The 72,089-nt window shown below is 34.4% G+C and overlaps 1 pseudogene; it reads right to left on the bottom strand.

Annotated features, from left to right (window-relative positions):
• Positions 1-24,406: 24,406 nt before the first annotated feature.
• On the bottom strand, positions 24,407-64,263 carry LOC103006404 (proteasome activator complex subunit 3-like; annotated as a pseudogene).
• Between the last annotated feature and the right edge of the window lie 7,826 nt (positions 64,264-72,089).

Genomic DNA, 72,089 nt, shown 5'->3' with positions numbered 1-72,089 from the left:
TTTTTGAAGTATAGTTGATTTACAATATTATATTAGTTTTAGGTGTACAACATAATGATTCAATATTTTTATAGATTATATTCCAGTTAAAGTTATTAATGGGCATATTTCCTTGTGCTCTGTAATTTATCCCTGTTGCTTGCTTATCTATTATATTTTATACATAGTAGTTTGTATCACTTAATCCCATATCCCTATTTTGTCCCTCCCGCTCCCCTCTCCTCACTGGTAACAACTAGTTTGTTCTCTTTATCTGTGTGTATTTTTGTCTTGTTACATACATTTGTTTTCTTATTTTTTAGATTCCACATATAAATGTTAACACAGAGTATTTGTCTTTTTCTGACTTATTTCACTAAGCATAATACTCTCTAGGTCCATCCCACATTATTGCAAATGGCAGAATTTCATTCTTTTTTATGGCTAATATGCCATTGCGTGTTATATATATATATAAAACACAGTGTATATATATATACACCACATCTTCTTTATCCATTCATCTGTTCATGGACACTTAGGTTGCCACCACATTTTGGCTATTGTAAGTAATGCTGCTATGAACATTGGTGTATATGTATCTCTTCAAATTAGTGTTTTCATTTTCTTTGTATATATACCCAGGAGTGGAATTGCTAGATCATATGATAGTTCTATTTTTAGTTTTTTTCCACACTTTTCCACAGTGGCTGCACCAATTTACATTCCTAGAATTCTTATTATTTTTGAAGAAAAAAATAAATATATTAATATGGAAGTTTATATGAAACCCAACTATACAAATAACTTTATATTTTCATAATTGAGATATGTAAGTTATTAAAATTAAAATTTTGAAACACAGCTCAGTAATGTCAGATCCCTGAAACATTTTAACCAATGTATAATATTTGGAAAAGCTGAATAAATTGCTTTACTATATCCACTGAAGAGAGAATTTTTTCTCTAAAATGCTTCTGTATGTCTTATCACATTAAAATCTTTTTATTAAAGGAGATTCCATAAATAAGAAATTATTATTTGTCTTTGGTGATTAAACAAACTGTCAATTTTAAAATGGTACGACTTAATGGCTATGATTATTGTCACTAGTAATTTATTATTTCTGTGCTTGCTTGAAATTAATCAAATATATAAAACACAACATATCAGGTAATTCTTACCTTTGTGAGGACCTGATCACATTTCTTAATCTCATCGTATTTCAGAATCCTTACTTGTAAAATGAGAATAGCAGCACTTTTATGTGTGGAATTTTTGAGGATGAATGGATCAATAAAACACACAAAAGGTTGAAATAGGTCCTGTCATATTGCATGAGCTGTAAAGATTTTAGTTCAGGTAGACATTTGGACATGGAATGTTATATTTTATATGTTTGAATTTATTTGCCTTCTTCTTTACTCCTCTTTCCTCCTTCTGTCTCTTTTGTAAGTGCAATGAGAAGCATTAACACACATAAACATCCTGGTCTGGTTTGGTTCTAACATAGGTGATTCATACAAACTAAGATAAGAGAACTATCTTCTGCCAAGACAATTCCTAAAAATAAGAATACAGAGATATATTTCTGATTATTTCAATTTTCTTAGAAATTATAATAATATTATTTTACTGCCCTATTACGACCTCCTATATTTAAAAGACAGAGATTAAAATCCAGTGTTTCTTCTCAAGGTTTTCCCATATGTTTCTTAATGTGAAGTCACATCACTAGAACTAGAAGTGAACTAAATCACTGAGTAAATACTGGATAAATATCCTGGTCCTGATAGGATATTTTAGGCACATATGAAGGGTTGATCTTGTTCCATAGTAGCATCTTGACATATCTAATAAAATGGAATTTATCTGTAACTGTGGAGTTCCTCCACAAACTTAAAAAAAAACAACTATAGGTATGACGGGAGATTCACTCTTATTGAAGCTATGAACACAACTATATTTCAATGAGGAATGAAATGAACCAGTAAAGAGATTTCAAATATTTGTTCTATTTATGTATGTAACAAAGCCATAGGTTTTACACAATAATTTTAGACCCTGACAGAGACACAACCTACAAATATGTTTAATTGTTTTCAAATGTGGAGTGGTTAAAAATAGTGAAATTTAACACAATGTCTTTTTTTCAAGGTGGCTGTGATTTTTCTAAGCTTGATCTGAGGAATAAAACACCCTTATGAATTCCAATTATTACCTGCATTGTGTTTCAGTTCTCCTGAGAGACATTTGCTTGTGTTAGCAATTTTTCACTTTAAAGCTTATTACATGATAATTTCCTTTTTAATGATCCCACCTAAGGAAACCTATGTATTTCTTTGATTCTGATGGGTTAAGACCCAGATATTTTTAAAGTGGATTCTGAGGTGCCTGCTACAACAATAAAACAATGAAAAAATAAATTATAAAAAGCCAACAACAGAGACTTCCCTGGCGGTCCAGTGGTTAAGACTCCATGCTTCCAATGCAGGGGGCATGGATTCTATCCCTGGTCTGGAAACTAAGATCCTGCCTGCCACATGACGCATGGTGTGGCCAAAAAAAAAGAAAAAAAAAAAAAAGCCCACAGCTGAAGTATTTAAGTTAATGACTCCTTAAAACATGTTTTTTAAGAAAGAGTGTTCATTCTAGGTTATTTAAGTATACCTCAAAAATGGAGGGTTAAAGATAGGTAAACAGGGAACAAAAGAGTATGAGTTTTATTAAGCATTAGAAAATAGAACACTGAAAATAGTAATAAGAATATTCTCAGATAAACAAATACAAATCAAATTTCCTTTAGGGTTTCACCCATTCCAATGTATTGGGTTGGCCAAAAAGTTCGTTTGGGTTGTTCCATAAGATGTGATGGAAAAATTGTAAGTTTTGCTCTACTGGCCTAGGGAAAGCAAAGCAATCTTTCTCAAGTCATAGGTTTCTAACTAAACTATCTCAAGACATCCTAGGTCTTTCAGTTGTCTGTTTCATTTTGCTGTCAGCTTACTCGGAAGCACTTGCCCCCAGCTTATCCTCTGCAATTTTAACAACTGAGTATTCCTCATACAGTTGTTTCAGGAGGCCAATCTTTGGCCTGGAGCTCATAGAAGGAGATTTCATGTAGATGAAGAGACTGAAGATCTCAGATTAATTTATGTCAGCATTTAAAAATCCAAACTGAGAACAGGGGAATCCCTTTGGAGTGTACTATGTAAATCCATATGCTTACGTGTAGGAAGTTTGTAAGAGTTAGATGATGATTATGGTGAGGAGTAGAATGAATTACAAATAATGACAGAGATTTTTCTGTAATTTTCAAGCTTCACCAACACCATACCTCAGATATTCTAGGAATGATCTGATATTTTGAGATGTAAAATCATTTTGACTTAAACCAAGGTTATTTATAAGACTGTTACACAGTTGTGTCCCATAAGCACAGGCAATTTGATAATTCTACTTTTGTATGATGCCCATCAAAAACATATATTACATACTACATGAGTGAGGGTATTTCAGTAGTAGCAAAGGTCTAAATCCTCAAATTTCACATGTATGATAATTAAAATAATTTTCTATATACTAAATACTGATTTTGTATGCAAATTGGGCTTTTTTTTTGTTTTTTTGTTATTTTTGTATTTTGTTTTTTGTTTTTTGCCAGGCACAATAAAACACACATCATGATACAATCACTGGACTTGTTATAATTTCATGAGCTGGGATCCATTCACCACACCTTATTCTACTCCCTAGAAATTAGCTATGGCTATTTGAATTTTTGAAGTAAATTAAAGAAAATAAAACTGTATCTTACATATAAGAACTCCAGCTGGATGTCATAGTAGCCAAGTCAATGGTTATCTCCCGCCAGACTCCAATAAGACCAAATCAGGATGAGAAAAACGAAAACATATTCCTCCATGAGAATACGCCAAGGCAATCTTGGACTTTCATTCTCCTCCAGCAATACACAACCAGCATCAATTTACACTGGTCACTCTGCCTTGGCAAAGGTATTTGTTTTGGAAGGACCCTTCTAGCTTCTTTCTGTGAGCTCTTCAATTCAGGTCACAGCACAAATTATTACTCAATGGTTCAGGCTTTACTGGTTATTTGGAGACTAAATGTAATAGTTGGGTCCCCAGCACATGTCCAGGAATATGTTTCAACTATGTATGCAAGAGGGAGGAGATATGGGGATATATGTATATGTATAGTTGATTCACTTTGTTATAAAGCAGAAACTAACACACCATTGTAAAGCAATTATACTCCAATAAAGATGTTAAAAAAGAAAAAACTATGTAAAAGTTGAAGCATTATATCCCAAGACTAAGAGTGGTTCTGTTCAATATATTTGGAAATGAAAACTCCAGAGAATTAAGTAGGATGACCTTGGCCCTTGACCAGTATAATATAAGCAGAGAGTTGAGACTATCATATCAATTTCAATCATAGCCCTTCTAAAAAATGCATACAATGCTCACCACCCCTATGCTTATTGCAAGGAATATTTAATAAATAATTGTTTAATAAATTGTTATTTTACAGTTAATGACTGCTAATATTAATAAATGCCATTTATTATTTACTATGTGCCAGACACTGTTCAAGGCCCTACAGCTACATTATTTCTTATTAACTCTACTGTGATGGTTAATTTTATGTGTCAACTTGACTGGGCCATGAGATGTCCAGATATTTGGTCAAACATTATTCCAGATGTTACTGTGAAATGTCTGGATGAAATTAACATTTAAAGTCTAAAGCTGATTAGGCTCCACAATGTGTGGGCCTCCTGCAATCAGCTGAATACCTGAATAGAGCAAATAAGCTGACCCTCCTATGAGTTAAGAAGGAATTCCTCCCGTCTGACTGCCTTCTGGCTGGGGCATCATTTTTTTTCTTTTTTTCTGCCTTCTGACTCACACTGAAAAATTGGCTTTTCCTGGGTCTCAGGCAGCCAGCCTTCAGACTGGACCTACACCACCACCTCTCTGGGGTCTCCAGTTTGCCAACTGCATATTTTGGTACCTGTCAGCCTCCATAATAACATAAGCCAATTTCTTATATTAATGTCTTTATATATGTGCGTGTATACACATCCACTTGGCTGTTTTTCTGGAAAACCCAGACTAATACACTTACAAATCTTTAAATACTTTTGTTATCGTTGTTGTGTTCTTTCTTTCTTTTAAATTTTTTTGTATTGTTTGTTTTCCACAAACAAAGGTACTGAGAATGAGAAGTTAAATTACTTGCCCAAGTCCACACAATTAGTAAGTGAAGAAGCACAGCTACACAGCCAACTTTGTCAAACTCCACAAACCTAGTCTATCCATTACACAATACATCTGTATTCTCAAGAAGATTTTCTGCAGGCATTCCATTTGCATTAAATCCCTTAGATATTCATAACTTGAAATAATAATCTGTAATAACTTTATAGATTTTTAAAATAATTTGTGGACTTTATCTAATTAAGTTTCAATTGTAGCTAATGTTTTCTCTGAAACTCATCATTAAAAAATAGGTTGAATTCTTACATTTCCTGGTGACTATAAAGTATTTAAGATTGCCTCTATGTCGTATAAATCATATTAATGAATAATATAAAACAAAATTAATCCTGGTCATATAAATGTGAGTCAAAGTTGTGAATTTATTCATCTCTTTTCACATGCAGTATGAAAAAATTTTCTGAAATATAAATGTCTTGTTTAAACACTTCCATGTTTTCATAGACATTGTCAAAGTGACACTGACAGATATTGAAAGTTATCATTTCATTTGTTCAGTAACCGTTGACAGAAAAATTGCATATTGGGTTAAGTTAAAAATAATAATACAACAGGGTTCATTTTCCAGACTGAAATATTCATCTTAAATTAAAATTACCAAAATCTCAACATATCTACTGAATATAATTGGTTATTTCATAAATATTTTTCTCAATTGTTACAAATGTATCTCTTAATATTTTTTGTTTTACTAACCCCTGTTAATAGTCTTAATTGTTAATGTGCATTTTTTTAAATATTAGAGCTAACATTTCCTCCCTTTATGAATCTAAAAATAATCTAAAATATGTTTTTTTGTTTACATTTGCTTTTATTATATAGTAGGCATCTGCCATTTTTTGGGAAGTTTTTATGAACATTACATCCTAATTTTAAAGACATATGTAATTCAATGAGCATTGAAGTGAATTTACTTTAATCTTATATAGTTAATTCTCCACCTAGCAGTCATAGACATCCTTTTAAAAACATAAGTCATCCTATCATTCACTTGTTAAATTCCTTTAGTGGCTTAAAAAAGTGTGAATAAAATCCAAATTCCTAGCATGGTTTTCAAAGATAAAGATTATGTGTCCTCACTCAATCTCGATGACCACTTCTCTTACCATTCTGACTTCCCTCCAGCCACGTCAACCCGTATGCTGTTCTTCAATCAAAGGAGCCTATGCCACCCAGGAGCCTTAACATGCTAGACTTTTCATTGTTTTCTATTGGCTATTTCTCCCATTTAGACATTAGTTCCATGAGGACATGAATCTTTGTGTCTAGAATCTAAATATTTGTTTAATACATGCATGAACAAATTTATTGAGTGTTTAACTCTGGGTCAGACACTCTATCAGAAGCTGAGGATACTGATATGAATAAAGCATATCCCTACTCTCAAGGCGTATGAGCAAATAATTTGCAGACAAAACAAGTGGTATAAAAATTCTTTAGGGCTGATACCATAGAATTGTGACATTGTGTTAAATTGAAGTGCTGCAACTCCATCATATGCTATCTGCATGCTTTGGGGCAAGTTATTTCCCTCTTAATACTTTAGTGACACCTCTACAAATTGGAATTAATAATATCACCTACCATATGTTTATTTTGAGGACTAAGTAAACCTAGAAAGCATTCAATAAATGTCTGTTATTTTATTATAATTATTACTTTTATATTTCTTTTCTACTTTTTCCAACTAAACCTCAATTTAAGCTCTTAGTCAAGGTGATTAAAAAAACTGTAATCTCCTCTGTCACACATGTAAGTCATCTGGTTCCTATCTCTAAAGATGATTTTCCCCAGTGACTCAAAAAATGCAGAAATAACATAGAAAAAAATAAAAGTTTGATAAAAGGAGAATAAGGACATAAAAGTAAATAGAAAAAGACCTTAACAGACACCTCACTAAAGAAGATATACAGATAAGAAATAAACATATGAAGATATGCTCCACATCACATGTCATCAGGGTAATGCAACTTAAAACAACCATAAGATAATACCAGACACCTATTAGAATGGACAAAATCTCAGACACTGACAACATCAAATGTCTGTAAAGATATGGAGCAACAGGAACTCTCATACATTCCTAGTGGTAATGTGAAATGGTACAACCACTTTGGAAGACAGTTTGGTGGTTTCTTACAAAACCAAATATGCTCTTAACATATGATCAGCAACTGCACACTCCATGGTATTAACCCAAAGGACTTGAAAACTTATGTATAAATAAAAACTTGCATATAGATTTTACAGCATTTTTATTCATAATTTCCAAAACTTGGAAGCAACCAAGATGTTTTTCAGAAGGTGAATAGATAAATAAACTGTGGTTCTATTTATTTTTGTGCATGAACAAACATCCAGACAATGTAATATTCAGAGCTAAAACATGAACTATCAAGACATGAAAAGACATGAGGAAACTTAAATGCATATTATTAAGTGAAAGAAACCAATCTGAAAAGGCAACATACTGTATGATTCCAGTTATATGATGTTCTGGAAAAGTCAAATCTATGGAGATAATAAAAAAAGATCAGTGGTTGTTGCTGCGGGAGGGATTAACAGGCAGAGCACAGAGGATTTTTAGGGCAGTGAAAATACTCTGTATGAAATTTTAATTATAGATATATGTCATTATACATTTGTCCAAACTCACAGAATGTGCAACACCAAGGTGAAATCTAGGTAAACTGTGAAATTTGGGTGATTACGGTGTGTCAGTATGGATTCCAACCTGGTTAAAAAAAAAAAAATGTACCATTCTGGTGAGGGATGTTGATAATGAAGGAGGCTTTTCATGTGTGGGGACAAGGGGTGTACGGGAAATCTCTGTACCTCCCTCTCAATTCTGTTGTAAACATAAAAACTCTCTAAAAAAATAATCTTCAAAAAGAAAAACAAGTGGATCCATATATCATCTCTATAGAACAGATTAATTAGTTACATAGACCTTCTGGTGCATTGGAATTACTACCTCCACCTTGCCCACCTATATTAAACACCATTGCATTGCATTGTGTTCTGTTACAGTAAAATGTTTGCACAACATGGGACCCTGCAGTATAAGCAAACTATTCTGATAACAGTATTGAAAATCTCCTGTGAACTTTATCTAATTGCATGAGTAGAGAATAAAGATATTCTGCCAAGAGTTTAAAAGGCCTAAATAAAAGAGTATTTTTTATTAGAGAGGACCACTGTGAAATTAGAAACATATTTAGCCAAAAGAAAAAGATAGGAAAATGTGAATAATGCAACAAAAAGAGGAACTCTGAACTGGACAAGGAAAACAACATTCTATTTATGTCTTTGCCCAAGAATTTTCATCAGATACATGATGAAGAGAGTAGAAATCTATATCAAACCTATATATTATTTCTTTATAATTTATTGCAAATATTTACACACAATTGGTAGCAAATCATACATTTACAAATGTATACATGGTTTGCTCATTATTATTTGTAAAAATCCAGACAGACATTATTACAGTTAGGTTATCTGTAATCACTATTGCCTGCCCCCACAAAACAGCTAAGTTTCTAGGGCCTACTTTGGCCACAACCACTAAAGAAGTACCCTTTAGAAACTATTGCTTAAACAAGATTTCTGCCTGGGTCTACCATATATTAAATACTAAATGTTATATGTATAAGAATTAGAGATAGTACCAAGGAGTTGATTACCATAATTGAATATTGGTCAGAAATGGATTCTAGGAGGAGGTGATATCTAACCTGGGTTTGGAAAAATAAAAAGAGGAAAAACATTAACAATTTTAAATCCAGTCTCTGTTATATCAGCTATGTGTTTTGGACTGGTTATTTAATCATTATGAGTTCTTAGATACAACATTCTCTAGATAAATGTAAATAATAAAGCATACTTCACAAAGCTATGGAAGGGCTAAATGAGGTACTTTGGAAATTATAACTGGGTTGAGCACATATCATAGATTTGCAAAAAAAAAAAAAAAAAGTTGAATTAAATTTATATTTTCTCATAATAGTATATCAATTAGGATATAGTTCATTATATCAAGGATTTAGCCTGCTTGAAATTAATTTTTTTTATAACTTGCAGAATGTTTTATAAGTAATGAGCAATTTAAATGGAGAAATATTTTATGTTGTTTATTTATTTAACAAATATTTACTGAATGCCCACTACATGCCAGGCAATACTCTAGGCACTTGGGATACATCAGTCAAGATCCTTTTTCCTCTGGGGGGATATAAAACTAAAGACAACAATGAAAACTTTAATGAGCCAAATTAAAGGAAGGACAGGGTAAGTGGGATCCTTGGAGTCATGATTTCCTGGGATTGTGTAGTTAAAATAGATGCGTTGCTTTTCCCATTTTTCTACCACTCTTCTAGGTCCAATCCCTGCTTTACTCTGCATCCTGGAAGGTTTACTTCTACAATGTGGCATTGCTCAGGCTTCCTTTCTAATTGTTTTATGAGTCAGTTAAGCCACTGGGAGTTAGTGACAAAAATCAGAAAAGAAAGAATGAGAATGATTCTTCACACACCAGCACTTTTGTTCTAGAAATCACTGCCTCCTTCCACTACTATGGGTATCAAGGAAAGGTTAACCACCACACTCTTGAGGCAGCTGCAACTTTAAGGAGCTCAAAAAACACTATTTCCTCACCATTTCCCTTTACCCTCTTGGGAGTCTTAGATCTTAGCCATCGCTCTGTCATGTGTGTCATGTTGAAAATCATGAACGTCACTGAGCCTGAAATTTTTGCTCTATAAAAACAAATACATCTATCATATTGTGGTTTTGATTTGCATTTCTCTGATTAGAGATGCTGAACACTTTTCATGTACCTGTTGGCTGTTTGTATATCTTCTTTAGCAAAATGTCTCATCAAGTCGTTTGCCCATTTTCTAATCAGGTTCTTTTTTTGCTACTGAGTTGCAGTTCCTACAGTTAACAATATGGTGTTGTGCCTTAAAAACTTAAGAGGATAGCTCTCATACTCAATGTTCTTACCTGCCCTTCATCTCCCCCCCGCCACCACACACACACACACACACACACACACACACACACACACACGCACACAGAAGAAAAGAAAAAAAAGAAAGAAAAGACAAAATAGCAAAGGGACTCTTTTGGAGGTGATGTATATGTTTATTATCTTTTTTGTTGTGATGGTATCACAGGTGTACACATATGTACAACCTCATAAAAATGTATATATTAAATATGTGTAACTTTTTGTATATTAAGTATACCTTAGTAAAGTTGGCTCATTCTTCCTTGACCCAAAGCTCTGTGTGAAATCCAGCAGATATCAAAACAAAGGTCCATATATATCTCAGCTCTACTTTTGTTTTTTTTTTTACATTTCAGTGGACTGAACCCCCACTAAAAGAAAAAATAGTATTACAACATCTTATTTACAATGTCTTTATAATAATGTTTCATAACGGGTAGGATAATTCCACCCTTCATATTCTTCTTTTTCTGAAAATAGTATGTGAACTGCTTTAGCCCTTTAATCTTCCATGTAAATTTGAAAATCAACCTAACAGTTTTCATGTAAAACTTTGTTGGAATTTTTATTGGAATTACATTGAATGTATAGGAGAGATAGTGGTGAATTCACATCTTAGAGAAATGATTGCATGACATGATTTTTCTGGTATTATGGTAATTATATTTACATATTTTCTAATATTCAGGCAGTCTTCAATAAAACCACTTTGTCATGGTGTAGTACATTGTTCAGTAAATGCTGCATTTGAATTGGCAATATTTGCTTTAAAATGGTCACATTTAGATCTATGAGAAAAATGCTCTTCTAGTTGCCTTCTCATCATGTATTTTGTCTTTTTTGATACCAATTCCTTTCTTTTTTTGGTAGCTGGAATCATAAACAAGCTGGAAATATTTGCTGTTTTTGTTCTCTAGAAGACTTTGAAAAATATTTCAAAGATGTATTATTTGAAAGCAATTTTTAATTTATGTCATAGAAAAAAAAAATAAAGCCTTAGACTTCTAATCCAGAATTTCCACTTTACTTTTCAAAAAACTCAATGCTGTATAAACCCTTTAAATTTTAATTCAAAGTATGTATTTGCATGTCAAATAATTTAGCCCTCTAGTGTAACAAGAGATTAAATCCTCTATTTGAGCTCTACCAAATCTATCAAAATAAATTAAGCATGAATATTTATTCATTATCACAAATTGCCTTTGAGATTAACTATTTTATTTAGAATGCTATTCTAAGAGAATAAGTGTGGTTTGAAACTACAAATACGTACAGAATAAATCACTGAGACTTGATACTCAGGACTTCCTTTGAGGAATAACTTGCAATTTCAATTCCACACAGTACATTTTTGATCATCCTCAAGTAGTGCTCTTTGATCTAATCTAACAAAATGCAAAATTGTTCTTCAATTTGCTCAGATTAACTCATATATAGGATATAGGCTAAAGAAGAAAGGAGGGGACTTTCAATTAAAATGTAACAAGAATATGTCTTCATTTCTTACCACAGTTAGATTAGACTGTGATCAGTGACCCATTATTTGTTACAGAATAATCACAGAGATTGTTGTTCTGTTAACTGACTTCTAGGTTTTAAGAATGAATTTTAAATGGAAATTTTATTTATAAAAAATGGAGACAGCACTGCAATAAAGTCATTGACAGATGCTGAGAAACTGTAATTAATATATTTTATTTTTATTTTGCTATATAAGAAAACTCATAGTTTAAGAGCTTTTCTATGGATACTCCTCCCAGATAGAGAATAAGGAGAGAAAATATATCTAAATTAATTTACATAAAATCTGGTGGTGCAGAACATTCATTTCTCTCAGCAGCTCCCTCAAACTAATGAGCTGTCATACTAAGGGACAGCCTTCTAAAGTTGTTTGACTCCCACAGAAAGAATTGAAGGGTGTTAGCAATATCTATCGGTAGATATTAGAAGACAAGTTTATATAAGTATTGATATTAGCTATCACTCTTTTAATATTTTATCAAACTGTTAGTAGAAAAACCAGTCTGTCTACTTTCCTCACCTTTTCTCAAAAGTATTATATCTGGCATTATTCTACTCCTAGCTTACCTTTTGTTTTTGTTGATTATATTGTTGGTTAATATACAATCATCTTAATGAGTTGATTAAATAGGGAGAACAATTAATCATTTCTAATATCTTCAGAAGACCAAAGCAAATATTACTTTAAAGCTGTTAATGACTCAACTAGGACAAGTGTTAAAAATAAATGAAAAAACAAATCTTCACCATATTGGATACATTGATATACAAAAATGAGACAAACTCCAACAGATATTCTGAGATTGAGCAAAAATATCTAAGTACATTTATTAATTCAATTATTTATTCATTAATATATTCACAATTTAAATAGATACATTTAACAACTGTTTGATATTTAGTCCATACCACAGTAATAGTGACTATAGTTCATGGACTCTGTCCTCAAACACTAATCATATCAACAGATAAGATATTTTTGTCCTCACATCAGTAAAAGATGCATAAGGTAAGTAAATTGCTAGGAACATAGGTTCTGCCTTCAGCTTTTCTGCATTCCAAATTGCTGCTTATTTTTATCTAACTAAAACACAAGTCGCATCAGTCTAAACCTCAGTATACTTGTTCGTAAGATCAGGCTAATAGTAACTGCCACCTAGAGACTTTTTAAGCAAATGAATGATTTTATATAAACTTCTGTTTTAATTATTATGACTGTTAATAGAATTCACAAATCTGTTGTCTTAGCACACATGCAGGTGTTTTAAGGGCTCCTATGCTCCATCAGTCTTATTTTGAAACATTTTGAAACATTTCAAAATATTAACTTGCCATACACAGTGAGAAGACTCCTTCAGTCCTTAAATAAGTCAGAAAAAAAGTCAACATAATTATGTAAATGTTTAGATCAGTTATGAATTATAAAATAAAGTCTAAGATCTGTAAAATCATAGGTTTCCATGTTGTCAGGAATACTGAAGTGACCTAGAAACTAATTAATTTTCACTCAATTCTCTTTCTCAGCCTTATTCTGAGTATATTTTCAGCCTTTGTTTTCTAGCCTTTGTTTTCCAATAGCTTTGAAAATAATCGCCAAGATTTTATGTGACATTTTCTCCTGCTCTCCTTTTAAAGACAAAACTAAGAGGTCACAGTGAAAATCTTACAAAACACAAACTAATTACGCTGTTATCTTATAGAGAGAGACTGATTATCATTAACCACAAAGATTCATCTGCCAGAGGAAAGAAAAAGGTAATGTATTTTTCCCAAAAGGGAGTAGAAAGCATGGTGTTAAGAATGCAAATTTTAGAGTCAGAAAGACCTGCCTTAGAATGCATCCACAATTGGTTAGCTGTATGAGCTTAGAGAAGTCAGTTAATTTCTCTGTGCCTCAGTTTCTTCTCCCATGAAACAAACAGGTATAACAATTTTACTTATTTCATAGTGCATTTTTAATGGTTAAATGAAGGAATGCTAGTAAAGTGTTTAAAACATGCACTGAACTTTGTTAACTTAAGCATTTGTAACATACTACTAGATTCAGTTAATCACTTGGCCTCTTCTCCAGCTGATAAGTAAGCATACAGATTCTGTTTAGGTTACTTAAACCCAGTTATAACTACCATGAAGTTGAATTCTGCAGACACTTGTAGGACATTTAGTTGGCTCAGACAGCAAGTAAAAAAAAAAAAAAAATCACTGTACTTTCCATAAGTCAAAACCTTTCTTTTTCAAAGTAAGCAATTTTCAGAGGTGTCACTCAGGAAGGTGACACCTGTATTGTGAACGTGCACAGGGAGGTGGTATCAGGGACATGCTGTCAATTCTTATGACATTGAAAGAAAAGGTGACAAGGACAAAGGGCCTTGATGACTTGCACCTGACACAACTCCACTCATAGAGCAAAGGAGACAAGATCAAGTTGAGACTGCCAGGGACAAGGGGATAAATACATTAAAGAAATCTGTAAATAGAAAAAGACATTAAACATGAAGGTAAGAAATAAAAATTTAGGGACTTCCCTGGAGGCGCAGTGGTTAAGAATCCACCTGCCAATGCAGGGGACACGGGTTCAATCCCTGATCCAGGAAGATCCCACATGCTGCGGAGCAACTAAGCCTATGCACCACAACTACTGAGCCTGTGTGCCACAGCTACTGAAGCTCACACACCTAGAGCCCGTGCTCTGCAACAAAAGAAGCCACCGCAACTAGAAGCCCGCACACCACATCGAAGAGTATCTACCGTTCGCTGCAACTAGAGAAAGCCTGCTCACAGCAACAAAGACCCAATGCAGCCAAAAATAAGAAATTAATTAATTTTAAAAAAAGAAATAAAAATTTAAGTATAGAACCTTTCCTTCACTAACAAGCATACGTTATCTAATAGTAGAAGTGAAACTAAAAGATTTTTCTTCTTTTTCATTAATCTCTTTATGTCTTTCCTCAAAAGAAGAAATATGAATGACAGACAAGGAAAAAGACACTAATGACCTCAATATAAAGTGATTGGAAAGGGAAAACATAGGAAGAGAATGTGTTTGAATGTAATAAGCAATGTATGTGATGTACCTTAAACACATCAGGCATTTGATAAAGGGTAATAGCTTTCACCAGCATCATAAAAACCTATACAGAATCCCCAAATCATCATATTTTCCACTTTTCTTTAATCCTAACTCATTTCATTTCACTTGGCTTTGAGGAGGAGAAATCAGTATCTTCTGAGACCTCTTTATAATAAGTACAGCATTACTGCATGCAAGAAATATACAGTGTAAGGGAATTAGCTATCACTTTTCAAAAATATAATATTTACTTCCCATCCTTTCTTTCCCCTTCCCCCCTCCCTCCCTCCTTCCTTTCTTCCTGAACAAGAATATGAATATTCTTAATATGTACTGTTTTGCATTCAAGTGAACCTGGAAAATCTATATAAGGGTAAATTCACAATTATATCATTATATTTTCTTGGCCATAAGTAGAAGATATAAGTCAATGGTGGTTGTTATTCAAAAAGAACCTCCACAATTTTATTTCAAAATGGCCACTGCCATCATAGTTGATTTACCATCACACTTCAGAGGAACAAGGTTCACACATCTGATGTTGGTGGAATCTTTTTATGAAAATGCAGTATGACTTTGTCAAATATCAGCTAATATTAATCATGTATACTTAAAACTTCATGAAAAGGAAATGATTCACATAACTAGAATCAAACAAAGAAATTCACGAAAGTAGAACTACCTAGATATAAAACATTGTTAATAGGCTTCCACATTTATTTTTTGAGAAACTGATAAATTATAAATGAAGTCAATGTTATTCCATTTGGATGCAGTTATTGAGCAATTTCATTTAAGAATATGTAATATTATTTTGCTAAAAGGGAAAAAGCTCTTGAACATTAAAATTGTGGGTTCATATCTCAGTATTACATAACAAAAAGAATATAAAACTGAAACCAAGAAACTTAGTTGTGCCAAAAATCTATAGTCTGACTTTGCCTCTATCATATTCCTGCACTATAATTTTCATTATATATAATTAAAAGATTGTGTTTAGTCATATTTTGTTTCCTTCCTACTCTAGCATTTTGTATTTCTAAACACATAAAAGATAGTATAATGTTATTACAAATCACAAATGTAATGATAATATTGTAGCTAACGGAGGTTAGCAGGAAGTCCATTGTAAAATATCACAAAGACTCTCTTTCTGACCGAACTTCAGCCAGTCTCCTCTAAGCCATGTTCTCAACTAGGCTTCCACATTTGAACTTCCATGTCAATCTTTGCATTCCCAAGATTCCTACTAAGTCGGTTTAGCCAGAACCCTCATCTTTGATATCTGACTACTCTCCATATCTGATCAAATTCCTCACCTCGCCAACCCTAGATAATATCTGAAAATCCTGACCTGCCTTCAGCAAGAAATCTGTTAGGTCTGTTTAGCCAGAATCTGGCTAGAAACATCTTCATGTTTCCCATTAGTTAGTGTCTATCCACTCATCCCCCCCTTGCTTTTGGCTCTAAATCCCCACTTTTTTTTTGCTGTGGTCAGAGTGGAGCCCAAATGCCTCTCCTCTACTGCAAAGCCTCAGTGGGGTAGTCCCTTCTTGAATGAAGTCTTCCTTACCATCTTTAACAACTATTGGACTCCTAATCATAACTTATTTTCAAATATCAATCAGATGTTGTTTTAGAAATCTGTTAGTCACTTAAATAATCCAAGCCAGTTTCTTACCACTTACATTTGAATTACAGTAGTTATGTTTAGATACAAATTATAAGATTACACCTAATTAATCATTAGGTCATTTCCCATTGAGATCAGAGTGACCTGCCATTTTTTGGGGTGTCCAGGATGTCTGTTGACAGGTTTTTATTTCTTTTTAGTTTCTTGAATAAAGAGGTTTTTTTTAAAAAAAAAAACCTCAATTTTTAGTTGTTTTAAATCCATTTGCTAAGCTTCTGGCAGATTTTTTTTTTTCTTTTTAAAGGTTCATTTCAGTTTTTCTCCTCAAAGATTTATCAACAAACCCATTTGCATGTATTCTCATAATTACAGCTTTATATGATCTTCTCTCAGTGAACTAAGCTGGTGAAGAGGAGAACAGAATCAGCCCATTACAACAAACATCTCATGCGGAGAGGCAGTGGGTGGTTGCACTAAACAGCTTCAAGGAGCTGAACACCAAAGGCTCTCCTGAGATGCAAAAGCGATGATATTCAACTTGTCAACACTGAGGTTTCAAACCTACTGAGTAGTGCACAGATATGGAAAATACAGAAGAGTGGAGATTCACAGCTGGAGTTATTGGTTATAGGAGAAAAAATAAAACCTAAATAAATCCCTAAGTAAATGGAGGAGAACACTACTACCAGTAAATGAGCTGAGAAATCTTCAGTCCTGAAAGAGACCTGGACCACAGGGAATGGAAGCCAAGGTTGCAATACAGATACAGAGGTTTATTTGTAAGACCATGCATAGCTGAAAGAGTGTACAGTTTGAGACTGTGAGAACAGTGACAAACTCATGGCTTTGCCACTTGCCAGGAAAATTACTGAATGTCTTTGAGGCCATTATATCACCTATAAGATGGGAATAATACCTATTTGGGAACGTTGCAGCAAAGGTTGGGGAAAATCACCTACACAATATTCTGTATGGTGGCTTATTGATATGAATTTAAACATAGATTTTTTTTTTCTGGTATAAAATTACCAAGTTAGGTGGACACTTTACTGATGATCTTAGGATTCTAGTTTTAAAGATTTGTAAATCATATTGTGTTATCCATATACATGTAGCCGCAATATTCTTTTTGGTGCACGCATTTAATTACAATCACGTTTGTTACCTCATAAGAAAAATTTGTCCTTCAAAAGGTAGCTTTATAAGTAGTTCAATTTCAAAGAATGTTGTTATATCAAAGCTAGCAGTGTTAGGTATTTTCCACTTGTGTGCAGAGAGGGTCTTTGTTGAACTAGGACTTCCTGAAGTTAAGGGTATGCTGTGTATTTTGCAGCATTTCTTCAAGAGCAAAAGAAAGATCTACAGATTCTAGTATTGACTTATCTTAGGTTTCTACAAATGCAAAACGTGTGCCAAGGACTTACAGAGTTGTAGTTTATTTGAAGATGCAGAAGAGGAAAAGCCAATTTAGGTTTACATTACCAAAATTGTTGCTCTGGGCAACAGTGCTTGATTCCATTAGGAATACCGGACAAGAGTCCAAATGCCTGCCATCATTCTCAACCTAAAGGATAGGAGGTGGGAGCATTTTACTCAGCTGTTCATTCCACCACTCTTCCCAAAACTTGAGGGTTTTCCCTGGGGTGTTAAATACTCACACTTCTGAGTTGCATCTGTGTGCATCCTGAGGAACTCTGAGAGCTGCAGAAGTGTCCCGAGGGAAAAAAACAAGAGTAGTTGAAGTGAGATGTTGTCAGCTCAAACATGTCTCTCTCATAGCTTCTAGTGGTTTGCTGGCAATCTTTGGTGCTCCTTGGTTTCTGCTGCATCACCCCAATCTGTGCCTTCATCTTCACATGACATTCTAATTATAAGGACACTAGTCATATTAGATTATGGGCCCATCTAACTCCAGTATAACCTCATCTTTATTAATTGCATCCACAGCAATCCTATTTCCAAATAAGGTCACTCCTGAGGAACTGGGGGTTAGGACTTCAATGCATGAATTTTGAGAGGACATAACTCAACTATATAAGTAGTAGCATGTATTTGTATATCTACCAAAATAATGATTTTATAATTATAAATATTACTATATTGTTACATAAAATCATTATGTTACACATTTAAATTTAAATTAATGTAGGGATTTACTCACATACTTGAAATTGTTCTTGCTTTTAAATATCAATACTTCCTGTATCTCTGATCCTCTAGCATAAATTATTCTTCTTCTGTCTGGCATATCGACAGAATTTCTTTTTGCTGCAGGTGTGCTGGTAGCAATTCCCTTATTTTTAATAAGTCTGAAAATGACAATTTAAATTTCATTCTTAATACACTTACTATTGATAGGTTTTGATTCATTTTTTATAGTTATTCGAATTGTTTCTGTTGAGAAACAAAAGGATCAATTCTAATCATGACTTCTTTGAATGTAAACTTTCTTTTTTCTTGTAGCTGTTTTGAGATTTTTTCTCTGTCTTTTTGTTAAACTATGATCTCTTATAATGTAGATGACTTTTTATTATTCCGTCTTTCAATGTAAAGAGTTTTAAGTCTGTAGCTTGATATATTTTATCAGATTTGGAGATTTTTTTATTCATCAGCATTTCTAATATTACTTCTGCTCCATTATTCCTTATTAGTTCCTCTAGTGTTCCAGTTAAATATATGTGAGGATTTCTTACTCTGTCTTCTTTACTTCCTATTTGCACATCTGTCTTTTCTATCCTGTGATTTTTCCAAGTGTCACTTTGGCTATTTTACTCAACCTCTTACTAATTCTCTCATCATCTCTGTCTGTTATGTTGTTAAACCTATCAACTTACTTGTTAATATTACTTATTGTTTTTTTTTCAGGTCTACAATTTCTATTTTTTAAATCTGTCATGTTTCAGTTTCCATTTCTCCACTGAAATTCTAAACCTTAGACTTTTATTTTGTTGAGTATAGTGAGCAAAATTATTATTTTTAACAATTTTTATTTGAGATAATTATAGATTCACAAGAAATCGCAAGAAGTAGTACAGAGACACCCTGTGTACACTTTACCTAATATCCTTATGGTAATATCTTGCAAAATTAGAGTATATCACAACCAGAATATGTGCCTTGATATAGTCAAGATATAGAACAATTCTATTACTGCAAGAATCTCTCATGTCCTTTTATAACTACACCTACTGCTTGTATCCTTGTTCTTGTCCCCTGACAACCACCAATCTTCTCCATCTGTTACATAATAATAAAGTTGTGATAATGTAATATAAAAGGAGTCATAAAGCATGTAACATTTGGGGATTGGGTTTTTTTCACACAACATGATGTTCTGGAGATTCATTCAAGGTGTTGCTATCATTGTTACTCCTTTTTATCATTGAGTAGTATTCCATGATAGGTATATACCACAGTTTGTTTAACCATTCACCCGTAAGTGACATTTGGGTTGTTTCCTGGTTTGGCTATTACAAACAAAGCTGCTTTGAACAAACATCCACCCCCAGGTGTTAGTGTGAACATAAATTTTCATTTCTCTGGGATAAATGCCCAGGAGTGCAATAGCTGGTTCAGATGGTAATTGCTTATTTAGGTTTTTAAGAAATTGTCAATCTGCTTTACAGAGCCACTGAACCATTTTATATTCCTTCCAGCAACGTGTGAGCAATCCAGTTTCTCCACATCCTTGCCAGCCTTTAGTGTTGTCATTACTTTTGATTATAGGTATTCTAATAAACATGTATTTATAACTCATAACAGTTTAATTTGCATTTCCCTAATGGCTGAATATATTGAATGGTTTTTCATATGCTTATTTTCCTACTAGATTAGATTTTCCTACCTAACTAGTCTTTTCAGTGAAATGTCAGTTTATGTCTTTTGTCCTTTTTCTTATAAGATTGAGAGTTCTTTTATATATTTACATATTTTGGGTACTACTACTTTGTCTGATAAGTGGCTTGCAAATGTTCTTTCCCAGTCAGAACTTGTCTTTTCATCCTCTTAACTAAATCTTTCACAGGGCAAAATTTTTAATTTTTATTAAGTATGATTTATATATATATAGTTTCTTTTATGGATCCTGTTCTATTGTTAAGTCTAAGAATGCTTAACCTACCCTTCTTAGGTACTGACGATTATCACCGATTTTTTTCCTAAAAGCTTTATAGTTTTTGTTTTTATAGTATTGTATTTTGCATAGTATTGTGTTATGAGCTAATTTTTGTATCAAATGTGACATTTAGGTTAAGACTTTTGGAGGGCAGGGGGGACTATGGGAATCTTATTGCTCCAGCACAATTTGTTGAAGTCTATCCTTCCATGATTGAGTTGATTTTGCTCCTTCTCTATTCATTTGCAGATATTTGTGGGGGGTTATTTCTAGAGTCTCTATTCTGTTCCATTGATCGATTCTGGCAATATTCTGCCAATGGCAACTGATAACCGCAGTTATATAGTAAACCTTAATTCTAGGTATGCTGATCCATTCATTTTCTTCTTTTTAAAAATTGTTTCAGCTATTTTAAGTTTCCATTTCCTTTGCCTTTCCACATAAATTTTAGGACATCATCATCATGCCTATCTCTATAATGAATCTTCTAGGATTTTTTATAGGAATTGAATTAAATCTATATATCAATTTGGATAGAATTGTATCTTTACTTTGTTGAATCTTTCAATCCATGAACACTGTATGTTCTATTTAAACACAGCATAATTTACTTAAATCTTTTATTTCTTTAGTTATGATTTTGTAGTTTTAAGCATACTAGTCCTTTACATGTTTTGTTAGATTTACATCTAAGTATTTTATTTTTAGAACAACTGTAAATGGTGTTGTAACCTTTTCATTTTTTGTCCAAGAGTTTACTGCTCCTATGTAGAAATACAATAGATTTTGTTTGTTTATTTTGTATCTTGTGACCATACTGAACTCACTTATTTCTAGAAGTTCTTTTTGCTGTTGTTGTTGTTCTTGTTCTTGTTTCTTAGTTTTCTTGGTATTTTCTCCATGGAAAATTATGTTGTCTGTAAATAAGTTTCTTTTCTTCCTTTCTAATCTGCTTACCTTTTATTTCATTCACTCAGTCATTCCTTTTTGCCTTATTTCATTGGCTAGAAATTGCAGTACTATGCTGAAAAGGAATGTGGAGAACAGAAATTCTTTTGCCATGTTCCCAACCTCAAGGGGAAAACTAGTAATTTTTAGGTATGATACTTGCTGTACTGTTTTAATACAGGCATAGCTTGGAGATATTTGATAACATTTTACCCATAGTTGAACTTCTTTCAAAATCAGAGTCAATCCTCTCAAACTCTGCTGCTGCTTTATCAACTAAGTTTAAGTAATATTCTAAATCCTTTGTGGTCATTTCAATAGTCTTCACAGCATCTTCACCATGAGTAGATTCCTGCTCAAGAAACCACTTTCTTTGTTCATCCCTAAGAAGAAACTCCTCATCCGTTAAAGTTTTATCATGAGATTGCAGCAATTCAGTCACAACTTCAGGCTCCACGTCTAATTCTTCAAGAATTACCAAAATGTGACACAGAGACATGAAAATGTTGGGAAAATGGCACCAATAACTTGCTGGATGCAAGGTTGCCACAAACCTTCAGTTTGTAAGAAATGCAATATCGTGAAGCACAATAAAATGAGGTTTGCTTGTATAAGCCTTTTATCAAATCAGAATCCTCCCTCTAAATCTGCTCAGTTATTATCATGAATGGGTATTGAATTTTCTGAATAAAATTATATGCTCTTGTGACTTTTCTTTTTTAGCCTATTAATATGGTGGAGTTTAGTGATTGATCTTCAAATAACGAACCAGCCTAGTATCCATGGAATAAATAAACTTGGTCATGGTATATATTTCTTTTAATATATTGCTGAATTATATTTGCAAATATTTTGCTAATTTTTGCATCTATATTCATGAGGGATATTGGTCTATAGTTTCCTTTTTTTGTAATATCTCTGATTTTGGTATCAGGGTAATGATGGCCTCATAAAATGAGTTGAAATGTTTCCCTCCTATTTTGTGGAAGAAATTGTCTAGAATCAATATTCATTCTTCTTTATAAATTTGGTAGAATTCTTCAGTGAAAACACATGGGCCTAGAGATTTATTTGGGGGAGTTTTAAATGAATGAATTCAATTTCCGTAATAGTTATAAAGCTACCAAAATTATTATTTCATATTAGATGAGTTGTGGAAGATTGTGCTTTCCAAGGAATTGGTCTACTACACCAAAAGTTAAAGTTATGAGTATCAAGTTGTTTCTAGTGTTCCCTTATTATCCTTTTGACATCTACAAGCTCTTTAGTGATATCCCATTTGGTTCCATTCCTGACACTGGTAATTTGTGTCTTTTCTCTACTTCTTTGTCAATATTTGAGGTTTATTAATTTTATTGATCTTTTCAAAAAGTAGCTTTTTAATTTTCCTTGTTGTTTTTCTGCATCTGTTTCATTTATTTCTGCACTTACATTTTTATTGCCATCTTGCTGCTTGTTTTGGTTTATTTTGCTTTATAATTTTTTTTTTTTAAGAAAGAGGTAAAAGTACCTGTAATTTTGATAATTTCTTGACATGGTAAAATAATTTTACGTTACAATCCAAAGGTGGTAGGGTGAGGAGGAGGGGCAGTGGAACAATCCAACAAACAAAAAAGAAATTGAGAGACACATGGTAGGAGGAGGGAAGGGTTTTAGCTGGAAGGGGTCTGGAGAGTGGGTAGGGGCACAACTAAAATGCAATTGCTTTGTTACTCAGTACTCTTCATGGGAAAACAGCATCCTAACTCTTTATCTACATCATACTGGGAGTAAAAAAATGATGCATCCAGGTGGAAATATAATTGGGGGTTGGAAGACGAGACAAGGAAAGAATAAAAGTCAGAAATAGACACTGAGATAGTCACCAGCAGATTGACAGCAGATATTGACTCTCCAGTAGTGGTAGAAAAAAAAACTGGGGGCGTTATGGGTTAGTACAAAAGCTGTAACAAGTGATATCTCCGGAAGATTTGAGATATAGAGGCAACTTTTCTATGGTTTTGACTTGCCTGACAGATTTCTATATACACACAATATGTACATGCCCGTGTGGGCATTTACACGTATGCACACAAGTGACTGCTTTCCCTAGAAGTAAAATTCCAGAAAGAAAGCCCAGAAGGAGCAGCAACAACGGCAGCAGCTGACCTTCACAGCTGCAGACACCCCCCACTCCAATTTACCAGGGCAGGGGGGTGCAGGTAACAGGTAACAGAGTAGGAAGGCATGTACGTGCATGACTATGTGTAGGTGTATTACGGATATATGTGTATGTAAAAATCCTAGCTATAAGAACATCTGCAGGAGCTAGGGATTTGGCTGAAGGTCCAAGGTGTTTTTTTGTCATGATCAGATTCAGGTTCAAAGTGGAATGCATATAGATGCGAAACCCTAAGTCATCATCAGGGCAACTGTGGCAGGCAGGATCCAACGTCCCACAGCAGCCAGAGACACTAATCTTTCCTCAGGAAGAGAGGAGTTGATCCACTTGACTCCAATTTCTAAAAAATACCTAGCCTTTTCTTCTAGTTCCCTCAGTTCCTAACCAACTAACCATCAAAAGGAAGAAAACACGAAGCCCAAGATATTAGCTTGTCTCCCCCAAAGGAAGGAAAAGTGGAAGAGAGAAAGCATATGTATTCTTGTTCTAACATATTGCGCACACAAACCTGGAGTTCTCCAGAAATTAGGACAGGTTTATTGATTTTATTTTATTATGAGGTATTAGGGAAGGAAATAGAAGACCTGTAAAAAAGAGGTAAGTCTGTCACAGAACTACATGACAGTTTCATTAAACTCTAACTAAAAACACAGAGAAGTGTGATTACTATTTCCAGCCAGTTTCCCCATCACCGTAGTCATGTAACAAACTAAGGTGATGTGGGTCTTGAGCCAGACTCACAGAGTCCCCTGGCCTTGGCCTCTGTACAGTGTTTCTGCATTTGATCTTTTTCATCTTTTTCCAGATCATGTCATGTAGAAGGACATATTTATTCTTTAGCTCTGATATGATGAGCTAAAAGCTGTTATGTTCTTTCTCATCAATACCTGTCAGGGTGCAGGACAGTCCTCCACATGGGGATATTTAGCTATTTTGGAAACCGATTTGGCTTTTGTAACATAATATCTAGAAATCTGATCCAGATGAGATGCAGCTCTCAACATTCTTAGTTCTGCAATTGTCTTCTCCTACATGGACACCCCAAAGTTGTTCCCATCTTCTAACATAGGAATTAGGAGTTGTACCCACATTTTTATGGTGCTGCATTTCAGGATCAGCAGCCAGATCTCAGGTTTCACTGTCTCAAAACTCTCCACTAACTCCTGGTTGCTTTTTAGCATCACATTGGGCATCACAAATACCGTGGTTCCTTGAAAGGCCTCTTCACACTCACCCAATCTTCTCTTCTTGGAAGTGGGATCTTGCAGTCCATTGTGGCTATTGGTGAGAAGAATAGTCAGGGGCCAGCAGACTCATGTCTGAGTGGATCTGAGTTAGGTTATATATGTTTAGGATTGGTCCTTTCAAAAAACTGTCAAGTTCTGGGCTTCCCTGGTGGCGCAGTGGTTGAGAATCTGCCTGCCAATGCAGGGGACACGGGTTCGAGCCCTGGTCTGGGAAGATCCCACATGCCACGGAGCAACTGGGCCCGTGAGCCACAACTACTGAACCTGTGCGTCTGGAGCTTGTGCTCCGCAACAAGAGAGGCCACGATAGTGACAGGCCCGTGCACCACGATGAAGAGTGGCCTCCGCTCTCCACAACTAGAGAAAGCCCTAGCACAGAAATGAAGACCCAACACAGCCAAAAAGAAAGAAAGAAAGAAAGAAAATTTAAAAAAAAAACCTGTCAAGTTCTAACAACTTTTTGAGAAAATGTTTTCCACCAAGTCTTCTGCCTCAGTTGTGATCTGCTCTCTGACAGAATCAACCTTTGAATGGTGGGTAGCGTCAGAGGAACTAGAGGAATCTCAGCGCTCCCTGGAGGTGGCTGCCCTTGCTCGGCTCACACACAGCTTGCTGATTCCCACCCCCAGTTCCTTCCTCCCACTTGCTCTCCTGCTGCCTGCTGCCTGATCACACTCTATAATTATCTTAATTACTCCCTTTACATGTATCAGTGTTCCAATTTTTACTTCAACCATCAAATAGAAAACTTGAGAAGGAAATTGAATTTGCCCACATATTTGCCATTTCCATGTTCTTTCTTCCTTCCTTATGTTCTAAGTTTCCTTCTTTTAGAGAACCTCTTTTAGCTATTCATTTAGGGCAGGTGTGCTGGCAACAAATTCTCTATTTTCCATCATTTCAGAATGTCATTATACTCCCTGTCACTCCTAACATTTTTAAGCAATGGCTTTTTTTCTTCATTTCCGATGTTCCAAATTTCTGTTATCATTTCCCCTTTGTATTAGTTTCCTAGGACTGCAATAACAAAGTACCATAAACTTGGTGGTTGGCCTACAAAAACAGAAATTTACTGTTTCACAGTTCTAGTTGCTAGATGTCCAAGATCAAGTTGTTGGTAGGGTTTGTTCCTTCTGAGGTCTGTAAGGAAACATCTGTTCCATGCCTCTCTGGGTCTTCACATTGTCTTCCCTCTATCCTTGTCTTTGTGTCCAAAATTCTTCTTTGTATAAGGACACCAGTCACATTGGATTACAGCCCACCCCAATGACCACATTTTCACTTGATTCTCTCCGTAATAAATCTGGGGGCTTCTATATATCGCTTTTTGGGAGGCGGGGACACATCAACCCATAGCATCCTCTTTTTGAAGAAATTCCTTTAAGTAATTTTTTTAGAGCAGTTCTGCTGCAATGAGTTATTTTAGTTTTGTTTCATCTGAGAAAGCTCTTATTTCACCTTTCCTTAAATAATATTTGCCCTGAATACTGAAACTGTGTTTAAAGCTTTTTTCTTTCAGCACTTAGCACTGTGGTACCCTTACTCTCTGGAGTCCATGGTATCTAGTGAGAAATCTGCAGTCATTGAAATTATTGTTCCCTACAGACAATGTTTTTTGTTGTTTTCTGTTTGTTTGTTTTCTCTAAGAATTTTTTAAAGACTTTTTTCTTTATCTTTCATTTTCAGTAGTGTCTGGTCATGGAGTCCTTTGTATTTACCCTATTTGGGATTCACTAAGCTTCTTCAACTGGTAAGTTTATATCTTGGCACCAAGTTTGGGAAGTTTCTGTTTGTGATTTTTTTCAAAAATTTTTCCACACTTTGCTCTATCTCCTCTCCTGATACTCCAAATACACAAATAATATAAATATTTTGTTACATGACATAAGACTCCTGTCATTAATTTTTTTTCCCCTCTGTTGTTCAGATTGGATAATGTATCTTTATCTTCAATTTCACTGACTATTTCCTCTGTTATCTCTATTCTACCAATTAGTCCCTGTATATAGTGAGGTTTTTTGTTTTTTTGTTTTTTCCCAAGTAACGTGTATCTTATATTGCTTTGCTGAAACAAATTTTCCTTTTGGTTTCAAATATCTTTTAAATTGTTTTCTGGAGCTTTGTGAAATTAATAGTTTCTTTCAAGTCTTTGTCAAATAATTCCAATCATGGGTGTGTCTTCATTTTTTTTTTTTCCATATGAAATGAGATTTTCCTGGTTCTTCAAATTCCAAGGATTTCTGAATTTTACCCTAGACATATTAAATGTTATACAATGAGACTCTGGGTCTTGATTAAATCCTGTGGCGAACGTTGATAGCCTTCCATGGGCTACTGTTTTAAAGTCAATTCTGATTCCAACCCTTTTTGCACTATTCAGAACTGTTCCATGTGTGCACCAGTCAACATCCAGACCTGGGTGATGGTCTCTCTGTTCAATTCTCAAAGTGTTTGGTGCACTGAATGGGATCAGATGCACACATGTGGAGTTTGAAGATGAGCTCAGAAAGTCATAAATAGCTTAGTGTATCTCCTTCCTAAGCACTTTCCTCTCCACAATGTCCCTTGTACTTCCTGGTTTCTTTGGGTTCGTCTCTGGAACTCTATTCAGAAATCTGGTGTGTTATATACTCTGCCTTGCTGGGCACTCCCAAAGCTGCTCCTGCATGCAGAGCCAAGCAAAACAAGGACAGAGAAAAAAACCAACCAAACAAACAAACAAACAAATGGATTTCCACCCATTCTTTTGGAAATACAGTTCCATAGAAGGAAAAAGAAGGCTCCTCTCCATTAGAATTTTGGCTCCTTCAGGCTTTTATTGCTGCCAGCTGCTGCTCTCACAGTGGGATTGCTTAAGGGCTAGAGCAAAGGAGAATGAAAGAAAGAAAACAAAAGTGATAAAATTATATACTCTCTCTGAGTGTTAGGGGTTCCTTTTCACACTCCTTGAGCCAAACTAGAGGCTTTCTCTTTGAGCTCTCTCTGTTTGTGCCCCAGTGGCATATTCTGGTGCTTAAGTTTCAAACCATGAGATATCAGAAGAGAAAAGAATAGTAGATTCACTGCAGCTTTGATAGTATTTTGGATTCTAATCTTCTCCTCTATACTGCCTGTTCTACTTGCTTATGAGGGTTCTCAGTATTCATTAGGACACATAGTGTGTATATACATCTTATCCAGAACCTGAACCCCAAATATATATTTTTAGTGTAGTTTTATTTTACTAACACCAAAAAGGGAAATACATGGACAGAATAGTACTGACCAATTTCACTTCTTCAACACTGATATATAAAATCCTACATAAGATAGCTTCCTGAGTCCATTGCTTTGTAACATTTCAAGAAGAAAAGCAAAGCAAAGCAATTCTGTATGTCATGTGTATATTATATATTAAACATACACAATAAAAGAATAGTAAGAAATATGGAAATGATATTCACCAGTTTCAGGAATTTGATTAACTCTGGGGAATGAGAAAGAGGAAAAGAATAGTATGTGGACTTATAGTCTATGTCTGCAAGTTTTTTTTTTCTAAAAGAAAAATAAAATCATCTACAGGTAATATAATGTGTGTTTAATCATAATAATGAACTGATAGGTATATGTAATATTTATTTCTGCTGTTTTTTCTATGTTTGAAACATCACAATGAAAAATTAAAATATTAGAAATCTTATAAAAACAATTATTTTAATCAGCACACAAAGTGACACTTATGAGCAGAAGCAATTTGGAAATAATATTCTTATACTGTTAACTGTAGTAACAATAATTCTGCAGGGGGATAATAGCAATATGGACAAAGCGATTAAAATTAAACCCTTGCTAACAGTTTTAAGTCATATTTGTAATATTATGTGATGATAGAATTTCGTATAAAAGACATCATTTGTAACACAAAAGTGACAACAACATATATCTCCAAATACAAACGATAAACCATTTGGAGCACATATATTTGAGCTGAAACTAGTGGGCTGGTGGATTAGATAAGAGAAGCAACACAGTGAATTAACACATTTCAAATCTAAGTGTATGTGTACTTATTAAAGGAAAATGTACATTTGCTATTAGCATAGCAACAAGTTTGAGTACCTCTAATTGAGTTAGGAATTATTATTCTTACAAGACTCAAAAAGTCAAGTTATTTGGTAAAGTGGAAGTGATATTGTCATTTGAAAAGTGATACTGTCATTCAAAATTTCAATAGTAAACATATATTATAAAAGGAATATAGATTTTACAAAATACACTCCAGTGTGGTATATTTATTTGCCGATTATTTTCATTTGTTTGATTTTGTCCTACTCTAAACTTACACATCCAAAACTGAAAAAGATTTAATCATTCCCATTGTCATGACGTTTTGCAACCTTGTTTTACTGAGGACAGCACAGGAATTTCTTAAGGCCTGACTTATCTGGTATACACTGAATCATCTAAATCCTTTTCAATCTTTCCTTTTAAGAAACAAAAAAGTAAGGAAAAATAGCTATTACTAATTTGGTCCTTTATTTATCTAAACTATGTAATTATTATTTCGCTAATATTATTTTTCTCCTATTTCACAGCATTCGGGTAGCAGAGTCATCTGAACATAATTAATACACAATACGATGTGTAGAATAAATAAATTAATAAAGAATTATAAATACTTGGAAATTATTATTATTCTCATACTTTTTAGACTAATTTATATAAATCAGTAATCGTATAAAACTACTTTAGTTTAAAATAATTGAGACTATTTCAAAGTACAGTATATGAGATGTCTCCCTCATTTTCCAAAATAGACATTTGTAAAGTGAATCTATGCCCTGGATTTAATTTTTCTTTTTTTAGTTATCAACAATCTAGCTGAGATTAAAAGTTATCAGCATACTGAAAACCATGTAATTGAAAGAATATTATCTCTTGGCTTTACTCTGAGTCTGAGAGAAGAACATAGCTACTAGAATAATGCGATAGTAAAGAGCCTTGATAAGGTCTAGTAACCCAACCATTGAAATGCACCATGGACAGGTATCGTGTGCTTTATTTCCCTCTAGTGGATAAGTAAATGAATAAATACAAGGAAAAAAGTCAGTTGTGCTTTGATGTGCTTGCTTAAAAGCCATTTATAATATTGAGATGTCTCATGTAGAGTACTTACAGAACTGCACTGTAAAATTTGCAAACAGAAAATACATATGTGCTTATTATCAAGTAAGTGTGCTGAATCAGTAAAATGAATCGCTAGAAAATCTGCAATCAGTATCATTTTTCTGTATTCTGAAAGTCAGTGCTCTTGAGGCAGAAACAATGAGATAAAGTGATGCTTTTCCTCTTTCAAGTTAATATAGGAAAGTTACAGAACAAACATTAAGAAAAGGAAAATTTAAATGTCATTTTTATTTGCTTTTGAGAGAATTAATTTTTGTAGAAAATTAGTATGTACATCGCTAGCAATTATTTTTGATAAGACCAACTCTAAAATCATTTGCATCACTTGAACAGATGGTCCTAATGGCCCTGGGCAGAAAAATCATTAAAAAAGTAACATATATACTTTTTAAAAGACAGATCATATGCTAAACATTTAGATAAAATATTTAATTCCCAGGCCAATATCATAAGTGATGTACCATTTTCACTTTCACCATTTTACAGATAGTACCTGAAGGAGACTGGTAAAATGTTGCTTCTAAGGTGACAGGAAATGGTAGAGCAAGGATTTAAACCCAAGTAGGCTGGCTCCAGAATTTATAGTCTGTTAAGAAAGCCTCAAGGCATGTTATCTGGTAGAAGAATCTGGTATAATTTTAAATATTTACCATACCAAATGGATACTTGAATAATCTGGATTTATTTTTAGCATAAAATGCTAACAGAAATTGTTATTGAATTAGGGTTTCATAGTACACTATTTTATTCAACTGTATAATAAGATACAAAATAGAAGAAAAATGTGTTTTTAAAATTTCTAATAAAATAATTGTTAAATATACATTTTCTCAGCAATTTTAGGATATCAGTGATATAATTTGTAAAGAGTACTTTCATAAATTTTAGGCTAAGTTACATACTTTATTGTTTGAAACGTTCTGGAGAAGGTTGACACAAAATGATGAAATAGAGAAGAAAAGTGAGAGCTATTCTCAAAGATAAAATTACTTTTAACATTTGAATTAAGTATAGAAAATCAAGAGAACTAAATATTCTAATTTTTCAATAGTCAGTATAAAATACCTTGTAAAATCAACTGGTGAAAACATATATTGAAATTGTTTTTTAGGATATTTTTCTATAAATGGGTTAAATATGAATCAATTACTTTAATTTTAACAGTCCCATTATCTCAAGGACAATGTTTTCCATTTATTGAAGATACATTTAATTTTTTAGAAAATTAAATTAACAATGAGGAAAAATAATTTTCTCCACAAGAGATATAAAAATACCAGTAAGTTCCCGTGCTTTATTCATATATTTGGGTAACATTTTTTGAGGAGAGATTACCAGAAATATTTAGCAATTGAAGCTTCATTGGATAAAAATTTATTATTTGTGGAAGACAACAAATGGTGGTCAATTTAATCGGTTTCCTATAACTTGCAATTTCAAAGAACACTTTCATAGGTTAAATATTTCTATTATAATCACTTCTCTGCACACTGGAAACCAACCCTGATCCTAGAAATTCCATAAAATGAAATTCAACAGAAGGTAAATTTGTTTTGGCTGCCAACCACAAACTTTTAGTTGCTGAAATGAAAGCAGTAAAAGGCAAAACTGAAGCAAACCAAGTAAAAAGTCTTCACCTGATCACAAGTTTTACCTGATACATTTAGAAAAACAATTGCACCTTTCCTTTTGGCTTGCACTGTCATCATACATTATCTTATTAGTTTTAATCAGATAATGAAAGGAATTAAGACAATTATTTTAGGCTTTCTTTCTAATCACTGCTTATATTCATGACTTGCTTCATTACTAATGTTGAGGTAAACATAGAAATGACTAGAAAAATAGTGTTTGTGACAGAAAAATAGACTTTATATATGACAAGGATTGCTTTTGTTATCAATATAATTCTTAATACTTGTATTTATTGATATATGACCTTACTTTTGAGGACCATGTATATCTTACACAGTAGACTAGAATTCAGGTGCCTCATTTAGTTGTCTCAGCCAAAAGGTAGCCCTAAACCAACAATTTATCTGTCAATTGATAGTGATGGCCAACATCTGTGCTGAGATAGATTTCTAATGTCTGTACATATTGGAAGATTTGTGTATGTTTCATTTTACTATATTCACAATATTCATTGGAATTTTTCTGACTATGGTTAGGAATAATTATCAAAATATATTTATGTATCTGGAAAACTATCAGAAACTGCCACTAACTTAATATAAATAGATAAAGAAAAACACTTTTATAAACAATTCCATATTTTCCTCATTTATTTTCAAAGAAAAGTCCAAGAAATGCCTAAGAAAGAGATATTATGTTGTAACAAATTGATATTCTCTATCTCTTTAAAATAAAACCAAAAAATGAACTTCTAAAAATATTCTAATTTAAATATAATTTAGAATAGAGCAATTTGAAATTAAAAGGTATAGAAGTAAAAAAATAAAGTCAAAAGGAAGAGAAGTAAAAAATCATTGTCAATAGTTTGGTTAATTATGCTGTAGTTTGATAAAGAATTTTATAATTTTTAGGAGTAATTAAATACATTGTTTATTCAGCATAATAAAAATTATCATACTTGCATGAAGACATGTCCTAGATTTATGTAAAGTGGTAAATATAAGCCAGCAATTATAAATATTTGTGAATAAATTTAGCAGAACAACAGAAACATTAAAACTTACTTCATCAATGTTGAACTTAAGCATCTAAAATTGCTCGAATAATATAAGTGTGGAAACATGAGCTTTTAACATTTTTCACTGAGGGCTAAAGAGCTTATTTTGTCAGAAATATTGTGGGTAGATCATAAAGGGGCCAAGTGTGGAAGTTTGGATTTTCTAAAGATGGCAACCACCACATTTCCAGAATTTTACCACTCCTGAGTCATTAGGGGTTGATAATATCTTCTTCCCTTGAAACTGGGCAGAACTTTCTAACTAGGTCAACCAAGAAAGTGCGGCAGAAATGATTCCATGCGATTCTGAAGCAATGTCACAAAAATGATATGTCCTTCAGCCTTCCTGTGATTGTAACCAAGCCACCCGATTTTGCAGAAACCCAAGTAGTGTGCAGAGACACCTTGGAGAACAGTGGAAGTGCCCTGCTGAACATCGTGCCCATAGCAGGCAGCACATGGCGGCCATGCCAATGATCAATCCTGAAAGTGAGTTCTCTGGTACCCAGGTGAGGCATACAGTTGAAGTTTTGAGAGAGATGAGCAGTTTCCACCAGACCCATGTTTAAATTAATGAATAAGTTTTTCAGAACTAACTTATTAAAGTAGTTTATTTTTTTAAGGAATATTTCTGACTTGTGTAATGAAACCTCCCAAGTGGCCTTGTTAATGTTTCTTTACTAAATGAATGGTTGTCTCTTATTTTTTAATGTAAAAATTTTCATTTGAGTTTCTTAAGACTTAGGCCGTGTGTGATAGACTTTTATTGTTTTGTTTCTGTCCCCTGGCCCCCCAACAAAGGTTTTGGTAAAGATCCAGTGAGATGGTTGAGCTCCCATGATGCTTCCTCCATTTCTTAACTTATTAAAATTTGTCTTACATAAAAGTGAAAACTAGGGCTTCCCTGGTGGCACAGTGGTTGAGAATCTGACTGCCAGTGCAGGGAACACGGGTTCAAGCCCTGGTCTGGGGAGATCCCACATGCCGCGGAGCAGCTAAGCCTGTGCGCCACAACTACTGAGCCTGAGCTCTAGAGCCCATGAGCCACAACTACTGAAGCCTGCGCGCCTATAGCCTGTGCTCCGCAACAAGAGAGGCCACTGCAAGGAGAAGCCTGCACACCGCAATGAAGAGTAGCCCTCGCTCACTGCAACTAGAGAAAGCCCACCCACAGCAACGAAGACCCAACACAGCCAAAAATAAATAAATTAATTAATTTTTTAAAAAAGTGAAAACTAGTCATTTCAGGGAACTGCTTAATATATGATTGGTTGTAGGAATAATCCATTTCTCTTGGGTCATTCTCATTCTCTTATCTATTCTAATTTTTCCAGATACCCAGAAGCTACAGCTGGTGGCTTGACTGCACACCTTGTAATAGTTTAGTCATATGTGTTCTTGCACTGTGGTAATCTGTTGGAACATAGAAATAAATATTGGAAACTATTTTCACTCAAACTCTCTGTCTCTGTGTCTCTCAAACTCTCTGTCTCTGTCTCTGTGTCTCTCTGTCTGTCTCTCTCTGACTTCTCTCTCTCTCTCCAATCAAGACCCTTAGCAAACCCAGAGGTAATCTTAAGGCTTGCTTGTCCACATAAACAGATAAAGCTAGTCTGAAGTAATTAAAGCACTGTTTTAACTTCATTTAGTACTATCTATCTACTTATATTTTAAGACAAATAACGTGACAGATACCTTGAAAAGTACTTTATATACTTATACTATTTAATATAAAACATATGCATCAATTCCAAATATCAGAATAATAAAACCAGTAATTATGAATATGCACAAAATCACTAACTTCAAGTAACCCTCCTACCCAACTTCTTAAGATACTCCTGCAATTGAATTTTTGCTTCTGGGACCACATGTTAGAATATCAAAATGTTATAACAAGGGTCCCTCAAGATCTGTGTAGCTGAATTGAATAAGCATAAGAAATTCATACAGCATTTGTATCAGCATAAAGCATCTGGAACCTTTGCTAATCTGAGTTCTACCAGACTCCACTGGGGGTCACTCATCTCTACTCAGGCTTTTCTTGATAAGATTTAAAATGATAACTTGAGCTGCCAACCATCCAGAAATCATATTACAATTCAAAAATTAAGAATATGTGATTATAATAATAGGAAGCTTCAGAAAACATGCAATTGAATTTAGCACTCAGGTGAAGAATATAAATGATTGTCCTTTATTATCTTAAATGGGTATATTTGGCTCACATTAGATTATTAATTCTACCTTAATAGATAAAAATTACATTAAATCTGGAACTTATTCATTTATCCAACCAATAGTTGTTAAGAAGCTAATGTGTGTCAGGTATTTAGGGAATGTAAAATTGAAATTAGTTTAAAAATGTATAAATAAATACATTAAAACAGAAAAAGATCCTTGCTTTCACATGTTACATTCCAGTGGAGGGTGAGAATAGTGATAAAGTTTAAAGTAAAAACTGTAGAATGTATGTTGGATGGTGTGAAATGACATTTTTGGTTTCTGCATTCTCCCCCCTTTTTTTTTCTTCTCTTTCTATGTTTTAAGTTTTTTAGAATTTTTTTTTAAATTTAGAAGTCACTTTGCAGTTATTTTTTGGTGGTCACCCTAGTGGTTGTTCAGCATGTATATCTCCATTTTCCCTGCCAGATATTTTTAAATTTAAATATTATAATTTTCAGTTCTAAAATTTGCATTCAGTTCTCTTTTGTTTTTTGTATTCCTCTGCTGAAATTTCTTGTCTTTTCATTCTTCATTGTGTATTTTCTTTTTTTACCTCATTAAGCATAAATATAGTAGCTGCTTTCTGATAATTTCAACATCAAGTCATCTTGTATTGGCCTCTGTTGATATTATTTTTCCTTCAGAATGGGTCATTTTTTTTTTTCTTGTATGTCTATTGATTTTAGGTTGTAACACTGACATTGTCAATATTATGTCATGGAGAATCAACATTCTGATATATTCTTGTGAAGATTGTCGCATTTTTATTTAAGCAAGCCATTAACCTGGTTATATTCAAACTGTTTTCAAGGCAAAATCTGTTTTACGTTGGTGGTGATGGTGCAGGGGCAACTCATTAATCCTTTTATACTCAGTGCTTTGAGTCTGTCTGCACATGCTTGGCTTGTGGTCAGCCAGAGACAGGTAAAGTTAATATACAGAATTTGGGACTACCATAGTTTAGGTTTTTTGTTTGTTGTTTGTTTTTGATCAGTAACCCCTCTCACTCTTCATGGGCCAAGGTGTCCCTAAAATTTTCTCCCACTCTTTTCAGGCCAGAAAGATGATGGACTTTTTCCCTCTTGGGTCATTAGCCACCATTAGTCACTCAGCAAACCTTTCCCCCGAGATTAAACTGCCATCCAAAATGTGTCTACTTTGTTTTGTTCTCCAAATCCCTCCGGTAGTTTTTGCTTGTGTGTGTCCAGGGTTTATATTTATGAGAAAATAATTTTGTTAAAATTTTACAAAGCCATCCTAGCAGCAGAAACAGTACTTGACATTTGGCAGACTTTTTCTTTTAAGAAAGAGTAAAATGAAAAGCCCTGGAATAATCCTGGTCATTTCCATGTTACTGCAGTATCACTGAACCTCTGACAGTACATGGAAAATTATTTTGTGCACAAAGAGAAAAAACATCTCTCGAGCAGACATAATTCTACAACTTGTTCTTTTGAAGTTTTAATGAGGAAATTATCCTGCACTTATAAGAGAAAGTGACTTTCCGATCTAGGTATACATAGAGACCTGTTTTGGGGCTTTTAGTTAATCCTGGAGAGTAAATCAATGTGAATACAGTCTTGATCTCATTATGTAGAGGGGAGTCAGAAAATTGATTTAACTTTTTTCTTTGCCTACTTTGACTATCATAGCCATTTCAATGATTACTAACTATGCTAATAAAAAAAACATACTATAAAAATCACTCCTCAATTTCTTCCCCCCAAAGGAAAATATGTATTGCATGTTCTAAGACAAATTATTCCCTATTTCAACAAAACTCAGTAAACATTATTACAATAGTGTCATTTCAACTGTGAATTCTTAGTCCTGCTTCCCTGCTAGCTATTGTATCTGCTCAGTAAGAATTCTGTTATGAAACAAAACTGTTGCGTACTGTGCAAGATGGAAATATGCAAAGGGTAAATGAAAATTACTGTTCTGTTTAATGCATTTTTAATACTCTGTTACTAATTCCAGTGCTCTAACTAGAAAAGCAAATTGCAACAAGTCCTTAACAACTACAGTCTGGGGTGCAGTTAGTAGGGAGGAAAAGCTGACTGGTGAAAAACTCTGATGAAAAGCAATAATCAATTTATACCTGAAACCATCAGACAGGTTTCATAATTGAGCTGCCACTGTAATTTGTTTTGCAACACCAGATAACTAATGCATATAGCATCTCCCCCATACAGATGCAATAGACACAAATAATCTTAAGAACATAGAAGATAATTATGTGGAAAAATTAACATAATTAAGAAGTGATGAATTTTGAGTGTTTATTGCTTTTGTTCATTGTATAATATATTTAATTGCAGGTTTATATAATTTTTTTGTAAATAATGACTGTATTTAAGAAGCAACTCATAAAATTTCTTTGATTTAACAATTGGCTCTTGCAAGGTGGTATGAGCTGGCTCCAGCAAACCACTCCATCCCTCTCAAACCACGCCATTCCCTACTCAGCAGTGCTTCCTCCCTTTCTGGCTGGCCGTCTCGGTAGTTCCTTGTGAAGGTGACATTGTGTTTTCATGAACCTTCTGCATCAGAATCACCTGGTGAGCATAGCCACATTCAACCAATACTGGTTGAACAGACTGGTTTTGACATTTGACAGAATAGTTTCCTAATTCCAGATCTACATGTTTTGGGAAAATGCTCAATGACGTCATCTGAAAATGAGGGACACTATGACCATTCTATGAAATAATGCCTGTAAGGGGGTGGGCACAAGAGAAGTGCTTAATAAACAGAAGTTTTCTGTGCCCCTTCACTCCTTGCTGGGACAAACTCTCTGATCATGGTACCCTTTTACTGGCCATGGCAGTGCCTCATCCAGGCATTCCTGCTTCAGAATCTTTCCTCCTACCTTCTGAAGTCCAAATGCCAATGTCTGTCATTCCTTGTTAGGACAGAGAAATTATCTTAGCCAGCCTCCACTTAACCATCTCTTCGCCAGCACTCGGAAGAGTACTGATGCCTATGGACCTGGCCGATTCCTGTTCAGTGCTGTGGCTGGACTCACATTTATCTCCTCACTGGGTTGTGGGCACACCAAGAGTTAATCAGGTGTGTCACCAAAACGTTCATGCCACTGTTACTTGTAGCTGTGTGATTCATTAAAAATTAGGTTAACTGATAGTTCAAGAGGAGAAAAAAAGGCCAAATGCTTTGGAAACACTTGAGTTTTAAAAGTGGAATTAGGTATGGATGAGAAAACAGTGAAGAACTGAGGAAAACATACAAATCTCTAAAGATCCTGCTCTCGGATTTGTTCAAAAACCTGTCACTTCACTTTAAAGAAACTGAAATTAGTAGTGGTAGAAAGTGCATTATGGTGAAAAGGCCTAGTTCCTACAACCAACAACCAACAACCAACCAATGGACGAGTATATGTTTATGTTTTAAGTTTAAATAAATTATTAAAATTGTGCTTGTATACTTCATTTTTTATAATTCTCTTCTTTAACTGATTTTTTTCCATTAACCAACCCACTACATGTTCCAGTTGAATAGTTAAGAGAGTAGATATGTACCAGAGCAGGCAATTAACAAACAATAATAACAATAAATGAATGAATAAATAAACAAATAAATAAAATTTAAAAATTAACTTGCCTAGTTGAGGTAGCCACATATTAAGTGCTTAATATTCACATGTGGCCACTGGTGGAAACGTCTTCGACAGTGCAGGTTTCAGTCCTAAGAGAGGCCTATATGTATAACTTGTGAGTTTTTACTTATTGAACTTGGGAAAAACATGTTTTCACTAAAGGCATATGAATTAACTTATTTTTACTGTGGCAAAACACATATAACATTCACCAGTAAAGAGTGAAAATTCACCATTTTAGCCAATTTAAAAATGCCATTCAGTGGCATTTGGTACATTCTTTTTTTTTTTTTTTAATGCTAGAAAAGTAACCAAAATTTTTCATGATAGAGAATTATAAGAATAAATTATTAAACATCTGTTCCCTGCTTCCCTCTTTAGATGCTGGGTATTCAGTAACTGTTTGTGCAGCTAACTCTTAATCAAAAAAGTAATGAAAAATATATATCAACATAAAAATTCCTTCAAACATACTCTGCTCTATCAGCAAATTGCTCAGGTCAGGAAAATATTTTATTTTTACTTCAGAGGGTAAAATGCAATGTATAATATCATTTTTGATACTACTTGATATTTAGGGTTTTTTAGACATGTCAATTTTAGTTTCAGCGTTGTTGGCTGACATTCTCACTACCTGCTGCTGGTTCTGTTCTTGAATTGGTATCTCTGGGAGTTGTCTGTGTGTTCCCTCTGGATGGAAAATATGTCCATGCTTTGCAAAAAAATCAATTACCTCTTTTTTTTTTTTTTTATTCTCTCATTTATGTTGGCAGTTAGAATCTTATTTAAAAGTCTACAGTAAAATAGCTTAAAACTATCTTAACAAATAGTTATTGAGAACTTCTAAAATATATTTTATGGTTTTGGGAATGTAATCATTTTGCTTTGACCTGACATTAGACTGAGACTATTTTAAAATTCATATAGCACTATTTGTTTTATTTATAATCCACTGTCTTGATGAAATAGATATCCTACAAATTGGAGTGAAGCCTGAAGGTATAGTAAACCATAAAATATATTCCAGAATAGAAGTGTCAACTGCACTAATCAACAAGATAAATGAGCAAGCCTACAGGGGATGATTAAAATAAATTGTATTGAAATCCACTTGGGAAAAAGAGACTACACTTGTGTTCTATCTCTTCAGTTTTTGTCAGCTATGGGGAAGCCAAATCTTGAGAGCATTTTCCAGAAATTACATTTTAGAGACAAAGATGTTTTACTTATTGGACGATAAAACATTCCATAGAGCAGTGAATGATTGATGGAAAATGTAATCAACAAATGCTATTGAAGAAGCAAAGAAAACTGATCTTTTCAAAGGGGTTTTCTCCATCTATCCTCTGAGCAAAAGAGAATAACACTTGGGATTGAAAATTCAGCCATATTGCCATGTAAGAGTGGCAAAGTCATAAAGTGTGTATAAGTGCCTTAGTTTTTACTATTTATTTTCAAATCAAATAATTTCTATGGGAAGTAATATTTTTATTACTTAAAATTCTTTCCTTAAAGGGCTAGTTCTTGTGCATATGAAGTCTTTCATTGTATCAAGATTATGTTTTAACCACCTGTTTTACTATACAATTGTATCCACTCATTCTGTTTATACTTATGGAAACATTAGGACAATGAAAGTTATTAAACTGACAAATACCAGTTATCAGAGTGAATATTAAGAATATCAAAGAAACACATTTTTATTATCAGTGCTGAACCAATGAAGAATAAATTTTGAAGAGCTACTTTTAAAAAAATTCCCTAGAAATGTGAACCTGTGGGACCCAACTGTCCAGAGTGCAGCAGGTTTTCCTTTTGCTTTTACCAGGCAAAACCAAGTTTCATCATAAGGCACAGGTTCAGCTTTCCGTTTAGCTTATCTTACCATTAGATAGTTTTAGTGACTATACTGCTAGAGGGTTATAAGTAAATTGAACAAGAAAGTATAGAAAATTTCACATTTTTCATATCTCTTGAGTCATTCCCCCTTTTTACCCAGTTTTAATTGATCAGTTTTATCCTACTTTTCAAGACAAGACTTAGGATGAATTTGTAGGCTGAGCAATAACATTACTGACATTTTATTTACCTCATCACTTATAAGAATTTTTCCTACATTAAAAAATATTCTGCAATACCGTAGCCACCTGACATTAAGAAACTGTTAAAAAGTCTATCATGACATTTTGGAAATAATTTTAAATTAGTAGTTAAGAGTCAAAAAAGCAACCTCATAATTCAGTTTAATGAATTAAGGATATTCATAAAGAATATCCTGGGATAATACATGAACTACTTTATTGCCTTGCTCAATATTGGGATTAACAGGCAAATCTATTTGATTAACCATATGAAACTGCCATTTCTGTAAGTAAAAGCTGATTTATTATCAGTGTATTAGTTTTCTTTGCTGCATAAAAAATTACCACAAACTAATCAACTTAAAACCATACCCAATTATTATTCCATTATATATTCATTATTTATTATTCTGTTGATCAGCAGTTTGAGTTGGCTGAGCTGGATTCTGTGCTGAGGATCTTACAAGGTCAAATTCAAGGTTTCAGCCAGGCTAACTTCTCATCTTTTCAATATCATGCTGAAACTCCTAGCTAATGCTATATGACAAGAAAAAGCAATAAAAGATACACAGATTGGAAAAGAAGAGATAAAACTGTCTTTTTTTGCAGATAACATGATCATATATGCAGAAAATATGAGAAACAAAAATAATCCTGGAACTAATAAGAGATTAAAGCAAGGTTTCAGAATAAAAAATTAATATACAAAAGTCAATTGCTTTTCTATAGACCAAAAATGAATGAGGAATTTGAAATTAAAAACACAAAACCATTTACCTTAGCACCCCAAAAAAGAAATACTTATGCATAAATCTAACAAAATATACACAAAATCTTTATGAAGAAAACTACAAAACTCTGATGAATGAAATTAAAGAAGTAATAAATATAGTGATATTCTATATTCATGGATAGGAAGACTCAATATTATTAAGACGTCAGTTCTTCCCAACTCTGTAAATTATATGTGATCCTAATCAAAATCCCAGTAATTACTTTACGGGTATCAGGAAACTGATGGCAGGACAAAAGATGCAGAATAGCCAACACGTATTGAAAGAGAAGAACAAAGCTGGAGGTCCAACTTTGCCCAATTTCTAGGCTCACTACAAAGCTACAGTAATCAAAACAGTGTAGTATTGGCAAAAGAATAGATAAATAGATCAGTGTAATAGAATAAAGAGCCCATAAATACCCCCCTATAAATACCAGTCAACTAATCTTTGACAAAGGATCAAAGGCAATACAATAGAGCAAAGATAGTCCTTTCAACAAATGGTGCTAGAACAACTAGACATCCACATGCAAAAAAATGAGTGTAGACACACACTTCCTCAAAAGTAACTCAAAATGGATCAAAGCTCTAAATGTAAAATGCAAAACTATAAAAATCCTAGAATATAGCATAAGAGAAAAACTATATGACCTTGGATATGGTGATGCCTTTTTAGATACAACATCAAAGGTATGATCCATGAAAGGAATAAGTGATAATCTAGACTTAATCAAAATTAGAAACTTCTGCTTTGTGAAAGGTAATGTCAAAAGAAGGAGAAGATAAGCCATAGACTGGAAGAAAATATTTGAAAAAGACACATCTGATAAAGGACTCTTACCCAAAATATACCAAAAAACTCTTAAAACTGAAGAATAAGAAAACAAATGCCTAGATGAAAAATGGGCCAAAGACCTTCACAAACACCTCACCAAAGAAGATATATAGATGGCAAATAAGCATATGCAAAGATGCTCCACATTATATGTATCAGGGAAATAAAAATTAAACCAACTACCACTACACACTTATTGGATACCACTACAGATCTATTAGAATGGCCGAAATCCAAAGCACTGAAAACACCAAATGCTGGTAAGAATGTGGAGCAACAGAAACTCTCATTCATTTCTAGTAGGAGTGCTGAACAACATAGCAACTTTGGAAGACCATTTGGCAGTTTCTTACAAAACTAAACATACTTTTACCATACTGTCCAGCAATCACCCTTCTTGGTATTTACCCAAAGGAGCTGGAAACATATGTCCACACAAAAACCTGCACAAAGATATTCACAGCAGCCTTATTCAAAATTGCCAAAACTGAAAACACCAAGATGTCCTTCAGTAGGTGAATGGAGAAACTATGGTATGTCCAGAAAATGGCATATTTTTCAGTGTTAAAAAGAAATGAGCTATCAAGCCATGAAAAGACATGGTAGACCCTTAGATGCATATTACTAAGTGATAGTAATCACTTAGTAATAAGTGTGAAAAGACTATATATTGTATGATTCCAACTGTTTTGACATGATCAAAAGACAAAACTATGGAGACAATAAAAGATCAGTTGTTGCCAGGGTTGTAGTGGGAGAGAGATGAACAGGCAGAACACAACTGATTTTTAGGGAATTCAAAATACTCTCTGTGGTAGTCTAATGATGTATATGCTATTATTCAATTGTCCAAATCTATAAAATGTACAACACCAAGAGTGAATTGTTAGGTAAACTATAGACTTTGGGTGATTATGATGTGTCAGTGTAGGTTCATCCTTGTTAAAAAATGTACCACTCTGATAAGTGATGTTGATAATGGAGGGGGCTATGCATGTGTGGGGGCACGAGGTATATGGGAAATCTTTGTAACTTCCTCTCAATTTTGTTGTAAACCTAAAACCACTCTAAAAAAATAAAGTCTTTTAAAAATCAATGTACTTAAATCATCTTTTCATATTGGATGGGTTGTGATATTTTCCTATTTATAAGAAAATAGTTAATTTTATCTAAGTTGCCAAATTCATGTGTGTAGAGTTGTATATAGTATCCCGTCACTTCTTCTGTCACAAGGCTGCTTTCAAGGAGGATGTAACACTTCACATTTCTTCCAGTAATGTGAAAATTTTATCTGGGTTGGCCGAAAAGTTCATTCGGGTTTTTCTGTAAGAGCTTACCGAAAAATCTAAAAGAACTTTTTGGCCAACCCAATATAATTCAACACAATTCTCCTTCTAAATTTTTCTCACTTTGATGAATTTATATTTCAATTCCTTTCTGTTCTTGTTTGGAGTCATTGTTTGATGAGCATTCTGTCTTGGAAAACTTGTGGTGTACTCTAAATTCTTGCATATTCAGAAATATCTATCTTGCACACTAACAATGAAAAGATGTCTTCATTGGGTGTAGGATTGTTGAGTTATACTCATCAAATTTCTCTTAATAGGGTGTAGATAATATTCTAATGTCTTCTGCTTCAAGTGTTTCAGAATGTCTGGTGGTGATACTTTAATATCTTCTTCCTTCTTATTTACCTATTTCAGTTTTGGAAACATGATGTTTTCTTTTTACCTTAGAATTGCTTTTTTTCCAGGAACTCCATGAAACTTTCAAGCTTAGACATGAATCTTTCTCCAGATGAAAAGAATATTTTTCTATTAACTAAATTCCTTTTCTCATATATTACATTTTCATTTCTTAAACTTTTTCATTTCCATGTTAGTTCTCCTGTATTTTTCAGATAAGTTGCTAAGATTTTCTCACATATATTCCTTCTCTTTCAATTTTTTTTCTTATTTCAGCAAAATTCTCCCATTTGATATTCTAGTCTACTACTTCAGATCATTAACTGTAGTACAGTATTTAATGTACTAAATATTACTACTATTAAGTACTACTTAAAGGTAGCATCAATTTACTCATTAAATTGTTTTCCTAAGAAATCATGTTACCATCTGCTTCTGTACTGTAGCTCTACTTTACAGATTTTTGTGGCTGTTGTTGTCCATCTGATATCCCTTTATTGTGCTGCAAGGCCCTGTGAGAGGGCAGTTATTTATTTGTATGTTTGTTTAATTATTCATGTATTTATTTATACATTAAGGCTCGGGTCTTTATTATGGATCACTCTAGGTATCTTCAGTCCCGCAAGTGGAGAAAGGAAATCAGTCTCTCCCCACCGTGAGCCAACTGTGTAGAGTAAAAAGGCCTCCAGTCTCTGGCTGAAGTCTCTTGCAGTAAACTTCATTCTTCTCTAATCACTGTGCTCTCCAACACTCAGGTACAAGAGTGATTTAGCACATCCAATCTGCAAGTCTTGTCATGTGTGGTTCCAAGGGGAGCAAAGACAGTTATTTGTGATGGTCAAAGCAAAAATCATACCAGATATTGTCAGGAAGACCTTATTCAAGGCTACGGAAATAAGGATGAGAAACTAGAACACAGGATGAACTCAACTTCCCTGAAACAAAAGGTAGGGGAGTTTATAAGAGCTGGGGTGGAGATACTAAGCCATCTGTTTTCTCATTGGCTTTACCCAAAGGAAAAGTAAACTTTCTCATCTCTTCATGACAGGATGTAGTTTTACAAGTTTGAGAGAGGTGCCCACCTAAGACAGGTTCCTACCTTTCTACTGAGAATAGGAGATACAGACACTTTCTTATTTGATGATTACATTTCAAAGGGATGGTTCTGAGGTCCTTGAGAAAGTCCCAGGTCCTGGGTTGTAAAATGACAAGAAGCTTTTTAAAATGATTTAGTTATATATTTAAATATATATAATATAATATATATAATATATATATATATATATGGAGAGAGAGAGAGAGAAAATTTACAAGTTTTCTAAGTAAATACTCTAAGAAAAGGGAGGGGAGGGGCCCCTGTGGTTAGGCCATCTGAATTTTGTAAAGCCCTGGCAAGCGGAAGGTCAGGGGTCTAAAGGCAAGAAGAAGCCTGTCTAAAGTTCAGTCAAGCTGTGGGAAATGTTAAGGCTGTCTTTATCAGGACTGAATTCCCATCTAATATCAAACAAGCATCTGAGAAGAGGATAACGTTTGGAGCTAGTAAAAGAAAAGGTGGAAGACAGACTCACAGTGCCATTTGCTAAAACTCTTGAGCATTAACCCTCATTATCTTTGTTTTTTTTTAAGAAACCAAAGGAAATCTTTAGATTTTTATTAGGTGCTAAATATAAAAGATTCTTGAACTAAGACAAACATTTGTATTACCAGAGGACATAGATCTAAACTTAATGAAAGAGTAATCTTGCATGGTAAATTATTATACTAATTTACAATACTAACTATAAAATGTCACTATAGTCAACAAAGTATTTTAAATAATATATGCTATTCACCTGTATGCTTAGATGATAGAATTCTCACTTCCTATGACTGATTTAACATTTTGATTACAAACCAGTGGCTTAATTAAGGCCATATTTCAGTCCTGTTAATTTTCTAATAAAACAAATTGATTATATATGCTTACTAATGTCCTGTTCTTTATTCTCTTATAAGTGACCACCCTACTATGCATATAATTTTAATATTTAATCCAAGAAAAATGACATTCTTAGATCTATGCTATACTGTGCAATGATTAAATTATGCAAATATAACAAGACAGGAATCTTGTTACATGAAAAATGCTGACTCATTCAAAAATGCCAATGTCCAACTGTTAAGAACTTCCTCGGAGAAAAACTTTCATGTAAAATTAACTGTTCTAACAAGATTTGACATAAATGAAACCTGCAAATGAATGAATAATTTATAGGTACTATATTAATGTCAGAAGTTTCCTGGTTAGATTTGCTTATTCTAAATTGCCAAGATATGATCTTAAAGGAAAATTAATCTTCAATCCCCAAAGTTTCTGTTACCTCATCTATTTAATGATTGAATTTAACATATTTATTTGTTCACCCCCTTTTCACTTTATACTCTTAGTCAAACAATTTAATGAGGACACAATTCATTATTTTTGAAATCACTGGATTATTATTCTGTTAGACTAATTGAAATATTGGATAAAAATAGATGAAGAGTCATGAATGAGCAGGCTTGCTGAAAGTCAAATGGCTTTAACAGTGTATGAAGGGGTTACCTTTTGTGATAAAATCTTTAGTGATTCCACTAAAGAAGAAAATATGCATCCGTCTGTCACTTTGCTCTCTTAACATCTGTACCAAGAGAACAGACAATAGATGTCAATTAATAAAACATCCCATTCTTAAATCTTTTTAAATTGAAAGTTAATTTGCTCATTAAAGAACTTTTAGAACATATAGAAATGAAAAGGTAAATGATGACAATGTAACATTTTAGCAGTAAACTTGATAAAAATCAAGATGTAAAAAGGAGAGGGGGTAAATGTGAATTATAAGTTTAGAGTTAATGTGAGGTCTTATTTTATATAGTCTAGTTCTAAGTTGAAAAATGTGTATTATGTGTTTCTAAATGAAGACTAATCAACTGTCTTCGTGAAGAGAAATTTTTTAAATTGATGTAAAGAAATGTAATTGACAGACAGTTGGTACAACTTGCCACATTCCATGGGTATTTCTTTTTTTTTTTTCCCATGGGTATTTCTAATGGGGTATGGTTGTAGCCATTTCACAGGAGTGGAAAGTCTGGCAGCACCTCCTCATCAACTATGGTGGTAAAGGAGAGCAGTTCTATTAGGAGTGATGCATCAAAGTCGTTGGCAATTTTCATCCACATTATGAAATATAATTTCTAGTATTTTCCTAGTATTTACTTTTCAAGGAAAGTTCTATTCAAATAAACTTTGGATTTCTTTTCAAAATATATTCTTGGGAGATAAAATATTTTATGTATAAGATGGCCATTGGAGACAACAATACTTATTTCAAAATTACCTGGTACTGCACATTAATTAATGGCATTACATATTTATGAACCAATTACAATATTTACACAGGCCAAGCAGATCCCTGTTCATTTAATTATAATTTGATAACTCTTTTGAATAAACTTAGCAACAGTGGCAAAACCCAATAGATTATATTAACATTTTACAAATGAATTACACGTTATGAGATAGAAAATTATTTTTGTGACTTTAGGGGTCATAATCAAAATCCAATGTGCCTGAAGACAGGAACAATTGGGATGTCTTACCGGTTGTCATGTACATGGGTACAGGAAATTATTTTACAAGCCATGCCTCATATTATTATTATGCTATGACACAATTATGTTACCATCACAATGTTTATTTAGATGTATTTTAAATATCTAGTGCATAGGAAAGCATTAATTCATTTGAGACTTGGTAAATTTGAATATTTATTTACATTATGATCTTCAAGTAATTACCTTTTCTGAAAATTTATAGGAATTAATAGTCCATTAAAGCCAAGTAATTATGGAGTAAGCAAATATAGGATATGGTCACATAGTAATTTAAACATATCATTTTATATTCTGCAGATTTAAATAAAACTATTAAGGCCTTATAAGAAAGTTCTGACTGGAGAAAATCTTGGGATGTAGTTATTTTGTCCTGTTTGACTTTTGTCTAATTTATCCCTGCAACAACATTTTTTTTTACTATTTATTGCCTTAAAAAAAAAAAGTTAGCTTTCTCATCTTTCTGTATTCCTTTGCTTTTAACCTGTGTCTTTATATATAAAGTGGTTCTTATAGACAATAGATCATATCTGGAAAATAGTTACTTCCCCCACCCTCTCCTGCCAGAAGCAATAGGGTATTTTCACTCTTCACTGGGAGAACCTACAAATGTGTTAGGGACCCCTAAGACCTCACTCCCCTGGGAGTTTCTCAAGATTAAGACAGTCCACATTCAGCCTCCAGCAATTTGTCATTATCACTTCAGTGTTCTACCGGATTATGACTCCAGCAGCTTCTCTTCCAGGTAAGCTGATCTCGGCCGTGACTCCCTGGATGTACCTATCTCCCCAGATTTCAAGGTGACAGTTTGCTCTATGTTTTCAATGGTTTGATGGGTCCAGTAAAAGTCATTACCTTTGAGTTTGTTCAGGTTTTTCTTACTGTAAGGAAGAAAAATGTTACTGACTGGAATGACCACTTCCAAGCTCTTGACATGTCAGAGATGAAACCAGAATTCTTAAGTACATTTAAGAGTAAATACAAGTACATTTTTAAGAACATTGGTTTGTATCATAAAGGTACCCGATCTATTCAAGCCTTGAAATAGATAAGAATTTTGCTTTCTGAACAAAGAAAACATAAAATTAATCATTTGAAAGAGTAAATAGACATGTTAAATTTAGTGATTAAATATTTTCAACTCAAAACGTGAATGGTAAATATATAAAGGATAAAGAATAGGAGATGTGTGTGTGTGTGTGTGTGTGTGTGTGTGTTATGCACTGACCACACAAAGAAAACTTCCAGGTAATCTCTAAAAGGTTATGTTATATTGTGATTTATAATAAGAAATATATATTTTGTTTTCATCCTGTTTCTGGCACAGAGCTCCTAAAACCCTTGGAATTCCCTGTGAAGAGAGCAATGAAGGTGTCTTTTCTTCTGTTGATGAGATTTAGTTTAGAAAGCCCCTAGGTCACCTAAGCATGGAGGCTAGTCACCAGAAGAGACAACCACATGACTAGAGCCTTGGAACTTTCTTTCCCCAGCCCTCCAACCCACCTACTGAGTGGGGAGAGGGAGAAGAAATTGAGTTCAGTCACCTATGGCCTATGATTGAAACAATAGTGCTTATGTAATGAAGCCTCATAAAATCCCCAAAGGAGAGGGTTCAGAGAACTTCTGGGTGGGTGAACACGTGGAGATTCAGGGAGAGTGGCGCACTGGGAGAGGGCATGGACACTCTGAGCTCCTTCTCACATGTCTCGCCTACGCGTCTCTTCCATCTGGCTGTATCTGAGTTATATCCTTTTATAATACACCAGTAATCTGGTAAGTAGAATATTTCTCTGAGTTCTGTGAACTGCTCTAGCGGGGGCATTGGAAACCCCTATTTATAGCCAGTTAGTCAGAAGCACAGGTGATAACCTGGACTGGCAACTGGCTGGCTGAAGCGGGGTGGGGGGGGCATTCTTTTAGGACTGAGTTCTTAACCTGTGGGATCTGATGTTACCTCCAGGTAAATAATATCAGAATTGCATTAAATTGTAGGACACCCAGATGGTGTCAAAAATTACTTGTTGTGGGAACTCCCCTCCCCCCTGGAAATGGGTGTAGAATCAGAGAATACAAAGAGGAATGATAAATTATCCATAATCTCAGTAGCTGGAGATGATGATTGTTAAGAGTTTACATAATTTCATGCTGTTGTCTCTTTCTTTTAATCAGAAACTACACTTATTTGCACAACTATATCATATACATATTTTCTGTTTCAAAAACATCTACATTACAGGTAATGCAACCACACCTCCCCAAATACATGACTCATTCGATAGCTTCAGAGAATACAACTATTAACATTATGCTCTGTATGCATCCATTCTTTTTCTATACACAGACACATAAACATACATATTCATAAATCATTGTGCTGTATGATTTTATTAAAATTGTATTATATTGTGCTTAATGAATCATAATAAACTCCTTCAATTTAGCAGTGTTTTTTTATCCTTTTGTCATATTGGTTCAAATGAATCCTTTCCTTATGGTTGGCCGCTGAGTAGGATTTTATACCATGCATCTTCTTTATTATGTTTAACCACATTGCTATTGATGACAGTTAAGACTGCTCCAGTATTTTTTTTCTAATGGTATAGACAATCAAAAAGTTTATCCATGCTATAGATTCTATTTTTTTCCACTTAAAAATTAACCTGTTATTCAATTTCTTAAAATGCCTTACTTTCTTAATAACTAGGCTAGTAGCAGACACACCTCAGTGCAAGATTTTCAATTAAATATTGAGATGAAGCACACAGCTAGTATTAACAATTTGAAGGGTCTTTATATTACTCACCCCAAATCTAACAAAACACTTAGCATCAGAACATTCCAGCATTCATGGGAGGAGGAGGAACAAGTTAAGTCTAGGTTTGCAGAGCAGGTGCCCACTTTGCTTCTTCAACCTGTGGGAGCTGCAGAGGAGTTGGAAGAGAAAGAGGTACTCGTTGAGCATCCCTGAGAATTGCTGGCCCCGCCTGTATTTCAGGCAGGACATATGTATGAGCAAGAAGTGCTGATCTTTAAGGCAGAGTAACTTCACCCACTTTAAAAACAACCATAGCAGCTTTCCAGCTTTTAAGAATCCATTCTCCCAGAAGTCATTATTTTCACACTTTGAGAGGATTTCATATACTAAATATATATGTCCTATATGCATATATATTATATAAATACTACTTATTTTTTTCTTGATTTCTCTTGAAATTTGCTTTTTTTAACACTCATAAAGGCAATCAGCTTGCCAATAATTCTATGCCATCACAGGAGAATTCAGTATTAAGCCAAGTGAATGACCAATGACCAACATAAATATTTTTAAGTAATCTCAAACAAACTTAATTTTCTTAAACACTGGGACAAATTTTACATGGTTCAATTCATACAAAAACCCACTAAAGAAGATTCTAGCACATTTCCACATCTACATAATGAGATTATCTGCTGTTTCTGCCCGGGTTTGGTTAGGAAAATAAAAGCAAGGACATGTATTCCAGAAATAAAGAGATTAATATGGGAATTACGAGCTCACACAACTGGGAATAGCTGAGGAATGATGAACATAGAAGCATCTAATAAATATCTCCACCTCAAGTCCTGAAGAGTGTGGTTCTCAAGAGCTCAAAATACAGTTACTGCAATTTTTAAGAATCTTTGCTAAGCTCTCACCATCTACCTCAGTCTGTGGCAGCTGTCTCTTCTCAAAAGCCTGCCAGGAAGCGACTTCAATTCAACCGTCCCTGGGGAATAGTTTTGTCTTTCACTTTGTACATCACTCATGAATGTCGTGCAATGTCAAACTCTAGCCTGAAACCATATGTGGAAGGGAACTTTGCAAAATTAAGCTCTGTGCTATTTTCTGTGAGGCAGAGGAGACCTGAGAAGGGAATAAATTGGCGACAGACAACCCAGCATAGTCTACACCATCTCAACTCTGTATTTATATGCGACCCATTGACACACAGTTCACTTCTGAATGAGGATGATAACAGCACCATGCCTGCCTGATGTGATGTATTTGTTCTTTGTACAACCACACACATGCTTACATTCTTCCTAAAAGGGGTAACTTCGGGCTTCCCTGGTGGCGCAGTGGTTGAGAATCTGCCTGCTAATGCAGGGGACACGGGTTCGAGCCCTGGTCTGGGAAGATCCCACATGCCACGGAGCAGCTGGGCCCGTGAGCCACAGTTGCTGAGCCTGCGCGTCTGGAGCCTGTGCCCCGCGACGGGAGGGGCCGCGATGGAGAGAGGCCCGCGCACCGCGATGAAGAGCGGTCCCCGCACCGCGATGAAGAGTGGCCCCCGCTTGCCGCAACTGGAGAGGGCCCTCGCACGAACCGAAGACCCAACACAGCCAAAAATAAATAATAAATAAATAAATAAATAAATAAAATCAAGTAAAAAACTTTAAAAAAAAAAAAAAAAAAAAAAAAAAGGGGTAACTTCTTTCCTTCTTTGCCTAGTCACAATAGTTTATGTACTATAACTTAAATGCTGAATTATAGAGCTGAATGTTATTTACACAACTTAAATCTATTATCAGATAGTGGGGAATGGAAAAAGAAAATATTTCATATAGTTAAATATCAAGGCAAGGAAGAAAAATACATATAGTTACTATAGTCCTCCTGCCTGCAACTGGTTATGTAGCTGGAGTTAGGAGTCATAACTTACTTTCTCCAATTCCAACTCAATGTTTGCTTTGCCCTCATCCAGCACTTAAGCTGGACATATTTATTTGGCAGACAGACCTAAACATGCACTCCTAAGAAGGCTGTGCCATTAATGGTTATTCTTATTTTGGTTTGTTATAGTTTTCTTTTTACTTCTAATTTTGGATGAAGTCCAGAAAATCCACTAAGTCCAGACATCCTCTTCCCTGTCCATTGTGTAGTAGCCATATTATTGCCCGTAAATAGTTAAAATCAATTATCTAGTTTTTCCCTTTGAGTGGTATCAACACAGTAACTGTAACTATCTGAAAACAAGGCCCAAGTGCTTCTTATCTAGATGCCTCTCTACCCCTCTGAAGAAGTGTCTCTCAATGAGTGCTCTGCTCACAGAGTGCCTTCTTCCTTCCCACTGCTGCCATGATTTCCTGCTGTGGCAGAAGGCCTTGATAAAGCTCACAGCTGACTATGCAGAAACGGAAAAGGAGGAATAAAGCTATGCTGTGGGTAAATATTCACATTTTCTAGATTTTCTTGATTTACAGTTTTTTGGTTGTTTGTTTCTTAGCTCTTCTGGCTGACCCCAACACTTCTTAGTTCCTTTTGTAGGTTTTTGGAAAAGTCACACTTATTTAAACCTTTATTTAAAACCACTTATTAGACAAATTCTCTTCCATTCATGAAGAACAATGGGTCCCTCTAGTATGAATCAACCAGAGCTTTCCATTCCTTTATTTCTGCACCCACACACATCTACACCCATGTCATGTTCCCTTACGCTCAAGGTGTCAAGATGCGGTGCCCCTCATCTGGACAAATATAAGCCCTGTAATTCTTATCCTTATTGCATTCTTTTTACCACCTTGATCTGCTATATCCTCATTCTTATTAGCTTTCAAGATCCTTTTTACAAAGATAGAAGGAGCACACACAGTCTATAAGACTATCCTCACTTCTGACAACAACTGTAAGTTCAGGGATGGAGGGTTCCCAAAACCACCCTCAGGTTTCAAAATTCACTAGAAGGACTCATAGAACTTACTGAGAGCTGTTATAGTCAAAGTTATGAATTATTACTGGGAAAGGATACAATCAAAATCAGCCAAGGGAGGAAGCACAAATGGCAGAATCCAGGAAAGTGTCAAACACAGACCTTCCATTGTCCTCTGTCTGTGGAAGAGTATTCCTTTCCTGACATCTACGTGTGACAAAACACGTGGAATATTGCCAACCAGGGAAGCCTATCTGAGCTTTGATGTTCGAAGATTTTTATTGGGGCTACCTGGTCAACTACCTATATGGCAACCTCACTCTACAATACCTCTGGAGGTCAAAGTGATAATGTGTGACTCAAAGCCCTATCCTAAATCACATTGTTAGACTATAACAGTGCCCCAGGCCAACAAAGACAATCCTATAAGACAGGAGATTTCAAGAGCTTAGAGAGTAACTCTCAGAAGCTTAGGGCAAAAGCCAGCCTTCTCTTTGGATACGATTAAATTATTTACTACACACTTTTCTAATTTTTAATTTTCTCTCAGTCAATAAATATGTTCAAATCTGTCCATCCTAAAAATATTTTTTCCAACATCTCCCTCTAACAAATCTGTCTTCACTTTTTTATTCAAAATTCTTCAAGTCTCCTCTTATTCATCTGCCACTCACTTCTCAGAGCACTCAGTTCTTGCTCTGTTCCTTTCCTGTCATTACCCTATCCCTCCGATATTGTTTTCAGTGAACCTTTAAAACTCCAGATCTCAGGAAGTCTCTTCAAACTTAATCTTGTTTATATTCTGCCATTAACAATCACTTGGACATCTTGAAAATGACACTGTTTCACAACCATACATCTCTTTTGTCTCTAAAACATCTTTCAAAACCAAAAATGGCATTATATTTATTCTGAATATTTTCTAACCTCTGTCAGTTATACTTGAACCACTAAGGATTTATCATTTTCTCCTTCAACTTGCATCGGCATATTACAAATACATATTGGTTTAGATCATAAGTATGTTTATAATGGGCTTGTCTACCCCATTATGCTGGAAATACATTGTCATATTTATCAACTTTTTTTTTTTTTACCCAGTGTTTAGTACATTGCAGGAGACATATAATGCTCAATAAATATTTGCTGACTCCACTGCTCAGGGAAACTTCAAAGAGAAATTGAATTCTGAGCAGTGTCTCTAAGAATGAGCTGAAGACAGAGCAGATATTTAGTTCAATGTATCTAGGTGGTGCTATTTTCTGATGACAAGGTACGAAGTGACAGATCACAATACAGTTAGGTCATATGAAAAAAAGAGAGTGCTAATTGAAGCTAAATGGGTGTATCCTACCTGAATATAGGATCTTATTATGCAAAATATTATATATAAACTACAAAATATATTATATACCAGGAAACTTAGCTGTCATTCAGAGATAACTGGGAATCAAAGATAATCAAAACTTGGTCCTCTAAAAGTATACTGTAGAGTAGGAGATATTGAGCTTTGAGGAGTCTAAAATTCACACTCTTTTATTTTCTCTCTAGCCAATTTCAAAATGAAGAGATTAGCTGATATTGGAACAAGTGACTTAGGTGATACACTGGCAACACTGAGATTTTAGGAATGATTCAAAAAATTAGACAGATTCACTGATCTAATAAATACTGACTAATTTGTCTTGTCATTAGGCAGTTCTGAAAAATTGCAGGCTTCGCTTAGAGTGGCCTTCTCTCAAAAAATTTGCAGAATAGAGTAACAGAGTATGATACCTGCTTCTTGAAGGCATCCAGATTCCATGTGAGAAAACAAGGAAGGAGTTTTGTTTTTCATGACTAGCTCTTGCTCTTAAACTCACCAATCAACTCACTCCTCTTCTCTGGAGGAGTGTGTGAATAGGTTTAGAAGGGTCAAGAGCTTTACTCTGTGGGTGTTTCTCCACCTGGTAGGAAAATCAGGCATCAGAACTTAGCATTTGCATCTAACAGTAGGCATAAGACAGATAGTAATAATAGCTAATGCTTACTGAGAACTATTTTTAAAAGTACATTTATTGTTATAAGTACTGTCATTATGCCTATTTATAATGATGAGAAAAATCAATGATCAGAGAATTTCAGCAACTAGAAGATGGCAGAGTTAAGATTCTAACCCAGTCACACTACATACATCCTTAAACTTTATACTATATTGTTTCTAAAATTATTGGACTATAAGGTTGGCCTTGATACTTTCCATAAAAATTGACAAGCATCCTGACTACAGTCCCATCTGTAAGGCATCATGCTGGTACCACATGGCTGTGCTGTCATTGTTTTAAGAGTCATCACCTGACCCAATTGCAGCTAAACTATAAACAAGCCAGCAGTCTCTGAGGGGAAAGCTCTGAACATAGAAGATAAGTCATTACAGTTGAACAAATATGATAATATGATACTGCGACATGGAGTGTTTGGATATGATGCAATGGGTCTCTTAGCTGTTTTGCAGAAAGAAATTGAAAGTCTGCAAGAAAAACAGAAAGAGCAGACACTTCACAGCATTAGATGGAAATTTAAAAAATCCTCTGCTGTTTCTGAAAAGCAAGAGAATCTGATCACCAGAGAACTCTAGTAATTTGAATAACTTCAATGTTTCTTTCCATTGTTAGCAGCTGTCCTAGAGTCCATTTGCTTAGGAAAACAATGGTATTTGTTTTGGTCCTGGCATCCTGTGGGAAAAAAATCAAATATCCATGAACTGGTTGCCTTATTTTCATGTGTTGTTCTTTAAATAAACTCCCCAATTGCTTTAGAAAGCACAGAAAGAAGTCTGACACAATATCATGGGAGTTCAGGAAAGAAGCAGGAAAAGAGAATTTCCATCTAAAAATTAACTGCTGCTTATTTTCAGTACCATAATAAATAATCCACCAATAACTAATGGGCTTTGACAAGCAGGCCTTTTCTATTTCTACATATGCTTATTAACACTAAAGAAACAGAAGACTCTAAGAGTATTAAATAAAAATAGCTAGCATTCACTGAGAACTTTTTCTGTGTCGGGAATTGTACTGTCTTTAAATACATTATTTAACCTCAAAGCAACCCTATAAGGTGGTTACTATAATAATTTACTTTATAAATAGTAAAAAAAAAAAAAAAATACAGAAAAAAGTAGTAAGGCAGAATTTACAACTAGCAAGTGTTGAAGCTGGAATTCAAATCCAGGCAACCTAATTCCAGCACAAACTTATATTTATATTTTATATTATTTCTCATGTAGAGGAATTGATAATGTTTGTCCCATTAAGATATTTGTAGGAAAATATCTTATGATGAATTGCTATGTTACTTTGTTTAGTTCTCTCCAAAAGAAAAGTTAGAAGTTATAGGAAGAAAAGAAGGAAAAAGAGGAGGAGGGGGAGGGGAAGTAAAAAGTAAGAGAGGGGAGGGGGAGGAGGGGACTAAGAATTAACAATAAAAAAGGAGTGTGGTATTTGTGGAAGAATAGGAAAATTGATCATGGAATCTAGAAGGAAATATGTATACGTATGTATACGATCAATTGATTTTCAACAAAGTGGTAACAGAATTGAGAGTTTCAATGATAATTAACACAATGTCAGGTTTTTTAAAAGATGTTGCTCACAAGAAGAAACTGCTAAGAAAATAAAATGGCAACGTACATGTTAGAAACATTTTTTGGACAGACAAGAGTCATGGACAATCAGAGGAGGTACCACTTTAACTCTAAAAAAGCATTTAAGCATTTCAATAAGTGATGAAAGGGTGTGGTAGAATTATATTACATGACCACTTAGTATTTAATGCAAGGCTTCTTTCTGAAGAAAACTATATATGGAGCTTTTTTTATGAATTAGATAGCTGTGAAACCATGGGTTATAAAGTCCCACAGATGAGGAGTTGTGTCCAGTACAGAATGAGACTGAAGAAAGGAGCTAAAATCAGATAGAGTCAGATTTAGCAGCATCAACACTTAATCAAATACAAATATAGAAAAAGATGAAAAATCCTTCAGCCTCAACACGCCAATAAGGGGCTTCTTTTTTCTGATATTGAGTTATTTACTAAATGTTTCTAATGATAAGTTTGACCCAATAAGTCTAGCTTAGTCATTTTACAAAACCTTGGCATAGAGTGATACCATACTGGAGATGCAGTTTCAATAAGAAAAAAAATCCACATAATCAAAAGTGATTTAACACTAATATATTCTAAAAATGATTTTGCCATTGAATAATGATAATAACAACAGTTGGGGTGTATTGGGGATACATCAAGGGACATATAAATATTATATATTTAATATAAAAGTTACATTGTTAAATTTAAAAACAATTTTAATACCTCTAGCAAAACAGAGGTATGTGCAAAATGATTAATTGGGATTTATTTATTTAGAATTTTATTTCTGAACATAATAATCCCCTCATTCCCTTTTACTATTGTGAATTTATATGTTGATTAAAGTTGTTAACATCTTAATTATCCAAAAGTAAATTTAGATTTCTTTCACCTAGTAGCCAACATATTGTAGGACTAACACATAATGTACACATGCCATCTTAAAGTTTTAAAAATAAGGAGACACATAGTAACTCATGTCATGTTTTTATTTCTTATTGAGACTAATATATTGCAGCTAAATTTACAGGTGTTTTCTCAGAAGTTTCTAGGTCATGTAGTATGATTTTTCTATTAAGCAATATTACAAAATATTAGGCAACTCTCCTTATTATAAACTTTGACTTAAAGCAGAAAAAAGACTGCAGTTTTAACTTAATTTACCATACACTGTTTAGGAAACATTTCAAATTGTTAAAAAACATCTTGTAATGATACAACCAGACTTTTGTTAATAATATCAACACATAGTATTAACAGTAAGCCTTAATGGCTCAATAATTAAATCCATCCCGGGATGGTTACAGGACATTACCATAAATGTATATTTGCAAAATACATTGTCAAACGAATACTCCTCACAACACACACCTTTTCAAATAGGCTTTTAATATGGTGACAACTCTTTCACTATTTATGACACTGTAAGGTCTATAAACCAATCATTCTTACCAATGTCTTACCTTGTTTTGATTTACTTAATTGTGGTTGTTTCTTTGTTGTATCTTAATTTTACAGTTAATGTGTAATTCCTTATAGTTTTCCCTCTTCCCTAAAGAAATGAAGAAAATAAATGACCAACTCTTAAGCATAATCTATTTTACATTTGGATCTTTTTCGTTAAAAGGGTCTTAAATTGTCCTGATTTACTGTTTTCAAGCTGATTTATCTCCTGTTTCTGTACCCTTATGCATTTTTCTTTATATGAAATTAATATATCCTAAATAAGAACATATATCATAATCAAACATAGCATATTAATAATACATTTACATAATTGAAATGTATCTCTTAAATAATAAAGGTAGATCACCTAGAAATCATTTAATATTATAATTTTAAAACAATGATTAGTTTGATCGCTATATCCCAAATGAGAGGGTAAGCCCCAAAGCGCCACTAAGATGCCTTTATTCTTTTATAAGAAAAGAGAAGCCTCTCCGATGAAGTTTGTCTCTGTGTGCCTACAGGACTAGGAGTTACTCAATAAATGAACCACTTTCATGGAATTTCCTTTGAAAAGGCTTTCATTTTTTAAAACTTATATGTATTGATTTCTTATCTTTATTTTTACAGTGTAACTACTTTGAATATTATTCTTCCAAGTAGTAAGTAGAGATAGTAAGCACCAATACAAAGACAAAAGTCACAATTCGGAATTATCCTTATATCCCTCAGTCGAACTAAAAGCTTCCTTCTCTTCTTTCTGTAGTTACATCAGATATAGTTTTCTAAAACTAAAAACTAAATTGAGTAGTTTAGAACATATGGTTTAGAGACATTAATGGTGTAAATTGGGCCAAGTGTTTAATATCTAGGAATCTAAATATGTTTAACTCTATAACAGGGATATAATATTATTTACCTATTTGACAGAGTCTGCAATGTCTGCAGAGACTCTGCAGAGTCTGCAGAGTCTGCAATGAAATAATTATAATTCACAATAGACTATTTTGTGAACTATGAGTTTCCATAAATATATTTAATGTGTTCACTTCTAAAATCAGAAGATAAATTATATGCTCTCTCTTTTGGCCCTAAATGTATCCTATTTTGTTCCTATTAGAATTATTGCAATCACTTATTTTGAATATTTTAATATTCATCTCCTCCTGCTGATAACCTACGCATCTTTGAGCAGATGTGTGCTCACCTTTCAGGAACCTTTAGGCTACCACCTTATTTTTGGAACCACCCATACCAGGAAGCCAAATATCAATACTCTCATATTACTTTCAGTTCCCCTTGCCAAGTTCTCATTCTCTTGGAGCTCTTCTCTCAGCTAGCCTGGTGCTCTTCATCATATCTTATGATATTAATAATAGATCTAAATGTAATGTGTTTCTATATCCACAAATACTGACAGTTTTCCAATATTACTGCTAAAGATGAAAATATTTTAAGTATAAGGGGTTAATATCTAATAGTAGACCTCTGTCAGTTCATGTAGGGTCAAATATTGATAGGGTAATCTACTCAAATACTCTTAAAATTATAAACACATGAGTGAATATCTATTCTGAATAATTATGATGTATCATATCTGTCACGCATGAGTTTAGTCCAAGAGATCCTTGGGGTAATAGGCTTAGTGGACCAATGTCCTAAATTGTCTATTGTTTTGATAGAACTCATTCTAGTGTTGAGCCTCAGAACTTTATCACAATTAAACTTACAAGATATTATTATATACAAGTAATCCTTATCTCTCAGTGGTACTCGCTGTTAGCATCTGAAAGCATGTAATTTCTTATAATATCATATAAAGCTCAGAAAATAAATCCAGTAGCATAGAGTGGCTCATCAAAAATTATAAATAGTGGGAGATTTCTCTTGGTACCTTTCAGTGTTTCAGTTTCACTTCTTAACTCCTCTGTGTCTTAATGATCATCTTATTTTGACTTTCTGCATAATTCACTTAACTCATATTTTTAGCATTAACTGTATGTCTGGAACCATTAAGTTTGCTGATACTGCAAGGGAAACAACACAGACAAGATCCATGCTCCAATGAAGACTGCAATTTATTGTAAGAGAAACATATAGTAAATATATAATCAAATAAGTGATGAAGATAATTTCAGTTAGGAATAAGTTAGAAGAAGAAAATAAAAGATGGTAATGAAGTGTCTGAGGAGGCAAATTAATTTGTAGGAAATCCTCTCTGTAGGAATTCATCTCTGAGGAAATAATATTTGAATTGAGGCATTCACCACAGAAAGATCTGTGGAGCAAAAGGTCCTGATTAGAAATACACATAGTATGTTGAAGAAACATAAAGTCTGGTACAGTTGGACCATAGTGAGAAAGACGACAGTGACTTGAGGATGAAGGATGAGGCAGGCATTATGACTTGTAGTGCCTGGGAGCTGGCAGTTTGGACTTAATCCAAATTCTACATCAACCCACGGAGGATTTCAGATAATATATAAAAAGCTATGATTGGCATTTTTAAAAGTAGATGAGCTATGCACCAAAGGGAAATATCCAAATGGTACCGTTACAAATCACTAAATGAGTTCATTTTGTGAGTTGATAATTTTATATAATCACTTTGTCATCTATAATTCACAATGAATACGTTGTGTCATTTGAAAGTATAAGAAAAGAGAACACACTTTGCTCAAGATTCAAATGACAGATGAGGGTGTGAGTGAACAGAGGAATGATAAGAAAGAAAAACATTCTTACTGTTGATGTGGAGAAAGTTTTAGTGGTCTGGATAGAAGATCAAAGCAACCACAACATTCCCTTAAGCCAAAGCCTAATCCAGAGCAACACCCTAATTCTCTTTCAATTTTATGAAGGCTGAAAGAGGTAAGGAAGCTGCAGATGATGAAAAGTGTGAAGGTAGCAGATGTTGGTTCATAAAGTTTATGGAAAGAAGCATCTCCATAACATAAAAATGCATGGTGAAGCAGCAACTGCTGATATGGAAGGTGCAGCAAGTTGTCCGGAAGATCTAGCTAAGATCATTAATGAAGGTGGCTAAACTAAACAACAGATTTTTCAACGTAGACAAAACAACTTTCTATTTGAAGAAGATGCTATGGAGGACATTCATAGAAGACATCATTCTTGTTCTGGAAAATGAAAGCCATGATTTAGGGGACAGAACACCTCTGCTCTTTCCCTTACCCTCAAATACTCCAATTTTACCCAGCTCTAAGCCCATTTACAGATAATCAAAGAAAAATTACCCTCCTAATTTTGTTCTCCTTGCCAATGCCATGATTCCATAGATCCTGACATCATTTTGTTGCCATTTCCTTAGCGACAAGGGCAATCTATTTAAAAGTGCCCTAGTTTGATGCACCTTGCTAGAGTGAGTGGGTTGTTCCCTCTTTGCCAGAAGAATCATATTGGTTCTTAAAAATTGCACTGAAGTTAGCTTTTATTATTATTCAGTTGAGTTGTTTTCTTTATGAAGACTCTGAATTATTTGTTCAAAATAAAAATCCAATTGTCAGAACATGTTAGGAGCATTGAGTCTGGGGGAAAAATGAAACATGATGTTTTCATCATATCTCATTGATTTCTTCCCTCTGGTTAGATGATCACTTCAGTGTAAGTTTTCACATTATTTTTATAAAAGCTTTTTTTTGAGATAGCATATTGGGATTCTTTACAAAAATAACGAAAGCCTAAGTTGTGATTATGCTTAATCTTGCTGTTCTATAAGATGCATGACTTAATAACACACAAAAATTGCAGATTTTAGAGTAGTACAACTGTAGGAAATAATATACTTTCAGGAAGCAAAGGCTGCATATCAGTCCAACATGCTGTGTAGGAAAACAATATTGTTTTCAGTAAGGGAGAAGAGTCATTTTGTATGAAGAAAAGTGAAAATAAGCGAAATCCCCTGTGAAATTTACTCATAGGGTGACATTCAACAAATGTAGTTCAATAAAATCTGCTTAAATTCTTAAAAAATTCTGATTTATTTACACTAAAATTTTCATAAAAGTCTCATTTTTGCATTTTTTGTATAGGTAATCATCTTCAATAGATTTTCTGCTTTTTAAGATGCAATAACTGTATTTGACCATAATAAAATGAGTTCATTTTATATGGGAAACCTAAAACACTTTACAGATACTAAAAATTTCAATTAGTTTTATTGTCACAAGCTAAGTAGGGATTACCCTTCACCCTCAGTTTCCAAAATTTTATGGACTATTTTTTAATGTTATTGTCCTAATTAAGTCTGATTATACTTAACACAAATTTAAAATAATTGGGCATCCCCAGTTGTGCTGACTTTTATTGTGATTTTTCCTCCTTTCTATCTTCAAAATCTTTCAGGATATTTTTTAACTCATTATTTTATAAGCAGAGATATATAGTATAAGCTGATTCCCTTGACTAATTTTCTCATTTTTCATTAAAAATATCTTCAAAGTTCATCTTGATAAGAAATAAACCTTGAGTTTAGGCCTCATTCATACACTCACAAAATATGATACAATTAATATTTTAATCTAATTTAGAATCAACTACTGGATCAATTATCTCCTTCTGCAAAACAAACTGCTCAAAAGTTAGTAGCTTAAACCAACCATTTTACTGCTCATGATTCTGTGGGTCAGGAGCAAAGCAGGCTTCCTCTGAGTTGCCTTGTCTCTCCTTGTGGTGTTAGCTAGGGCAGCTTAACTGGGACTAGGAATCCAAGATGGCCTTCCTCACATGCATGGTTGTTGGTAAGAGGTGAGAAAAAGTCTGGACACTGACTAGTCCTCTATTTCTTTGTAATCTCACATCTTCTAAGACATGTCCATGTGTCTTCTCTCTCTAGTAGGTGTGTGGTGGGGAGTGGGGTATGAGACTTTTTTCCATGGTGATTTGGGGTTCCCAGGGGACACAGACATTCTATTACTAAAAGCTTAAAGCAAGTCACAAGATGAGCAAAGGAAGTCAGGGGTGAAGGTAACAGAATCACCTCTCTATAGTGGATCTAGAGAAGGAAGGAATTATTGGTAGCTGTCTTTGTAGACAATCTATCACAACCACTATCTCCTATACTCTATTCCACACAAACTGTTCATTATTTCCTGTCCCTTTGCTTTTGTTCCACACTAACTCTATCTGCTAAAATCTTACTTGTTTCTCAAGGGGTGTTTCAAATACTCTCTCACACATTAAATTTTATATGATGGCTCCCATAAGTATCTTAGAAATGATGGCTTCCCCATGTATCTTAGGTTTTATTCTCACATTGAAAAGAGTAAAATTAAGTATCTTATTTATTTGTTAATTATCTTTGCATTTTATGTAATCCTCTTGGCAACTCTGAAAACAAACTAAAACCCTAAATCCAGTGGTCACTAAGTCATTATCTCACCTGAGTTAGCGGCATCATTTGACATAGTGTATTACCCCCTGTTTCTTGAAACCTTTCTTCGCTTGGCTTCAGAGTCGACACACTCTGGTTTTCTTGCTACCTCATTGGTCTCCTGCTTTTCACTGTCTCTTGCTCAATTTATCCCATCTTTTTGATATCAAATTATTGAAACGTCCCAGAGGTCAGTTTTATGACCTCTTCTCTTCCCTATTTATAATAATTTCCTTGCTTTCATCTATACCCATGGCCTCACTGCCATCTATAATCAGGAATTCAAAGTTATATTTCTTTAATTCTAGAAGCATACCTCCCACTGACTACTTAACATCTCTATTTGTATGTCAAATGAACACCCAACATTTCCAAAATCAATGTCTTTATTTTTGAACTCCACTTCTATCTGCTGCTCTGCCAGCTTCGTCATGTAAGTAAACTGTACCAGTTGCTTAAGCTAAAAATCTTGTAATCATCCTTAAATCCTTTCTTTTTATCACATCTCAACCATCATCAAGAATTATCCTTTGGCTTTAATCCCAAAATATATCCTGGATCATGTATCACCGCATTCACTGCTAATGACCTTGTCACCATCATCTCTCAATGCGACCACTACAGGAGCCTCCAAACTCCCCTTCCTGCTTCCACTCTTGGTTCCTCTATATCTTATTCTTCACAATCAGTTGGAATAATCAAGTCGTTATTTTTCTTCTCAGCACAACAACCTCCCCTCCAAATATTTCATTACACTGAGAATATTACCCAAATTTTTAACCACAACATACGTGTGGTTCTTACCGCAACACTGTTCCCATGAGGTTTCAGTTCTAACTCTTACAAATTCTCATTTGCTGTGTCCAGCCACACTGACTGCTCTGCTTTTTCTAAATAATGCTGAGCATATTCTTGACCCCAGGCTTCAGAACCTGCTAAGTACTCTTTCTGGAATGCTCTTTTAGATTTTCGTTAGAGGTTGCTCCATCACCACCTTCAGGTGTTGGCTCAAATCACATCATAGAAAGGTCTTTCCTGAACATCCTACCTCAAATTGCAAACCATTCCTGTTACTCTTTTTCACATTATCTAGTTTTATTTTCTGTGCAACATTTATAACAAATCATTTTATATGTGCTAAATTTTCAGGAAGATATATAACCTCGAAACCCTGAATTCAGGGGATAGTTCTGGCTTGAGAGATGAATTTTAATTTAGTGATTAGCTACTTCCTAATTTTTCACTCTTAAAAATTCATTTTAAAATTAAACCATTCTATTGAAAGTGTATATAACAAAAGTCTTAACCCCAGCCTTCCTCTCCCTATATATAATTTATAATTTTAATTTTTAATATTTTTATAATTTTAAAATTTAATTTATATATTTTTATATAAGTATTTTTTTTAATTTAGCGATTATGAAACTTAAAAATCACCGAAATAGTTGTCAGAATACTAATGCAACATCATTTACTGGAGATGCCTCGTAGGACAAAATATCAAAACTTTTCTAAATGTCAGTTTATTGACATTTGAAGTGGGGATAAAAAAGCAACTGTTCTGCGTTGTTTTGTTTTGCGTTTTTAAACAGGGTGTTGTGAAGACTGAGGTAATGTTTTGAGCACAGTGCACATGTTATTATTATCACATATGACTACAAATCTATTTTATTCACCACATTTGGATGGATGTTGTCTTCACAGTTCTGGGGTTCCTTCTTATGGGTGTAATAACAATAAGAGAGTTTGTGGGGATACTTAGGGTAAAAAAGCAAGTCTCTTTCTCTCAATTTAGTTCACTTTTTAAAAATATTCTTCATTTATGTCTTTTGGGAGGAATAATAAAACTCAATTTCAAAAAAAGCAAAGGAAAATCTGTTTAAAGGAACACAACTGTAAAGCAACTATACTCCAATAAAAAACAAAATGAAAACAAAACAAAACAAAAAACCCAGAAAATGATAACTATAGTCCTATGATAGACATATGAATAAAATTCAAATTTCTAAACAGACTGCTATCTTTGCTGGTCCTTGGAAACTTGGAAGCATCTGCAAATCTTGCCCATTTTTTTATTGCTTCTGAAGTAGATGGAGCAAGGCCCAGTGACCACATAAGGCACAAAAGCCAGGACCACAGAGGAAGAGAGGATCCCAGGCTCAGAACCCCCACATCAGGACCCTGCTACCTCTATATGCAAAGCCGCCAGTGTCTGCGATCACGCACCCAGGAATGATTTGATTACATGGCAGGGCAGAGTTTGTGGAGATGAGGGAAGCTTTCATGTAAAATTTATATCAAAAGCAGCATTTGCCCATATAAGAAACACCTTTACATGATTCATTTCCTTGTCAAAACAAATATAAACCTTTAAGTTTTTTGTATTATTACATTGTCTTATCATGCTAAAAAAGTACATAAATAAACATTAAGAATGCAATCTGTGTATGAAAAAATCATTCATAGGAGAAGATTGAACAAATGACGAGTTTTTAAAGCCAAATCAAGTACATATTAGCTTGAAAAACATGCAATTACACAAATAATTGTAAAATCAAGTAGCAAATACAAAAACTATAGTTTGATATATACTTTGGCCTCTCTCTTGGGAGAGTCACTTACTTCATCTTATAATTGAAGAATAAAAAGATATATTTACTTAAAAAAAATAAAGGAACACAACTGTAATTTCCACACTTCAGTGCTCATTGAATCAATTAATATCTTAACTGTTAAAATTTTACCACATAAAAATGTCATAAAGCAGATTAACAGACGTGTTGAATATCAGTAAACAAATTGGTAGAATAATAAATTTAAAACCCCTACTCCTGCTTTCCCACATCAGTCTCCTGTAGAGACACTTTTTCTTCTTAGGTTAAAATACAGTCAGAGCAAGCAGTAATCCTCACGTAGCATCTGATTCATTCATGTGGCTTGTTATTTAAACTTGAAATACATTTCCATAGACATAGTAGCAATAGAATTATAAATGGACAAATCCATTTCGAATGTTCCAAAACTCTTTTGAGATTTGGGCCTTTCACTTTCCATGGAAAGGAAATAAAATGGTTGGCATTAAGCTCGGTTTTAAAAATAATTATGCATTTCAAAGCATTCTTTGGAGACTGAGCAATAAAATGTCATCATTGAAAGTAAAGTATTTTTTAAGTTTATACAAAATTTTATTCTCTTTATAGGAAGATATAAAACACTGCATGTTGGCATCTAACATCTCAGATTGATGGAATTTAGCTACATTATTTTTGTAAAGAAGTTCAATTCAAAATTCACTTTTTTCATTCTTATTTATCACTTTAAGCAGACATACGTGAATTTTCAAACATATTAATTCAAATAGTAAGATTTCTTTCATAAAAATCATCTATCACACACAAACCCCTGGAAGGTGATCCAGTGTAACTTAATAAATGGGCCAACTGCATTCTTTCTGATAAACTTCAATCAACTCCACAGACTGCAGTTTTCAGTGTCATCAGTTTGCTTTTAAAGAAACTCACCTCCAAAGCCTTTCAATTAAATAAGAGTAGGTCCAATGATCTCTTGTGGCAGTTCATCAGTAATAAAAGGACTCCTGTGTTTTCAGCATTTCAGCTTTATTCCACTGAAATAGCTAAAATTTCACCTTTACTTCCACAGCTTCCCACCACAGTTGAGTTTAATGGATTTTGAGTTTAATGAGTATTTGGCATTGCATATGCGGTGCATTTACCACAGTTCATGTATTTTTGAGCTTACCAATGACATTATGTGACGGTGGGTGGTTTCTTCAGAGAGAAAGGCAAAAATAATATAGTAAGAAAAAACTGAGAATTTCAGTGCAGTTAAATCGTTTTGACCATGTTCAGATCTAGTCTGGCATCTTTCCATCAGAAAAATTAGGAAGAAGAAATTGGATGAGGCATTTAAACTCTTCAAAGCAAAATTACTGTGCATTTGGCACTTTTTCAATTAGCACAGACCTAATTTTATTTCTATTATTAAATTATTAACTTTATATTAATAACTCATAAAATTTAGAGAAAAATAAGAGCCGACTGAAACGTTTTAAACCTAAACTAAGTTCTATGGGTAGGATATTACTATGTAATTGAATATATATATATATATATATATATATATATATATATATATATATATAATTTTGTTTTCTCAGAGTAAGACTGTATGTTATAATCTCATAGCAGTAATTGTAACCCTGTCAAATTGATAATGTAGGACAGAACACTAAGATTTCTTTAGAAAGTATAAAATGTATTTGGTGAAGTCTTAACATATAAACTAACAAACACTTGTGTAGCATAGAGGTGATTTACAGCTGAACTGAAAAAAAGCTCTGTCTTCACTGGGAAGGGCTGGATGTCTGGTTTTGACTCTTGGCCAGCATAAGGACGGTGGGATATAAGGTGTTCTTTCTGAAATCAGAAATTCCCATGGCAACCCCCAAGGTCACTTGATTTATTAATGATTTTTATCTAGAATAACAGTTTAGATAGCCTGACTTGCCTATGAGATTAGAAGGGCATAAAACCCCTGCTGGGAATTTCTGCTTTGAGCTCTCCTGAATCCAAGATTCCTAGCACAGAGCTTGGTGATTCAATTCAGAAACAAAGTGAGAGCTCTGTGCAACTATGGGCCCTAGAGAGCTTGCCCCTAGATGGAATAAATTTTACAAATTCAATGACACAATTCACCAAATTTACACAAGGGAAGTCAGTGGAGAAGCCAGAGTTAGAGAGAAGATTATTTAGCTACAAAGAAATCTACACAACAGTTTCCATAAAGAACTAAAGTTAAATGGCATTTTGAGATTGTTTAAAATCTGGAGTAAGAGATAAAGAAATACCAGGATTTGGATGCCCCTTTGTTACTGTATGGTCAGATCATTCAAGATGACTGCTCTTCTGCTCTCTGTACATCTCCTGCTTGACCACGCCCTGCTTCACTCACATGACTATCCAATCCTCTTAATGATAGGGCTTAATTAGTAACTGTCTACATGCTTGCCCCCTGCCCCAGCCTCTGGTTTTCCTGGTAACTGACAAGCCAACCTGACATCAATTCCCCCGTAAATGGTAGCCTCCTTCTCCCTGAGTAGTGAAGATTGCTGCAGTGTCCTGCCAGCTGTCTGCTGTCCACAGTGAGGTGTCTCTTCAGGACCTTTTTTTCAAACTTATAAGATCCCCTACCCAGTAAATCATTGATGTCTCTGTTGCTGCCTCTGGGCCCTTCAGGGCTGGGCAATTATAAAGCTTACAGGCCTGCAGGGTGCAGCCCTGAAGATTTACACCCATTGATTGTGATGGTCAAAACAGGAAAAATTGTTTCCTTACCAAGAACACAGCTTGTTCATAAAAGTTATTCCTCATCAACAGGTTAAACATGGAATATAAAAGGCTGTTAGCCTATAAGAACGGAGCATTCCTGCACTTTTGCATAACCCTACCCTAGGACAGGTTAACTTGAAACAGGGTGCACATCAGGGAGCTAGGAGTCAGGGAAAGCTTTGAGAGGATAGGCTGAATGAGTCAGTATCTCGGATAAATCAAAACATATATTGAGGGTGGGGGTGGGGTCTCTTATCACCCATTTGTATTGCACATGAAAAGCTGCTGTAACATTTGTAAATGGGAAAAGAGAACGAGTGGAATTATTTATCTCCATGTTTTAGTTTGCCCCTTTAAGATTATATGGGTGCAATACTTTTCCTAGAGGGTATGCTTCAGAAGCAAAATTTGGATGGAGTTAAGTCATGTATACACAAGTCCAAATCATCTCAAAGGTAACTGATGTTGAACAATAAACTTTCTAGAAGATATTGAGGACAGCCATGAGACTCTTTATACGTCTTGACGTTCATTAGAGGCTTTATTTGTTCCAGAATCTCTGATTTGCCCCTCTCATCACACTCAGTAATTCTCCATCTCCCACATATATACCTCCATTCACTGCTGAAACTTAACTTAAAAACTGTAAGGTTACAGTCTCTTCAGCTATTAGGACATGACAAAGTGTGAGTGAAAAGTTTTTACCACCGAATATGTGAACCAGGCCCTGAAGCAAGATGGCGGAGTAGAATGACGTGCTCTCACTCCCTCTTGTGAGAACACCAGGATCACAACTAGCTGCTGGACGATCATAGACAGGAAGACACTGGAACTCACCAAAAAAGATACCCCACATCCAACGACAAAGGAGGAGCCACAATGAGACAGTAGGAGGGGCGCAATCACAGTAAAATCAAATCCCATAACTGCTGGGTGGGTGACTCACAGACTGGAGAACACTTATACCACAGAAGTCCACCCACTGGAGTGAAGGTTCTGAGCCCCATGTCACACTTCCCAACCTGGGGGTCTGGCAATGGGAGGAGGAATTCCTAGAGAATCAGACTTGGAAGCCTAGTGGGATTTGACTGCAGGACTTTGACAGGGCTCGGGGAAACAGAGACTCCACTCTTGGAGGACACACACAAAGTAGTGTGTGCATTGGGACCCAGGGGAAGGAGCAGTGACCCCATAAGAGACTGAACCACACCTACCTGCTAGTGTTGGAGGGTCTCCTGCAGAGGTGGGGGGTGGCTGTGGCTCACCATGGGGACAAGGACACTGGCAGCAGAAGTTCTGGGAAGTATTCCTTGGTGTGAGCCCTCCCAGAGTCTGCCATTAGCCCCACCAAAGAGCCCAGGTAGTCTTCAGTGTTGGGTTGCCTCAGGCCAAACAACCAACAGGGAGGGAACCCAGCCCCACCCATCAGCAATCAAGTGGATTAAAGTTTTACTGAGCTCAGCCCACCAGAGCTACAGTCAGCTCTACCCACCACCAGCCGCTCCCATCAGGAAACTTGCACAAGCCCCTAAGATAGCCTCATCCACCAGAGGGCAGACAGCAGAAGCAAGAAGAATACAATCCTGCAGCCTGTGGAACAAAAACCACATTCACAGAAAGACCGACAAGATGAAAAGGCAGATGGCTATGTACCAGATGAAGGAACAAGATAAACCCCCAGAAAAACAAGTAAATGAAGTGGAGATAGGCAAACTTCCAGAAAAAGAATTCAGAATAATGATAGTGAAGATGATCCAGGACCTCGGAAAAATAATGGAGGCAAAGATCGAGAAGATGCAAGAAATGTTTAACAAAGACCTAGAAGAATTAAACAACAAACAAACAGAGATGAACAATACAATAACTGAAATGAAAACTACACTACAAGGCATCAATAGCAGAATAACTGAGGCAGAAGAACGGATAAGTGACCTGGAAGACAGAACGGTGGAATTCACTGCTTCAGAACAGAATAAAGAAAAAAGAATGAAAAGAAATGAAGACAGCCTAAGAGACCTCTGGGACAACATTAAATGCAACAACATTCGCATTATAGGGGTCCCAGAGGGAGAAGAGAGAGAGAAAGGACCCAAGAAAATATTTGAAGAGATTATAGTCGAAAACTTCCCTAACACGGGAAAGGAAATAGCCACCCAAGTCCAGGAAGCACAGAGAGTCCCATACAGGATAAACCCAAGGAGAAACACGCCGAGACATATAGTAATCAAAATGGCAAAAATTAAAGACAAAAATTATTGAAAGCAGCAAGGGAAAAATGACAAATAACATACAAGGGAACTCCCATAAGGTTAACAGCTGATTTCTCAGCAGAAACTCTACAAGCCAGACGGGAGTGACATGATATACTTAAAGTGATGAAAGGGAAGAACCTACAACCAAGATTACTCTACCTGGCAAGGATCTCATTCAGATTTGATGGAGAAATCAAAAGCTTAACAGACAAGCAAAAGCTAAGAGAATTCAGCACCACCAAACCAGCTCTACAACAAATGCTAAAGGAACTTCTCTAAGTGGGAAACACAAGAGAAGAAAAGGACCTACAAAAACAAACCCAAAACAATTAAAAAAATGGTCATAGGAACATACATATCAATAATTACCTTAAACGTGAATGGATTAAATGCTCCAACCAAAAGACACAGGCTTGCTGAATGGATACAAAAACAAGACCCATATATATGCTGTCTACAAGAGACCCACTTCAGACCTAGAGACACATACAGACTGAAAGTGAGGGAATGGAAAAAGATATTCCATGCAAATGGAAATCAAAAGAAAGCTGAAGTAGCAATACTCATATCAGATAAAATAGACTTTAAAATAAAGAATGTTACAAGAGACAAGGAAGGACACTACATAATGATCAAGGGATCAATCCAAGAAGAAGATA

Source organism: Balaenoptera acutorostrata, chromosome 3 (genome assembly GCF_949987535.1).
Source record: "Balaenoptera acutorostrata chromosome 3, mBalAcu1.1, whole genome shotgun sequence".
Classification (NCBI taxonomy): Eukaryota; Metazoa; Chordata; class Mammalia; order Artiodactyla; family Balaenopteridae; genus Balaenoptera; species Balaenoptera acutorostrata.
Note: the sequence above shows the minus strand (reverse complement) of the source record. Positions and strands in the feature narration are given on the sequence as shown.